We start from the raw sequence: 53442 nt of genomic DNA on the forward strand, positions 1-53442 counted from the left end.
TTCCTCCCACTCCCTATGCTGAGAATCCTTGAGCTGGAAGGAGGAAGGTCTAGTGGAAGAGCTCAGGCATCTGCAAAGGGATAAAGAGGATTGGGCCTTCCCTGAAGTCTCACCCCCACCAGTCCCCTCCCCCAACCAGGTCCAGGTTGGGTCCCACACAGCCCCATCAAGAACCTGTCAGGGTCTCTATAGCTGCATTTCAGACAATAAAAGGACTTTTCTTAGTAATCTCCTAGGCCCCCAGGAGGTTTTCAGATGAGTTTGCTGAGTAGGGAATTTTCCTGCATTTCAGTCCAGGGACTTCTCAGCAGACTTTGATGTTGACTAGTCAAAACAAAACAAAACAAAACAAAACAAAACAAACCTGTGTACCAGAAGGGGGAAATTGGGTCCTGCTGTGTGACTTTAGACAAGTCACACTGTCTCTTTGTGTCCTAGTTTCCTCCTCTGGGAACTGGGGAGCTTCATGTCTACTTTGTTTTTTTTCAACTTCTCAGGGAGGTTGTAAGATCATGGATATGAAAGTCTTTGTCTTATAGATGAAGATATTGAGGTCCAAGGTCATGCAGTGCAGAGGTGGCCCTGTTCTCGTGGCCAGGTCCAGAAACTCAGCAGGAAAAAAACCTTCTTGTGGGAGCCGGGAAAGGAAGGGGTTCTTAGCTGCCTAGCTCTTCTGCTGTAGCAGAGGTGGCCAGCACATCATCACAAATCTGTGTCCTATCCAGGGATTACACAGACCCTTGCATCTAAGTGGGACCATATGACAAGTTCTCACTAATGGAATATGGGTGGGAAATGATGTGTGTCACTTCTGAACCAGGCATGAAGAAATACATATACCTTCTTCACATTCTTTCTCCTTCCTTCAGCTGAAAGCAGAGATCCTGATGCCCTAGGGGATGTTGGAGCCAGAGGATGGAAAGAGCCTGAGTCCCTGAATCATCACATGGAGGTCAACCATGTTCTTGCCAACAAGAACACCTCAATTGTATTCATATGTGAGAAATAAACTTCTTTTGGGTTGTCATCAGAATTTGAGAGTTTATTTATTACAATGGTTAGTGTCATCCTAACACACACCCCCACTTTTCTTCCTAAATCCAGCACTGAGCTGCTTGCCGGTACCCAAGAGGAGACATCGGCAATCATTCCTCACAGCAGGTGCAGGATTATTAGAAACCACTGAGGGTGGGGGAGAGGGAGGCATCATCTCCCTCAGCTCTGAACTTGGGGCCACCAGTATTTGGGGATTGGGGTTGCAGCTGTTGCATTCCACAGTGGCTCTGGTGGCATTTTGACCATGTGTGACACAGCGTCATCCTAGGGAAGCAAAGATGAGGACAAACAGCTGATAGGAGGGGGAGCAGAGAAGGTGAGGCCACAGCCAGAGCCCTGGGTCTGCCCTGATTCTTTGCCTGTGTCATCTCAGCCAAAGCCAGTACCTCCTGGGGCCTCTGTTTCCCCATTTATAATATGGATCTAAAACACCTGTCCTAGATGGAGAGGCAGAATGGGAGGTGGGGATGGTGAGGAGTGAGATAATAGACACGAGATCCTGAAATTACTTTGTAAGACTCCACACTGCTATGTGGTCAGAGCATCCAAACTCGAGACCCTGAGAACTTTGATGTATGCTAGGGCTTTATGTTGGGAGGGGCTTAAAAATAATTTGTTAGGAAGGAAAAAATGAAAGAATGCATAATTTCTACTTTTGGGGATCATTCAGAAGGCTGTTCTGAGCTAAAGGACCTGTGGAGAGGGATGTCTTGGGGATTTTAAGGCCAGCTCAGAGGACTGTGTCTGTGGGCAGTTCCCCTTGCCACCAAATACCTGTTCTTAGGTGTCCAGTGTCTGAAATTCCACCATTAGTGCTTCATTCCTTTGGATCCATTTTAATTCCTCCACAAAAAATGAAAGCAATCATAATCCTAAACATGTGCAGACTTGTTTTAATAATCCAGAAAGATACAGACAGGCCCAAACACCAGGTGCAAGTGCTTCATCATTCACTTTTCTCCTGACAGGAAGACTGGGGGCAATTCTACTCCAAAGTGTATATTCAAGAGAAACCACTGCACATGTGCCCAAAAGACATGGATAAAAATAATCATAACAGCCCCATGCATAATAACACAGACTGGAAATAACTCAAGTGCCCATTGACAGGAGAAGGGAATCACTGGATGTTAAATAATGCTAATGATTGAGCCCTGTTTTAACTATGCATTGCTGCATAACAAACCATGTTAAAACATAGTGGCAAACACGATCATTTATGTACTCACAATTCTACAGTTTTGGCAGGGGCTCGTTAGGGATGGCTTGTCTCTGCTTCATGTGGCTTTAACTCAGGAGGCTGAAATTAGGATGAAAGATCAGCTTTTAAGATGGTCCCATTCATGTGGCTGGCATGTTGATGCTGACTGTCTGCCAGATCTGCTGGAGCTATTGTTGGGGGGGAGGGTAGCCTCCATTATCTTGCATGTGGCCTCTCCATATGACTTCTCAATCATGGTTGTCTCAGAGTAATCAAACTTCTTTTTCTTCTTCTTTTTTTTCTCCTTGACTTTTCAGTTTGGTTTATTTATCTTTTCTCAAGAGATTGTTACCCACACCCTTCCTCCCAATTATAATAGTTTTATTAAAATAAAGGCTTACCTTTGTAGCAAATCTTTACTTTATGGATTGGTGCAAATGAACTCAGATAGCAGGGGAGGGTACAGCTCAGTTGTAGAGTGTGTGCTTCGCATGCATGAGGTCCTGGGTTCAATACCCAGTACCTCCATTAAAAATAAATAAATGAGTGAATGAATGAATGAATAAGCTTGATTCCCTCCCCCCCAAAATAAAAAAAAGTAAACAAAAACATTTTTTCAATTAAAAAAAAAAAAGAACTTAAATAAGTTACCCAGTATAGCAACATCCTGGTTTATACTAATTAGTGGAAAATCGACCAAATTTGTTAGGATTCTGGAAGCAGAAGACACACATAGCAGGATCTGGAGGCTTTGCTGTTAGAAAAAATAATGCTCTGGATAGAAAAATAGAGCCCTCAGAACAAAGAGAAAGAAGAAAAACACTTTGTAGCAATAATGATGAAATGAATAAAGACCAAAATGTGCTCCCAAAGCAGAGGGACCAAAGGCATTCTCTGGGTGGCATCTGTGTACAGAATGAGGCTATGCTGGTGGATAAAAGAGCCATGGTGAAGTTGGAAATGGCTTTAGTTTAACTGTGCATAGTCCAGGCCACATGATTTTTGCACAAGGCCATTCTTTTATTAGCTCTCCTGCCCACCTGGGCAATGGACTTCACACATACTCTTATCACCTGGGCAAAGTTTAGACGGCCCAGGGTAGAAATGGCAAATAATTAAAATGAAAACACAATCTGTGGGTTCTCTGGAACGGCCCTCCCCCACCCCCTGGCTTTTCTATAGTCCCTCCCAAGTCCCTGCTGCCCCAGCACTGGGCTCTCCCTCCCACTGCCTCCTTCTAGACCCATTGCTTGCCCATCAAACTTCTTACATGGTTTCTCAAGATCCCCAAGAATGCAGAAGCAGAAGTTGTTAGACCTTCTTATGGCTTAAGGCTGGAACAGGCACAGGGTTACTTCTGTACCATTATATTGGCTAAAGGAGTCATAAGCCAGACAGATTCAAGGGGAGGCAACTATAAAAGAGTGTGAATACTCAGAGGTGGATTCATTGGGTGCTGCAGACTTCCACAAACCACAAGCACCCACAGCCATATGGGTAAATCTTAAGTAGGTTATACTGCAGGAATAAATAAGCTTCATATTTCAGTGACTTCACACAACAAAGGATTGTTTCTTTCTCACATACATATCTTATGCAAGTTGGTGGGGTGCTTGGCTCCACAGTCACTCAGGAACCCAGGCTGCTGGAGGCTCTGCCATATTGAGGTGGCACCGTTTGGGACATGAGACCTCACTATTGTCACACTCATGGAGGACAGAAAGGATGGGAAATTTCAATTGACCTCAACTCTAAAGAGAAAAGTGTTACTTATGTTCACATTTCAGTGGCTAGAACTAGTCACATGACCCTGTCTAAACTGCAGGGAGAGGCTGAGAAATGTAAAAAAGCACACAGAAAAATGAAAGACTATTATTGTCTTGATCACATGTAATAAAACTATTGAAAACAAAGGAAAGTCCACCATAAAATTCAAGATGGTATTTACTTTGGGGTAGGGGGACAAGGCACCAGCATAGGAGAGGAACTCACAGGAAGGTATCAGTGATTTGTTATGCCCCAGTTCTTGGTTGAACACTAAGTGTTAATTATATTATTTTTTAATGAATAAATGAGTAAACAGATGAATGAATAAGTAAAAGAGAAGGCTCAGAAGCAGCAGCACTGAAGTCTAATCTCAGAGTGCAGGCCAAAAATGGCCCTTCCATTAATATTTACTGAGCTTTGGCTGAGGCTGCTAGGCCTTGAAGGTACAAAGATGAATAAAATATGGGATTATCCCCTCTAGGTTTCCAGCTCAGGGGATGCAGTAGGAACATACACCAAACAAGCCAGCAAAGTAAAGTTGAGTAGATTGCTTACCAGGATCTCTGGGAGCCAGAGAGGGCCCTGAGAAAGCGTTATCCTCAGGGGTCATATAGGTTGGGTTATGGAGGATCAGTAGGAGTTCAACAGGTGGAGACAAGAGTAGAGATGGGGCAGATTGGTCAGGAACACTTAGGAAGAGGGAATAATATGTGCAAAGACACAGAGAGTCCTTCACTCCTCAAGCGGCCTGTGATTACAGCAATTTTTCACCACTTTCTTGTCTCTAAATGATCTGATCAACTCATTCACACTGTGCTGTGTCACCCAGAACCCTCCGCAGGACTCAGGCACTCATTTGCCCCACTGATTTCTATGTGCCAGGCAGTATGCTAAGCATTTTACCTGTATGATCTTATTTAATGAAGAACAGAACTTAATGACAAAGGAATGAATTTCTAATGGTGAAATTTTAGGCTTTGGCAAGGTGAAATTTCTAACTTAGGGAGGCTGGAAGTGTTTGTGTGGCACATATAGGTCACAAATTTCTCTAGTTCACTGTATGGTCAGTCCTGAACTTTAAACTGGCTGGGTAAAGCTCCCAGAAGTTTAGGGGGTGTGTGTGCAGGAAGATCCCAATCTCATTCTTCCATTAAAAAAAAAAGGCAGGTGGGATTTCTGGTCAATAATACAATGTCTCTGTTCTGCCTCTTCTCTGGGGTCTCACTTCTTGGGAGCCTGTGTGGAGGTGAATTCTGAAAGCTGACTGAGCCTGTTAGGGACTCCCCAGACCTTTTCTGAGAAATGGTGACATTGTTCCCAGCACTTCCTCTCCCTTCCCAGGCAGCTCCTGTAGCCACCACTGAGAATTCTTCACATCCTCCTTTTTCAAGCTAGTGCTTTCCACCTTTCCTTTCCATCATCACCCTCCTACGTGGGGTCTGGTCTGGATCCTCTGTCCCCTAGGCTGAGTCTCACTACCTCTCTAAGCCACCTGCTTCCTGGGGAGCATGCCTGGGCAGCCAGCTGTGGTCCTGACTAGTACTCAGACCCTCGGGAACATGTCCCAACATGTTGAGCCCTGGCATAGAAGAAGCTGGTGGCTGTTTTGTCTTTGGGGCTGCCTGTTTTCAGGGAAGAGGGGGTGGGAGGAGCAGAAGGTCCCCAGAAACCCCAAGGAGACCTTGGTCTGAGAATTTGCAGTTTGCAGCAGATCCCTTCAGATTGGCCTGGGATCTATTGTGTGCACATGTGTGTATGTGTGTGTCAGATCTTGCTAGTGACTTCTAACAATCTGTTTCTTTGCCTCTTCAGGGCAGAAGCCCTCCTTTAAGATCATATCTTCACATTCAAGTGTATGGTTGGAAACTTTTTTTGAAACTTTTTTTTAAGTATTGAACAGTACTAGACACTTAATAAGTGCTTAACTGTATTTGTTGAATTCTGTTGTGATAGTGCTGAGGTAAAAGGCATAACGATACTTACTTCCCAAAAACAACAACAAAAAGAATTATTTCATTGTGAAGTTCAGTGCCACGAAACTTTAAATAATTCAATAGAAGCCTTCATTAAAAATTTTTCCCCCAAAGTAAACACTCAGACAATGTCAAGTCTATTTGAAATGCCTGAAAGACAAGGGGTTTCGAATCAGTAGGAGGATATGCCCATTTTGTGCTGGACATTTGACAACTGAGTCTTTGGGTGGTGTGTGTGTGTGTGTGTGTGTGTGTGTGTGTGTGTGTGTGTGTGTGTGTGTGTGTTGGAGCTGGGGAGGAGGGGGCTGGTTCTGGGATCTTGGCCTTTTTGAGGCCCTTCTGAAGTCCAGCTACAATCCTGGCCTAACTCCAATATTAGGTAGGCAAGAGGGTCTGGTAATGGGCCCTCCCACCCCTACCCAGGCTCCCATCCCAGCAGGAGAGGAGAAGAAGGCCTGTCCTCCCTGAGGTCAGCTGCGTTAGAGGAAGAAGACTGGGCATGTCTGGGCAGAGATTTCCAGACATTGAACAGCCCTAGATGTCAGTAATTGTAGCTGCTCCAAGCCTGGATTCTACTTTTTAGTGGGATTTCTGTTCAGATTAACACTCTGTTCTCTGCAATTTTTTAAAAGTAGAAACTGCAGCTGTTTTAGGTGAAGGAAGGAAGCAAAGGTGGGGTGCAAGGGGAGCTAGGGGTGTGGAGGTGGGTGGGAGCAGAGGGGCACCTCACTCACTTTTTTGTTTCTATCAGAAGCGCTGGTGGACATTTCCAGAATTACCTTTTTGTCAATGTCACCTCAGTATACTGCCTGGAAATGAGGGGTGCTGGGTGCTTCCCTCATTCTAGAGCCACTGAAACAGAGAGGGTAACAAGCTGAGAGCTCTGGGTGAGAGGCAAAAGGCCTGTTTCACCATTGCCACTTATTTGCTGTGTTACCTGAGTCAGACCACTGAACTGAGCCTCAGTTTCCCCAGCAGTATATGTGGGCTGTGTGGGGACTACCCAGTACATGACTCATCCACCAAATCCTTCTCCCCTTCCTAGCCATCAAATCTGCTGCTATCACAGAGCTTTCTCCTGCTGAGGTGAGAGGCAGGTGGGTATAGGGACTGAGGAGGAGGGGGTGGGGAGGTTAGTTCAGTGTCTAATTTCCCCTGGAGACCAGACTGGCCCTTTCTTAGCAGTGTCCCAAATTCCCTCCTTCCCTGGGGCATTTGACGAATAACTTTTCATCCCTTTAGTTCTGTGGGCTTCGGTTTCTTCATCTGTGAAATAAAGGGAATTGAACCCTGTCTGGCCTCCGGGAATGCTTTGTTGGGTGTCAGGGCGCCTCAGGTGATGAGTAGAGGTGGTGTAGGGAGAGATCCGTGGGACCGTGGGAACAGTGGTGGTATCGTGAGGCTTTTCTGGGAATTGCATAGTGAGATGTATCTTTTTTTTATTTAAGGATTTTAATTTATTAATGTCACTTTTCGTGGTCTATTCAGTTGCTTTGGGTAAATCTTTGCCCAGAATCAGTCGGTAGTGGGCAAGAGAGGGGGCTCATCTTAAGATCCTGTCCTCTCTGGGGAAGTGCCAACTCACTCCCCAACTAAAAAAAACAAAAACAAAAACAAAAACAAAAACAACTAGATTTGGGGCTCAATTCATGGGGAAATGTATCAAGCGCACAATCCCTGGTACAAGGGGTGTGGGGAGGACGGAAGCGCCCTTCTGCAGCACTGGGAGGTTAGCATTTGAGCTCGGAAGATCTATAGAGCTGCCAGGAGCAGAGGGGACGATGTCCCGCGGGAGGCGGTCCCGGGCGGGCGCGTTGTGGGCGGAGCGGCTGGGCCCGCCTCCTGAAACCGAGTCCTTTTATACCGGCAGCGCCGGGCGGCGCCAGCTGAGGTGTGAGCAGCTGCCGAAGTACGTAGTTCAGACACTCCGAGCTGGGCGCGGATTCACGGAGACGCCGAGACCCTCAGAGGAGGTGAGGGAGCCATGGCAGGCAAGAGCGGATCCCAGGCTTTGGCTCTGAGCAGATCCCGGGCTTCGGCTCTGAGCTGAGCCGAACGTGTCCGTGTGTGTCCGTGCACCTCCTTGGGTGTGTGTCGCGGATGCGTGTCGCCAGTGCGTGTGTGTGCTTTGTTCACAGGTGAATGACTTGCGTGGGTCTCGGTTTTGCGCACACCGGAGTCTGTAAGTGCGCTTGGGACGGGGATCGGGATGTGTTGCAGACTCCCGGCGGGGAGAGGGAGCATGAGTACCAGGGATCCCCGCCACGCTCCCTCTCCTTGAAACTCAGCTGCGAGGGAAGGCGTGGACCCAGCCGCGAGTGCGCCCAGGGCCCCAGGATCTAACTGCTGCTGGTGTCGTGGGAATGAAACCCTGTACGCGGAGAGCTGCGGGAGGGGCGAGGAACGCGGAGCCGAGCAGGTTCATCTGGGATCCAATCCCGGGCTGCTCTCGGATCCAATCGATGCCACCCAGGCCCAGACCCCTAAGGTCTGCGTTACCGACGCCGCCGTGTTCGCCAATAGACTGGGCGCTGAGGTCAGCGCCTGCTGTGTCCCCGGCCCTTGGGAACTTGTCGGGACACGTCCCTTAAGGGCAAGCGAGGTGGTGACTCACGGTGACAAAAAGACCCCAGGGAACGGGCTGGGTGAGGTCAGAACTCCGCCTGGGCTGGGCGACAGTGGCTCCCCCATAAGTTCCCTTCCCTGCCTCTCCGCGGCGTCTGTCTCCCCATCAGCACAGTGACCTATTTGGCTGGGAACAAAGTGTTCCCAGGGAAGCCAGACACCAGAAGATCCAGGAACTGGTGTCCGGTCCCCGCCCCGCGGTGAGCCCTCTGGGGCCTGGAGCCGCGGCCCCCGCGCTGGGTGGGCTTGTGCTAGCCTGTCACTAACGGAAGCTCAGGAGCTGGACCTACCTCTCTCCCACCACCGCCTGGAGAACCCCGGCCTAATTTGTTCTCGGGTCGGTCGGATGGACTCCAGGGTAGCGGAGCCCTGCTCTGCCGAGCGTCGGGGCACGCAGCCCCCGCTGGGGCGGGAGGCAGGGAGAGATCTCGTCTTTGAGGGATGGGGCTTCCAGGCGCGATGCTGCTCAGGGCTTCTGTCATCTGCATTCGGGGGCTCCAGGCGCCCCCAACCTAGTCCAGAATTCCCTGCCCGAGGGCGTCAGGGCTGAAAGGAGCAGGAGGGAGAGTCTCCCTTCGGGCGCCACCGCCCAGCGCGGACTACAATGCGTCCTCCTTGTCCTCGGTGTCCCGGCGGCCCTCAGGGGAAACTTGCGAACCTTCTCGTGCTGAAAAGAATCTTGGAATTACATTTGGCACTTTGGGACGCCCAGGCAGTTCTCTGCTTCCTTCCCTTCCTCCACGTCGCGTTTTGGAGAGGACTTTGAGCGGTTTTGTTTTCGTTCCTCCCGTCTATTTTTATTTTCCAGGGATCTGACTCATCCCCTGCTTTAGGGCGTGGAGATAAGGTCGAGAGCCCGGATCCCTGCGCGCCTGTGCGTGCGGGGTGTGTGTATGTGTTTACACGTATGTGTGTCACAAGAGACGGCGCGAGAGAGGGCGGTTTCCCAACAGTGGCGGGGGTTTCGGAAGCCTGGCTCAGCGTGACGTGTTCGCGGTCCCCGGTCCCCCTCCCGCTTCCCCCTCCTCACCCGAGGGTGACGCGCAGCCGGAGTGGAAACGAAGTTTTGGCGGGCCGGGAGCATTTTGCAGGAAACTGACTCATCGCAACTCCCTGCTGCTGTCCCAGGCTCTGCCCACGCACCTCCCACCCGGCGCGTGATTTCCTGGAGACCAGCGCCCCCTTCCGGCCCCAGCGCTAATGGCAAACACGCCTTCCCGCGGAATGAGGCTTCACCAGCCATTGCTTCCCGCCGCTACTCCAGGGCTGACCTGAGGTCGCTCCCCTGCTCCTACAAAGGAGTACCCCATTGGTTCAGCAGTGTTTACTGAGTACTTACTGTTTATTTGGGAATGAAAATTATGGTTGTGGTTGAAGTCTAAGGCACGAAGGCCAACCGAAGGAGCTAGTCTCAGTTACTTGTTTGTAAAACAAGAGTTTGAGTTTTCTCTGAGGTGGGAGTTACAGTAATGGTCATGAGAGCAGATTTTGATGGCGCGTCTATGAAAGCCATAAGGGGAGGGGTGCTAGAAGTAGAGAGGGTCCCTGCCTGGATTCTGGTTCCGTCTTCAGCTCCTAGAAGCCAGGAAATGTCCAGCTCCCTGGTAAAGCCCTAGGTGGGCTCCTCCTCCTTGCGCCAATGAAGCACTGAGACCCACAGTATCTATTTCAGCCATTCTGTGTGCCCCCTCTTGGCTGGCACCCCAAGCGTGCCCATCTGGAGAACTGCCAAAGGCTTGCTTAAATCTCTTTCAGTTTGAATTAAATCGGTCTTTGGAAGGAGAGACTATTAATCCACATATTGAAAAAGCTCCCCAGGTGGTTCCAATGGGTCTCTCTGGTTAAGAAACCTCAAAATTATAGAGGAAGTAGGGTTCAACACTACAGCACAGAACCCAGGGCATTCAGGCCTGGAATCAAATTCTGGCTGTACCACTTGTGAGCTGTGTAACTTTGGAAAAGTTACTTAACTTCTCTGAACCTGGTTACCTCTTTGTAAAAAAGAGCTAATATACCCACTTTTTAGGAAAATTAATATTTGTAAACTTCTTGGAAAAGCCTCTGATACATAAAAATATCTACATAAATCTCAATCCTTGTGCTGAAGAGAGTGAGCAAAGGTTATTCATAGGCTTTGCTCACTGCACTGTGTACCCCCTCTCTATGGGGCAGTGGCCCTTGATCTTTTTAGCTGTGTGGTTTCGGGGCAAGTCTCATAACTCCTGCCCTTTAAACTTGGTCTGAGGTCACCTAGTGCCTCCCTTCCCCTATCAGCTGAGATGTGGAGTTGCAGGCTCCACTCCCTGTGAGAGGTGGCGTGGGGAGGCTTATGTGTGGCGTTGATCCAGGGCTTCTTGCCCCAGGATGTCACTCAGCAGAGCTTTCACCCTCAAAGCCTGCAAAGCAGGACTTGTCCCCAGGAAAACCCAGTCCCTGCCAAAGTTGTGCAGCCGCTCAGCCCTGGAGTCAGGCCAGAGCAGGGCAGGTGGGTGCCAGCATTCCTCACGGGCAAACTCACCCTAGGTTTTCCCTCTCCTGAAGTGGGAGGAGAGGAACCGGGTAGACCGGTACCTTTAATTTTCTTTGCCTGCAAAACGGGTTTCTTGGATGCAGGCAGAATGAGGCAGGGGCTTCGAGGTTGTCTAGACTTCAGATCACCTGATGTGCCTGGCAGGATGTGGCTCAGCCTGGGACAAATCATTGCCCTGCCCTGCCCTGCCCAGCTCCTCCTTACCCCCAGGCTGCCCATCTGATGACATCCTTGGGAAAGGCCCTCAGCCTACAGCACCTGTCAGCTGCTGTCTGAAGGGAGTTGGTGGCCCAGGTGGAGTGATGGGGAGGAGGTTCAGCCAGAACAGAGGCAGAGAGAAATAATAATAATAATGTTTTCCAAGCACTTCTATGTACCAAGTGCTGCTCTAAGCACGTTACCTACATTAACTCAATTTATCTTTACATCTGTTCTCTGAGATGTTCACTATTACTGTCTCCATTTTACAGATGAGGAAAATAGAGCCCAGAGAAGTTAAGCCACTTGTTCAGGGTCACCCAGCAGAGCCTGGATTCCAACCCAGGTGGCCTGGCTCCAGAGCCCTCACTTTTAACCACCAAGATTCAGCCTCTCACCTCTGTTTCATCTGCCTTGCCTGGAGGGACTCCTTGGTCAATTTCTTGAGCATGCTTCTATAGCCCTGCTCTTTAGACTTTTATGCAGTTCCTTTTTACAGATGAGGAAACTAAGGCCCAGAGACATTAAGTGACTTTTTTAAAGATTAGGTAGTAAGCAGCAGAGCTAGGACTAGAACCCAGATGTTTTAAGTTGCAGAGCAGGGTTACCCAACATGGGCATCTAGGTGGGGGGATTCAGAAGGCTGGAGGAACTGTCCATTCATTTGGGAATTGACCTTCTGGCCAGGACTGGGGCTGGGAAACTGCTGGACTCTGGCAATTCACACATACTTGGGGCATTCACACCCATGAGGGACACCTCAGAGGGGAAAACAAATTGATTTTAGCTGATAATACATGGTGGTAAACAGGACCCTGATCCCTGCTATTGCAATAAACTTGCTTTTGTTGACATAAGCTTACCCTTCAGCTGCCCACTTCGCCAGTGACCTTGGGGTGCCAGGCTGGCTGAGCCCTACCCCTCCCCAGTGTCTGCTGGTGACATTTTGGGAGAGCCCATGGGAGAGAAGTAGGGGAAAGTCAGCTGGAAGGAACCAGAGAGACCCTTTCACCTCACGTTCTAGTGAGAAGACCTCACCTGAGATTACACAGCAAAGCATGGCCTGCTAAGGGAGGATCTGATACCCCAAGTGACCAGAGTCTTACTTGTGTCCCAGCTGCAGCCACCATGTCGGAGCCATCCAGGGATGCCCATCAGATCCCACGCAGCAGCAAGGCGTGCCGTCGCCTCTTTGGCCCAGTGGACAGTGAGCAACTGAGCCGGGACTGTGACGCACTGATGGCCAGCTGTGTGCAGGAGGCCCGGGATCGATGGAACTTCGACTTTGTCACCGAGACACCGCTGGAGGGTGACTTTGCCTGGGAGCGTGTGCGGGGCCTTGGCCTGCCCAAGCTCTACCTGCCTGCAGGGCCCCGGGGGGCCTGGGATGACCTGGGAGGGGGCAAGCGGCCCAGCACCTCGCCTGCCCTGCTGCAGGGGACATCTCAGGAGGACCACGTGGACCTGTCACTGTCTTGCACCCTTGTGCCTCGCTCCCCTGAGCGGCCTGAGGAGTCCCCAGGTGGGCCTGGCACCTCTCAGGGCCGAAAACGGCGGCAGACCAGCATGACAGGTGAGGACAAGTGCAGAGAAGGATACTGCAAGGGATCCAGACTCCCAGAATTCATGGTGCAAGGGCTGACCAGTCTGGCCAAGCTTGCTCATTACTCAGAGGGGGAAATAAGCCCAGAGAGGGGAGGTGACTTGCTTGAGGTCACACAGCAAGCCTGCCACCAAGACCAACTATCTAATCTTTATTGGGAACATTGATTATATGCCAGGCCCTTTGCTAAGTTTCTAGATTTCGTTTAGTCCTTATAGCAATCTTACACCATAAGACATTCTTGCCATCCTTTCATAGGCAAAGAAACAAGCCTCAGAGAGGTCGAGTGATTTGCCTAAGGCTCCACAATGAATTTGCAGTGGAGAGAAAACTAAATTATTTCCCAGCTGCCCTACCCAAACTTAACTCCCCTTCCCCATCATACATACACACTTCCAGCACCCCCTTCCCTGCCTGTTTTTACTCTTTGGCACCTTTTTTTTTTTTTTTAACTATCAACAGCTACCTTCTTATCTTGATATTGTCCATCTTCCCAACTAGGATATTGTCTCATGAGAAAGGAATCTGTGTCTCTCTTGTTCGTCACAGAATCCCCAGCACCTAGGATAGCAGGTGCTAGAGAGAAAAATGAATGAGTGATTCTGACATTTGAGCACTAACTATGCCAGGTGCTTGACCAAGACCTTTATAGAGAGCATTTCATTTAATCCTTAGAGCACCCAACCAGTCTTATCTTCATTTTAAGGGTGAGGAAACAGGCTTTGAGAGATGCCACCAAGAATCCCACAGCAAGTCTGCAGCTGGGTCAGAACTAACAACATAATGATAATAATAATGATAATGATAATGACAGCTAACATTTATATGGCCCAGGCATTGTGCCCAACACTGTTCATGGATTATCTAATGGAATCCCCAGAGCAGTGCTATCTGATAGAACTCTGCAAAGATGTAACTGTCCAGTGCCACTGGCCACATATAGCGGCTGAGTACTTGACATGAGGATAGTATGACCGAGGAACTGAATTTTTCACTTCATTTAATGTTATTTAATGTAAATAACCACATAGGGCTAGTGTCTACTGTATTAGGCAGCTTGGTTTAAAGCAGGCCCATGGATGTTGGTCCTGTTATCAATCACATCTATGAAGGGTGACGGGACGCCCCCCTTGGGAGATGCAGTGGAAGTTGCCAGAGTTCTTCCCTGTACTTGGCAATGTGTCCCGCTGGCCCTTCTGCAGGTTACCTTGAATGGATGGTTCTGCTGCACCCTCTTCGCCCTGGCCTGGCTGACTCTGTTCTCTCTCCTCAGATTTCTATCACTCCAAACGCCGGCTGATCTTCTCCAAGAGGAAGCCCTAACCTGGCCACTGGAAGCTTTGTCATCCTGGAAGCGAGAGGCCCACCACAGGCCTCTTCTGCATCTTTTGCTTTAGTTCTTTAGTTTGTTTGTCTTAATTATTATTTGTGTTTTAATTTAAACTCCTCCTCATGTATATACCTACCTGCCACCACCCTCCCCATGCCCCCAGCCTCTGACTTTAGAATTATTTAAAATAATTAGATAGCAGAAAAATAGGCTTATTAGAGTGCTAAGTGTTTTTATTATGCAGACTATTATTTAAGCCCCCGTCATCCTATGCTCTCCATTTCCGTTCTCCCTGAGATAAGGTGAGGCTGGCATGTCCACCCCTGATGGGTGGTACTCTCTGGAGGAGCCTGGCTCCTTCCACTCACCATCTTATGGGTGTTAAAAAATTCTGCCTCTTTCCTGTATTCTCAGATCTGAATTCCTTATAATTTGAGAAGTAAACAGCACTTTGAAGAGGGCTCAGCAGAGTCAGGCCATCATCAAAACTTTGGGATCCCCTGGCCTCCTCTAAGGCTGGGCAGGGTGACCTTGAAGCGGGCACAGCCTGGAACTGGGCTGGGGATTTGATACCCTCCTGACCCTTGATACTCCCTCTGTCCCATGAAGGTGTGGGGAAGGTAGGGTCCTGTAGCAAGCCACCCCACTTCCTCTTACCCCTCTTCCGCCCACAGGGGAGCCAGCCTCAATATTTGGCTTCCCCTGCACTTTTCTAGGAGCCCCAGACCCCTCTTTTCCAGCTGGGCTCTCAGTCCCTCTCTGCTCCTCTCCCCTCCCCCATGTCCTTTCCCTTTAGTACCTTCTCAGCCCTGGGTGGCAGCTCTGGGGTGCTTGTCCCCAAACTCAGTGGACTGGGAAGGGAAGGGGCATGCTAGAAGTAAGGTTTCCCACTTCTACCTCAGGCAGCTCAAGCAATGACCACCCCTCTTCTTAGATCTCGGGGTAAGTGGTCAGACCAGCCTCCTTGAAAGGAGATCTCCCTGTGTTGGGGGTTTGTGGGTGAGGAGCAGATTTTTCCAGGAGGGAGAGTGTGGCACCAGTCCCTGGAACTCATCCAAGGACCTTCCCCATCTGCCCCCCGCTCCCCTGTTTGATTGCACTTTGAATAGCAGCTGAACAAGGAGTCAGGTGTTTTAAGATGGCAGGAGTAAGGCTGTGGATAGGGCATGCTAAGTGGGCTGATATGGACCTGGGAGTTGTGAGTTGTCTCTCCTGGCACTGACCGTTGAGCCCCTGCAGGCACCGAAGTACTTGGTGGCTCTGACCCCAAACACCTTCCAGCTCCTGTAACATCCTGGCCTGGACTGTTTTCTCCTGGCTCCCATATGTCCTGGTTCTTCTGTCTCCACCTAGACTGTAAAGCTCTCAAGGGCAGGGAATAAGTCCTGTACTGCTCTGTGTCCTTCACAGCTCCTCCCACAGTGCTGGGTATACAGCAGGTGCTCAATAAATATTTCTGGTGACTTTACTTGTAATATTACTGTTGTGGTCAATATACGTTGTTGCTTATAAGAACAAGCAGGCAGAGTTTTTTTTTGGTTGTCTTCATAATTTAAAAAGTTAAGCATTTAAATTTTTAAAATGCAGAAAGTTTAGTAAACTGAAAGACCACAAAGCAAAAAGCAGACACACGACAACAAAACAAAACAATAAATCATCATACCTCTGCAAAAATTGCAACTGTCAATATTCTGGTTTCTTGTGTGGTCTTTTTTAGTAAAGAATACATTGTTACTCATCAGGGAAATGCAAATCATTTCTCACTGGGGAATTGCAAATTAAAGCCACAATAAGATACTACTATACATCTACCAGAACGACTAAGATGAAAAAGACTGACAATGCCAAGTATTGGCAAGGATATGGAGCAACTGGAACTCTTATACCTTGCTGGTGGAAGTGTGAAATATTTCAACTACTTTGGAAAACTCTGGCAACATCTTTGAAATATGCCTCCCCTCATGCCTACCCCATGACCCAGGAATTCTATCCTTAGGTTTCTTCTCAAGAGAAATGAGTATACATTTCCACCAAAAGACATGTTCATAGCAGCATGATTCTTAATGTACCCAAACTGGAAGCAACCTAAATATCCATAACAGAAAAAAAGATATGTACTTTGTGGTATCTGTATAGTGAAATACTACTTGACATTAAAAAGAACAAAGTAGTCTTACAATCATGTTCTGATTATCTATTCATAATTAACCACCCCAAGACTTAGTAGCTTAAAATAACAATAATTTACTTGCTCTGGATTCTGCAATTTGGCCAGAACAACTTCTCAGATGCTGAATACTCTCTTTAGCCAGCATTGTGTTCCTCATCTCCCCCAGCCCCAGCCCCACACCCTTGAGCTCTCCCATGTGTTTCCCTGTTCCTACCAATACATATCAGCCAGACATGTAGCTTTTTGGTTAGTTATTTCCTCCATGAGCAGGGACCATACTGTCCTTGGTGGGCAATGCTGAGGTCTGACCCAATTACTGGTCTAAGAGAAGCGGCCGGCAAACCCCAGCTCTGTGGACCAGCTGCCTGTTTCTGTATAAATTTTATTTCAACATAGATACACCGATTTGCTTATTGTCTATGGCTGGTTTTGTACTATATTTTAAGTAGTACAAAAGCAGAAATGAGTAGTTGCAACAGAGACCACGTGGCCCGTAAACCTAAAATATTTACTCTCTTGTCCTTAAAACGTTTGCTGACTCTTGTCTAGAGGCAGAGAGGGGAGCAGGGTGAATCTCAAGGAAGATCAAGCATCACCTTGCAAGGCATGCCCCTAGGCGAGTCTTTCATGTGGGCTTCCTGTAATGGGAGAGTGCTCTCCTCTAGCGAGGGAGGGGGTGCTTCTGCAGGCTTGGAGGGCTTAGGGAAAGCTAGGGGTACAAGATTCTCTAGTTCATCCATCCAAACTCTCCATTCCAGGCCTCAGCATCCCACCCTCTCCCTGCCTGCTGGGGCTGTGCAGTCAGTCTCTCTTGCAGCTCTGCCACTTTCATAGCAAATCCTGGGGCTGACTATCAGCACAGCCTGCCCTTGGCCTCAAGAGATGAGGGCCATTGAGAATGCTCTTGTGGGGGTCTCCCAGCTCCCACAACCTGCCCCGAGTTGAGCCTGTCGTTCTCTTTCTTCAAGACTTCTGGGGTGGTTAACAAAAGCCAGCCAAACCCCACAGTCCTCATAATTATCATTGCCCCATATCTTTCGAGTGTCAGACCTATTGCATGTCAGTGTTGTCCTGGGAGTCTGCCTGTACCTCACCCCAGTCCACCTCCCACAGGACCCATGCTGGGTCCGGTCAGCATGAGGCTGCAGCCTACGGCGGGGGGTCATAGTTATCACCACTCCACTCACTGGACATCGGGTCCACACTGCCATCTCACTGGTGAGGGATCTACTTTCAGAAGTCCACCTGCCATTTCTGGTACCAATTCTCTTAGATTTTCTTTTTATCTCAAAGGCCACCTGAGATGTGTGTGCAGGTGGTTTACTTGGGAGGTGGTCCCTGGAAGCACAAGTAGGAGAGCGGAGAATGTGGGAAAGGAAAGGAAAAAGCCAGCGGAGGTGCTGGTGAGTGAGTTCTGCTGTGTGCACCTGGGAGGTCTGAGGAGACCATGTGGAACGTGCTCTAGAAATGTCTTGGGTTACTTGCCTGGGTGTCTCTGGGGTTCTTAACTACTGATGCCAGTCACTGCTGATTGAGGGCTGCCTCCAGCAAATTCAGGTTGCTCCTCAGGTGGATCTAGTTCCCTTGATGCGAGAGCGAATCAGAGTTGTAAGCATTTGAGGTGAGAAGCTATAGCCCTGCCAGGAACTATCTACCAAAGCTTCCAGTGAACACAGACAGGGGCCGGGGGGTTCTGCTGGGGCCTCGGCAGTGGCTTCTGTAACTACCCTTCAGCCAGCCTGGTGCCCAGGGGAGTAGGTTGGCAAAAATTACTGCAGCTTTACCCGCTCCCACCCAGCCCAAAGAAACATGAGCTCCACGAGGGTAGGTCTTTGCCTCTTTTGTTCCCTGCCATATCCCAGCACCTAGAAAGTTCCCAGCAGGTCATAGGTGTGCAATACATGTTTGTGTGAATCGAATGATTCATTGTGGCTTGAATTTCCTTCCTGACCCAAACATTCGTCTCCCAAACTGCACCCCAGCCCCAGTCTTCAGCCCTACTGCATCCCATCCTCGCTCCCACATCACCACCGCTCATCACTGAACAATCAGTCTGGCAGAGGAATCAGGCTACCTGCATATTGATAGGATGGAGAAGCTGGAGATTCTCTAACTCAGTCTCCTTTTAACAATCACAAAAATAACAACAGCTAACATTGATTCTCATCTGCCCAACATGGTTCCTATATTTTATATAGTTTGTAGCATTGAATCCTTACAGCACACCTCCAAGGTGGGCACTATGATTGCTGCACAGATAAGAAACTGAGGCAACACATCCTTACTTCATTTGCCTGAGGTCACACCTGTCGGAAGGGTGGGGGGCTGGGATATTCACGAGGATGACCCAGGTCATATTGCCTGCTCAGTAACCCAGAAAGGGGAAGTGCCTTGCCAAGGGCCACTGCCACTGTGACAGCTCTTAAGCGGGGGCTTTCGGGCACCTGTCTCCTTCTGTGCCCCTCCTCCATCTTTGTAACTTAGCTTTTCTCAATATTACATAAAGCATGCTACATAAATGCAACTTCAAAACAAGTTTCCTGACCCTGCTTTTCCTCGAGATCAGCAGCCTGCCTGAGCTCCTAGAGACAGTTTGGAGCCCGCAGCTGGAGGCAGGGGGACCCGGGGCTCCCAGTTTGAGCCCCAGCTCTCACCGCTGCACCCCAGAACAGACAGTATCTGGCTTCAGGGTTTACACTAAACTGTGTCGTGAATTCAAGCATCTTTAGGGAATTGAAAAGTAGTGAGCTTGAAACTTTCCCATTCACAAAATGATCTCACTGCCTTGGATCCTTGTTCACTCATTCAGTTTTTGTAAAATTTAGTTTCTGAGCTCAGTATTTTTAAGCCTAGCGACAATATATTTTAAAATTAGCTCCACTGTTTCCAAAAAGGCCTGGATCTAAATTTTTTCCTAGCAGCTGGTTTTATCCTCCTGCCAACTGGCTCCAGGGTGGGTTTCTCCTCTGGAGCTGGTGCAGAGGGTGAGGCCAGGCTGAACTCTCACCATCTACAGACTCCACTCCATGACACTCAGGCTCCATCAGAGAGGGCTGTGACCTCCGCCTGCCTTCTCTGTGCCCATTTATTTCCATGATTGGGAGGTGGGCTGGTGGGGTTTGGGGGAAATGAACTGAGAATGTCTTGAGATTCTAGGGGCTGGGTCTTAAGAATCCAAACTCTGTTTTCAAAGAAGTGGAGAGAGTCTTGATGGAGAGAAAAAATCCTGGGTTTGTTACATTTGCCTAAATTCAGCAGCAAACACTGCTGGCCCTTCTTTCAGAATGTATCCAGAGTCCAGTCACCTCTGGTCACCACCTCCACGACTGCCCTCTTGGTCCAAGCCATCATTTGTCTGGATTATAGTAACTTCACTGGTTTCCTCTTCACTGGTCTCCCTGCTTCTGCCTTTGCCTAACACGGTCTATTCTCCACAGTGAAAGCTGCCACAAGGATCCTTTCAAAATCTGCATTGGATCATGTCATCCTCCAAGTGGCTTCCATCTCACTTATAATAAAAACCATGTCCTTCCATGGCCTACAGTTCATACTGTTACCTTTTGCATCATCTCCCTTTACCCTTGGCTACCTGCTCCAACCACAATGGTCTCTTCATATGTTCCTCATGTATGTAAAGCATGCTCCTGCCTCAGGGCCTTTGCACTCACTGTTTCCTCTCCCTGAACACTCTTCTTTCAAAACTTCTTCCTCACATAGGCTATTCCAACATCACCTACTTAGACAAGCTTCTCCAGACCACCATCTCCAACTAAAATATGCCTCCCACTGTTCTATCCCTTCACTCTGCTTTACTTTTCTTCATGGCATTTATTGCTACCAAACATTATATTACATACAGTTTTTCCCTTTTTTTTTAATTTTTGTATTCTCAGTGCCTAGCATAGTGTCAGGCACATATTAGATGCTAATAAATATTTGCTGAATAAGAAATGAGTATCTTATTTAGTGCAATAAAGCCATAGAAACTCTCTGAGTATCAATTTCTCAGCAGTAAGAAGTGGGTAAAAAGGGTTGATTGTGAGAATATATATTTATTTAGAAATTAAATTTGTTAATTTTGAAAACTTTTTGTTTTGAAATAATTTCAGACATACAACAAACTTGCAAAAATAGTAAAATACTTCCTATCTACCCTTCACCAACAGCCCCTAAATGTTGACAGCTCCTTCATCATTCTCCCTTTGAATATTTTCAAATTATCCTTAAATTTATTTTTGAATGGGTAATGTCTCAAGATGGTACAAAATAAACAGTAAAACATAAATCTCCTTCCTTGTCCATCCCACTACTTCTCCTTTCCAGCCCAACTGCTACCAGGCTCTTGTCTATTCTGTCAGAAATATTCTATGCATTTACAAACACATACAGCTGCATATGCATTTATAGAGCATAAATTTCAACCACACACATACGCTTTGTTTCTTCATGCCAAGCATACTATACTCACTGTTCTGCATCTTAGTTTTTTCATTCATATCTTTTGAAGGTCATTCCATATCAGTCTACCTGGATCTTTCTCATTTTCTTCACAGATGCATGATAAGCCATCACATGAATGTACCCGGCCTTATTTAACTAGTTTCCTGTTGGTGGAACTTTAGGTTGTTTCCAATCCTTTGCTACTACAGACAATGCTGTAATGGATATCCTTTTAAATCGTCATTTTGTGCATCACCTGTAGGACAAATGACTAGAATTGAAATTACTGACTAGAAAGCTTTTTGCATTTTATATGTTGATAGATATCATCACATTTCTTTTCATGAAGAATGTACAGAGTATCTTCTTACCAACAAGTGAAAATATTTTCCTACATCCTTTACTACATGGTATGTTGTCCATTTTTGTTTGTTTGTTTTACCAACTGGATAACTTTAAATGAGATATCTCATTGTAATCTTATTTTTTATTTCTTTTATTATGAGTGAAGATAAACATTTTTTCACATGTCTAAAAGCCATTGATATTTTTTTCCCATGAATCATATGGCTTCTAATGCTTTGTGATATGCCTGGAAAGGCCTTGAGTGCTCCAAGTTTATTTTTTTAAATTATCCCATAATTTCTTTTGGCATTTGTTCAAACATACACAGAAGTGGAGAGAATAGAAGGAGCCAGCAGTACCCTTATCAGCCTCAATGGTAATCAAAACAGGGCAGGGCCAGTCTTTATTTCATCTATGCCCCACCCATTCCCCCCATCATTATTTTGAAACAAATTGCAAACAACATATAATTGTTTGATTTTTTTTTTAATGCTTAAACTTTTGATCTGGAATTATTTTAGAGATAGAGCTCCAAGTTTGTTTTTTGCTGATACCTTGCCCATTCCTCCTACAGTTTATTGACTAAACCATCTTTTCTCCACTGATTTGAAATGCCACCGTTATCATACACTAAATTCCCATATATGGTGAGTCTGTTCCTTTCTACTCTTTATTTTGTTCCATCGACTCATCAGTTCATATTCAGGCTCCAGTACCATGCAGTTCTGATAGTCAGAGCTCTACAATATATGGTGGTGTTTGTTAGGTGAGACTAGTCTCTAAAAGATGCTCTGGTATTCCAGGGTGTGGTCTGAGAGTGGAGGATCTATGTTCCAGTCACCCAGCTTTAGCCATAACTGTGCCCTTCAACACTCTGGCTAGGATGAGGTGAGGCATCACTCTGGCAAACATAGACTTGGGTCCAAGTTCTGGCTTCATCACTGAGAGCTGGGTGACCTCACCCTTTGGAGCCTCTGCTTAGAGGGGTCTCCACCCAGCACCAGCTTTCTCTAGCTCCAAAACTGTAGGGCAAGCGTGTCTTGGGAGTACCAGGCAAGATTGTGAAAGGATAACCAGTGGTCACTTCAACAGGAAGTCCCAGAGGTTAACACAAGAGATTGGCTCGCCATGAAACGGAAAGAGTGGTTAAGAAAGAGGCAAGACTGTTAACAGTTCCAGAGCTCGTGGGCTCCTAGGGGCAGTAGTTGCCTCATTGCAGGGTCCAGGAGACACGGGACTGCGTGCACGAGAGGAGACGGGAGCCTCTGAGAGGTGGGAGACTCCCTGGAGTTGCAATGCTTCTTTTCTTTGGAGGGGTGAGGATGGGGGAGGGAGCGGCAGTCCCCACCCAGCTCCTCTGGGACAAGGTGCACAGGGCTGAGCCCTCTTTTCTCATGAATTTGGAGCTCTTTGCATAGTCTAGTGAAAGGCACTTGGGCAAGAGACTGGGATAGATCACCTACTCTTAAGTGGCCTTGTGACCCAGGAGAAGTCACCTGGCTTCGCAGAACCTCGATTTCTCTAGCAAGTTAGTGGGGGGAAGGAGGATAAATAGACTAGAGCATTTCTCAGACTCACCAACTTGGACAGTGGGGGTTCTGTGACTATCACTATTATTTGTAGTTATTGAAGTAGGTGAAGAGCAGACTCAGTTCCTTGGCCCTTTGGAGAGAGGATGTTGGAACTGGGGGAAGCCCTAAGGCACCTGAAGACACTCTATTGTGGTTCTGTCCTGTCCCCAACCCCACCCTTCTTACAAGGCTCTCCGCTTCCCCAGGAAAGCCTGTGGTGCCAGCTTCCTGAACTGCCTCCTGCAGCCGGGAGCCCATTCTGGGGATGCCTGGCTCTCAAGCTTTATATGATTTGTTGGGCGAGGAAGTGGGGAGGGGTAGTAGTGCTGGGGGTTTGCGTACATGTATTCCTGGACAAGAGGAGGGTTTTCACTGTTAAGGGGGTGAAGTGGCAATGATTGCAAGGGGAACGTTGTGGGGGAGGGGGCTCTGACCAAGGGCTGCTCCTGCTGGCTGACTCTGAGCGCCACAGGTACTTCTGTGCCCACCAGTGGCTATGAGGGGTGTCGTGTTGATGGTGAGAGCTGACTGTGAGGGAGAGGTGGGTGAGGGTGATGGCTGACTGAGTTGGACTGGCTGAGGAGGGAGTGTATGCACGTGTGTGTGCGCACGTGTGTGTGTCCACATATGTGTGGACCAACTGAAGGATGTTTCCACTGTTTCTGAGTGGCCATACCTGTCCATGAAGGAGGCACAAACTGCTTTTAGGATGTGTTGTAAGGCCGTGAAGGGGGTGTCCACTGTCCCTGCCTGTTGGTGACGGGAACTTTGAGGCAGAGCTGGCAGTAGGGCACCTGCTGCCTTTCTGCCCCAGGCCTCCTGACAGGCAAGGAGGGGGCGCTGGGTGCCTTCCAGGGAGGGAAGGATTGATGGACTCAGAGAGCTGGTGCTGAGCCTGAGGCATAGTGGGGACTGGCACGGTGTCCAGGAGGTGCTGCTTTCTTACAAAGTGCCAGGGGACATATGGAAATGGGGTGCAGCTTGACCGGGAACTCCCTGACAGGGATGCCAAGAGTGTCCCATGTGGCCGCAGGGAATCTATTTTAGGATTCTAACTCCCTTCACTTGTGGGAGCCTGACAGACTCAGTGATGTGGCACCCACATCACAACTTCCCCCAGCACTTCAGTTCTAGAAGCTTCCGCACTGGGAATCTTATCTTATTATCTCCACCAGCTGAAGTATGCAAGAAACTTGAGTTTCTAAGTCTCACAGCCAGAGCAAAGCCTGCTCACTCCGCCCTGCGCTGAAGCCCTGTCCCATCATGGCTGCTCTGCTGGGCGTCTGCAACCCGCAGAGAGGCCTTCTGGCCACTGAGAAGGTGCGTCTCCAAGAAGAGGTCTTGGAGCTAGTCTGTCCCATGACAAATGAGGAAAGTGAACCTGGTGCCATATTTGCTTCTAACATCATGGCTTGGGCAGGTCTCTGCCTCTTGGAGCCTCCCTCCCTCAGTTTCCTCATCTGTCAAGTGGGGATAGATCATATCTGTTCGGTACCCAGGGTTTATGGGGCTTAAATAGAATTTCACCCTCATCCATGTTGTTACCACCACCGTCATTGCTACCTTTACCCAGTGGTTGCTATGTGTGGGTGTTTTACATGGATTCAACATATAAAATATTCAACAAATGTTTGCTGAGCTCTGACTGTGAGACATAGTCCTAGGCATTTGGGATAGAGCAGTGAACAAAAGAGTAAACTCCCTACTCACTTTAGACTTCTATTTCAGTAAGAGGAGATACAAATTTTAAAAAATAAATCAATTAAAAGACTATTCTGGAAAGGTGACAAGTGCTAAGAGAAAGTAAAGCTGGAAAGGAAGGTGGGCTTCGCTGGGAAAGGGAGGTGGTGTTTCAACTTTAATTATCTCTTCTAATCCTGTGTGGTTGGTATTAGCCCTGTGTTGCAGTGAGGAGACTGAGGCACAGGGATGCTATGTGACTTGCCCAAGGTTGCACAGCTAGTGAGCGGCCGGGCTGGAGAGGCAGAGTCTGTCTGACTCCAAAGCACTGGGACTGAAAGTCACTTCCTCTCTTGACCTCCTTTTCCACATTTATGGGTCAAAAGGGTGGGATCGACCCTCTTCTGGTACTGAGTGAGTGTTTCTTTGATTATAACACACAAGACCCAAGGCCACTGGAGGGCCGGGGGTGAGGAAGGGCGACCAGGGAGGGAGGGGGCTCCCCTTTTAGGGGGATGGCGGGTGTGGATGGATGTGGCCCAAAGAGAGGTGTGTATCTCGTCATTGTTTCCAGGGGCAAATATGGGTGATGCAGGAATAGGAGATCCTGGGGGAAGGACAATTATACTAGTGTAGTAAATTCTCTATTCTAACACCTGGAATCTCGCTCTTGGCTTCCCGACTTCCCCCAACCTGCTTTTTATTAAGAAAACGTTCAAATCTACAAGAGTTGAGCAAACAGTGCAATGAATGCTATTGGCTAACAATCTGCCCCATTTACCTCCCCCCACAACATTTCCTGTTAATTTGCTTGTGTATTTACTCAGAACCATTTGAAAGTGAAATGCAGGTATTACACACCTTAGCACGGATCCCTTAAAGGCAAGGAGACTCTCCCTCACAATCACAACACTCGTATCACACCTAAGAAACTTCATATTACTCAGTGACTCTCATCTAATATAAAGTCCATATTCAAATTTCCCCAGTTGTCCCCCAAATGTCTCTTATTCTTACTATTTTTTTCTGAAAGAGAATCCAGCTAATGATCACATACTATATTTAGGTGTCATTTATCTTTATTTTCTTGGATATAGAACAGTCCCCCTGCCTTATTTTTAATTTTACAACTTCAGCAGTTTTTGAGTTTACTAAGTTGTCTAGCAGAACATCCCACATTCTAAAGGACACTGTGAGTCAGCAGAGGAAGCAGTGAGTAGTTGAGGGTCCAACATGCCCAGAGCAAGGCTGGGTACCATGAGAGGATCCTGGGTTAAGTGTGATCTCCCCTGCCCTGGAATTCCTTGCAAAATTATGTCACCTCTCATAGGAAGTCCTCCCTGATAGACACTGGCAAGTGAGTTGCTCCTCTTGCATTGCTCTCACAGCACTTGGAACATAGGTTTGCTGCCCCTTCCACACTGCACTGTAATTAATTTTGTGTCTTTTCCTGAATAAGGCTGTGTGAGTGCCTTCAGAGGAAACCAGCAGTAAGTTCATACCTGTACCTACAGGGCCAGGGCTCCACTTGGGTATGTAGCTTGTGTCCTGCACAAGGATGCCTGGCCAGGGGGGTGAGTGGGGACTAGAATCCAGCCCACAGTCCACTTGCCAAACCATGGGCCCTGGCACTGGGCTGTGTCTGCTGGGAGGAAGGGGCACCTTTCCTAATCCGTCTAATGGAACCACATCATGGCAGGCCCGCTTTCCACTGTGCTGCCATTCAGTTCGTGCTCAGTCAACAGTTGTCCTTACCTGCATGCTAGATCTTGGGAAGAGTTTGGGCAGCAGAGATGTGCTGGTAATTGTTCTTTGTGGGGAAAATCCCCCCTAATTTGTAGTATTTGCTAATTCCCATGACGTAGATACTCCCACAGTGGCTGATCCCAAGCCACTGAGTTGGGAAGAGAGGCACACAGTTGGCTCTTGCAAGCCACTGGATGTGGCTCCAGCACAGCACTGTGGTTTTACATTTATAATCTTAAAACTGCATCTGAAGCAGACTTTGAAGGCCCTGGAGAGAGAGATAAAGAGAGACAGCGATGGAGAGAAACAGATGGAGAGGAAAAACAGACAGGAAGGAAGAGAGGCAATGACTAGAGGGGAGACAGAGACTCTACTTCACTCTAAGGCTTGGGGCCTCCCCAAAGGTGAGGAATTGCTTCATCCAAGTCCTATGCAACCTATGTGAAGGAACTTGCCCAAGGAGAGGCTGGGCCAGTGGCTTCAGACCCCTGGAATGAGCCCGTTATCCCTGAAGCAGAGCCCCTGACTCCTCTACTCAGCCTGTCTGTGGACTGTGACCCCAACAGAGAAGCCCAGAGTGAGTGAGGTGTTCCTGTTGCCTCAATTCCTTTGCACATACTGTCCACTGCTTCTAAATCCTACTTGCCTCCTTTAGAGCTTATGTGCACATCAAGCTCCTCCCACCCTATTCAGTTTTATGCGCCCCAGACTTATCTGCCTCTCCAGGGCAAGACCAGACTGCTCCTTCCAGATTCCAGCCTCCCACTCTCCTGCCCTGGGCCCTCACCTGGACAAATTCTTATCCATCAAAATCTTTATCAATTGACTGACTGACCCAAGACCTTCAGTGACAGATGAAAGTACCCCAATTAATGAATTGGATAACCCTTACTTGAGTACCTACTATGTGCTAGGAAGCTAGGAGCAATGTGGACTGAGGTACAGAGTGACATTCATGTGGGGGAGCCCAGAACATCATGGGGCCATAGATAAAGGGGCACAAACTCTGCTTTCAGTATGGGGGTGGCTGCAGGGAGGCTCTCGGAGGAGGTAGCCCCTAAGGTGAGGGAGGAAGAGGTATCAGCTAGGCAAGGCAGGGAGAGAATCGGGGAGGTTTGGGGCAAAGGGAGCAAGGGTAGGAGAGAATCTGGGATTCCAGGAAAGGAGTGTGGTTCAGAAAGGTTGCCATGGACCATGATGGGGTGCCGCGGTGATGGGGTCAGGGAGGGGCATGTCTTGAAAGGCCATAAGAGCCACAGGGTGGGGGCAGCTACTGATTTGCTGGTGTGTATGTTGAAGGAGTAGAGAAATGTTGAGGAGGGAAAAAAACGCTGGAGGCCCGTTGAGGCTGAGAAAGGGAGAAGGGAAGGGTGGAGAAAGCCCCTTCAGGAAGGTGAGATGTGAGATGAGCTGGAGGAGCAGCAGGAGAGACGGCTCAGTAAGCTGCTTCCGGTCCTTCAGACAGTGAGATCCTGGACCACCCTGGGTAACCACCCCCAAGTCAAAAAATAGGACGTATAATGGCCAGAGAAGACTTACAGCAGAGAACTGAAGGAGATGAGGGTGTGTGGATAGCTCAGGGAAGAGCATTCCAGGCAGAGGGAACTGAAAGGGCAAAAGCCCTGAACGGGATGTGCTGGAGGCCATCAGGTGGGGGTGGGTGGTGAGGTCTGAGAGGTCAGATCAGGCAGGGCTTCATCAGCCATGGTGGATTTTCTCCACGAGTGACGGGGATTCATGGGACAGTTTTGAGCAGGGCTTGACTGTGTTCAGCAGCCCCGTGCTCCCTCATCTCTCCTCTGTCCCCAGGCCAGAACACTATGGAGAGTGATCAGAGGGTGCCCCGAAAGGGCCGGAAGCTAGGCTCCAGCCGCCGGCGGCAGTTGCGAGAAACAGCTGATGGCGAGGATGTCCCTGTGGCCCCAGAGCCAGGCTCCTGGTCCTCCCAGGCAGCAGCAGAGCTACAGGGCTTCTTCCAGGACTGTGGTGCCAAGGAGAGGGGCTTTGTCACTCGAGAGGACCTGGCGGTGAGTCCAAGGGCCCATCCCACCCCCTGAATCCCTTTTCTACAGCCTCCTGAGATTCCCCATCCCAACAGAACTTGCCTGCTCTTTCCCCTTTCTCTCATCTTCAAATTTGCTCTCAGAAAAGGCTAGGAATTTGTTTATACTGACTAACACTTATAAGGCTAATTTAGGTGTTACCCTCTTCCAGAAACATTTGCAGTTTAACAAAGGAAAGGTTTTAAGCCATAGAAGTAACTTGCATGTGTTATAATTTTAGGCCCACTGAGCAAGGAAGTTTATCTCGGGGAACATCAGGGCCCTGGAAATCAAACCATGTCAATGACATAAACTTCGATGAAACAGATCAGCCATGGTTGTGCAAGCCAGTAAGGAGTCTTAGGGCGTGGCCTTGACCAAGATTGGCCAATTTTTTTGTCTGTTTGTTTCTCCTGTTTTCTGCCAAGGGTCCTATGTGGGTTGCTGGATTCTCCCTGGACATGCTTTCTCCTGATACTGCTCTATGCTCTGGATTTTGTTCCTCCCCCATCAAAACTGACCCTTCCGATATTCCACCCTCAGGGCCACAAGGGGTACAAACGGCTGATGTTAAAATATATTTTTCAAAATGGTTGGAAAAAAAAAGACTTGAGTAGACATAAAATCAATACTTAGCAAATATCTAATTTATTATTATTATTATTTATTAATGAGGGAACAATTAAGATGTTATGGCAGGTTCCAGGAGCATTTGAGAAGCTGGGATATTTGTAGGCAACTTGGCAGAAGAGTGTTAGGATAAGTTTCCTGAGTTCAATTTTTAAAATGGCTAATATCCAACAGGTCAGACAGCTTTGAGGTTATCTGTGCTACTAGACAAAAATTATTTTTACCTCTCCTGGGCAAAATCTACAAGTTAAAAAGTAACTTCAGTAGGTCTAGGACTTTTAATGAAAGGTAAACAATGAGATGAATTAAGTGCATTCCTCTCGTCTAGACAATGCCTAGGTAGTCATTACCCCCATGTAATATTGAGACGACGTGCTGTCTACCTTTTTGTCTTATTTCCAAGTTTCAGATAATTTCCCGTGATTATACATAACCTCCAAAGTAAATTCTTGATATAAAAAGGCTGATCTCATTAGGTTTGGCTCGATTATCTCCATAGGTACAACAAGGGTGTAAATAAAACATGTGGGCTCCCTTGACTGGGCTCCGCAAATGGAGGCTTTTGAAGGATTGAGCCATTTTAGTTTCTGTCCAGAAAGTTTTCATATGGAATCTTAAACTGGACTTTAGAAAACCCTTGTTATTTGCACTTCTGACTAGAGTGACCATCTGTCCCAGTTTGCCTGGACTGGAGGGGCCCCTGGGATGTGGGACTTTCAGTGTTAAAACTTGAAATCTTTTGAGCAAACTAGGGCTAGTCAGCCTCCCTACTTCTACCCTAAAGCTAGGAAACCAAGCACAAGCCATTCTCTACCAGCTTTCACCTGCAGCACTTATAAATGTGAGGAACTTCCTCTCTTCCTGAGGTTCCCAATTTTTCTAAGGTCCCTGTCCTGTCCAGAATTCACCTTCCTCATCATGTGTTTCCAGACCAGGCTCCTGGGAGAGCTTTGTAGGCATCGGTTCCACAAATGTTCCTTACTTGTCACACTTGATTAAATGAGAATCATCCTTTTAATATTACATCTAGCTGCACAATTATTTACCCAACTATATCTCAGTAAAAAGGAGGACAGATTCTTATTGAACCTGTGTAAATAACTATATTGCCATGGAAAGGAAGGAGATTCAGGAAAAGTATTGGTTTCGGAATCAGGAGTGTAAAATTTCAGTTTATAAAAGCATACGCTCCTACTGAAGGTTAGAGACAGCTTAAGAAGACAGAGAAAGGACTTCCTCATACATCCATAAATATGGAACAATAAAAAATAATGTCAACTGCATTCCCAACAAATAACCACAACTCAGTTCCTTCAACCATTCATTTAGTTCCGGGTAATTAATTCTTGTTCTGCTGGATTTTGGGTGAGCTGGCTGCTTCTGGTGTGAAAAGAGTCCTAGAAACTGTGACCCACTGGCTCACTCTGAAGGTCGGCTAAGTCAGCTTGGAATCCTGGACCCAAGTGAAGCATCAAGAGTTCATAGAACCTGGTACAGTCCTTTTCCACAAGGCTTTGAGTCTGTGCTTTGTGGAAGACACAAATTGGCCTGCAACATGTAATCAAGTTTTCAGGCAAGGGTAGGAAAGTAGAAATGTGTTTAGTAACGAGACTGAAAAGCTGTGGTTATTTATTACAGTAACTAAGAATATCAAAATGAAAGAGAGTAAAATGTTCTACTGGGATACAGTGTGTAAATATTTCATAAGCGTTTGCTCAGTGTTTCCCCTGAAGGTAAGAACATATTATGCATAGCAAAAGCATTGAGAAATCTCCAGGGCTTTCCTATAAAGCATGCAATTTCTGAAATACGTATATTAATAGCGTTTTACCTTTGTAAACTTAGCTAGGAAAGGCTGAACGTCTCTTCTGATCTGCCAGTTCTTCCTATGATGCTTTTATAATAGTGTCGAGGTATTTAATAAATAAAGAGAAAAATATCCTGACATTTAAATTTAATTTACCTAAACTTAGGATCTGATGTTGGGAAGGCAAAACCAAAAGAACTATCAGAGAAGACAGGGCATTAGGTTAAGATAGAATCATGGGATTCTGAGAAATAGTACTTGGTTACCTATTTAATCAAAGTGACAGTAAAACAAAATATTTTGAAATAAATACAGAAGGCAACACTGTTGTAAGGACATTTAGCTCTTTGATGGGGAAGTGGCTTTGCTTTTTGTTTTAAAGAAAATCAGAACACAATAAAGCCAAAACAAAGCAGAGAAAGTTATTCTGCTGAGATTCGGAATCAGTTACCTGCACAACTTACACAGATTATTAATAGTAACCTCTTTTTATCCCTTTCCTTAGAGCTTTAGGGCCAATTTATCATTTTAATAGAGATGGAGCCGAATTCTAGTTTTGCATTAATATAACATGTGGCGGTAAAAGTTCCACAAGATTTATTTTTTGGTATTTACTTTTAAACCCATCAAAGCTGAGCCGAATTTGGCAAAATGTTAATGTATATTTCATAGTCTATTTTATAGACTCAGGTGTTAAAAATCAAGACAACTAAGATTGCATTTCAGCAAACCCTCTACAACTCTTTATATCTATTCAGATTTTGCTTTTAATCCTTTTTCATGTCCTGGAACAACTAGACACTTTAAGACAAAACCACTTTCCTTAAACCTTGAAAAGCAAAAACACATCCCATTTTCCTTGCAGATACAGTTGTTTTTCTTTGTCACTCTTGTTCCTCGTATTGTCTCAAACACCCTCAGTGATTATAACTTTCAACAAAGTAATTAACCTCTGTTTCCCAGAAAGAACTAGGGGGTAAATAACTGAGAACTGACTAGCAAAGCTCACAAACACACATCACATGACTTTCTACAGTCACACATACCCTTGTACAACTTTAAAAAAATTATGATAAAATTTACATAATATAAAATATGCCATTATAACCGTTTTTATGTGTAGAGTTCAGTGACATTAAGTTTATCCACATTGTTGTGCAACCATCACCACCATCCAACTCCAGATCTTCTTCATCTTCTCTAAAGGAAACTGTACCTATTAAACACTAACCCCCATTCTCCTAGCTCCTCCTCTCCTAGAAACCAGGATTTTACTTTCTGTCTCCAAGAATGTGACCACTCTAGGTTCCTCATATAAATAGAATCATACAGTACAGGTCATCCATGTTGTAGCACATGTCAGAATTCCCTTCCTTTTTAAGGGTGAATAATATTCCATCGTTTGTGTATACCACATTTCATCTATCCATTCAACCCTTGATAGACATTTGAGTTGCTTCCATCTTTTAGTTATTGTGAATATTGCTGCTATGAATATGATTGTACACATATCTACCTCAATCCCTGCTTTCCCTGGCACAACTATTTAAAGTGGCAAAAATGAATTCATACACTAACATGACCCAAAGATAGTTGCTTTTTAGCATATAAAAATAAGTAAAAGCATATAAATTTAAAATTCTGCTTAACAATCAATGTTCCAGTGTTTTTTCCTAGAAAATTTCCAGGTGACCAAAAGTATTTATCCATTAATTTAATTACTATCAATTCAGGTATTTCAAGTTACCTAAGTCTCTTGGAAATACAAGTACCGTTGATATAAAATTTGTTAGAATAATAAATCAACTGCGTAGAACACAAGTTTATATTTTTATAATCTTAAATATTATGTAAAGATAATGTTGGCTTATTTGAAAGTAAAACAAGATGAGAAGTATAGGAAATTCAGATTAACTAGTTTCTTTACAAAAAGCAAATCCAGATCTTAGAAAAATAGAATGTATACTTGTATTATATTTACTATAGGGCAGAGAAAACACAAATATTATTTATCTTTCGTAAACCAATCTAATTTGTCCAAAGATTCTCCTTAATTATATGAACCTGGCTCCTTAAAAGTTTTCTGAGTTAGCAATTTCTTATAAAAATGAATTTTTTTGTAAGCCCAGCACATTTAAAGCATTAGAAGTTCAGTTTCTTTATTTTCTGTGACTTTGGGGGCCATTAGATTTATATACGCCCTTATTTGTCTCTACAAATCAATCCACACAGAACCCCTGTGAGGGACTCTAAGTTATCCATATCCAGATACAGAAAAATATTCACACTCGCAATAAGAGGTAAGGGCCTTTCTGAATTACAGACACATAGAGATACAGACAGATAGAGTGTCTGGCTTCGTTTCTACAACTCCAGCCACAGGTCAAAAGTAAACACAGAAACACAAACACTCCCTAGTCCAGATTCCAAAGAGCTGTTCTTCCCAGTGGACACAAAATTCTTAACTGATCTGAGGTCACACATAGAAAAACAAACACCACCACCAACAACAAAAGATTAGCAAACCATATTTTCCGTTGTCTCTCAACTGACAGACACTACGTCTCCAACACACATCCCGGGGAGATCACGCAACGGTCAGTCCATACAGTGGAATTCCCCATCCCGGCTGCCACCACAACCAGAAACAGAAAATCAGCAAAAACAGAAACAAAAACTAGAGAAACAGAATCAGCAGACTTGAAGTTCTATCACACGTGGGATTCCCTTCAAGAGCCAAGAAAATAAGTGCCTGACCTCCTAGAACCCGTTTGGGGCTCTTTTCCTGCAACACAGTTTACTGGGTTCTGACAGCTGAGTCCAGTGGGGCCTCTCTGGGGAATGCCCAAAACTATTAAAATAGAATTTCCAAAAAGGTAAAATCATGACCTTTAGGCAAAAATAAAATGAATCTATATCAAAGATTTTATTTAACTAATTAATGAGTTACGTTATGAATGGTTGAAAGAGTATTTAAAAAGCTCGAAGTAATTTAACCAAAAAAAGTTAGACGGCTGGGTTAGATTTTAAAAAGCTGGTTAATGTATAGCAGGTCATAAATCTTTGGGATTATCTGTTCCATCAGACAAAAATTATTTACATCTCTCCTGGACAAAAACCTGCAAGTTAACATGTGACTTCATTTAGTCTGGAACCTCTAATCAGTCCCGTGAGATGAATTAAGTACCTTTATACAGAATCTAGAAGATGCTTGCATGGCTTTTGCCCCTGTAAAATACTGAAAGGATGTGCTGTCCACGTTTTGGACTTCTTTTCAAGTTCCAGATAATTTTTGAATACTGATAAACACATTCTGGGGAGAATTTGCTACTATCCTCTATTAGAGTCCTAAAGGGATGAGACACGGAACAGATAAGGTTTGATGTTGGATGGAGTAAGGGAAAAGAAGTGGAGGAAGTTCAAGGCTCTGCTGAGAGGGTGGCCTTGGATAGGGTCTGGGAGCCTCAAGGGTCAGCCTTGAAGTCAAGTTGTGGATGGGACTCCAAAACTGGGGAGAGGGGAGGAGGGGTGACTGAAGACAAACACCTCTCCTTTTTTTTTCACCTTTCCTTTTTTGAGGGTGGCCCAGAGCCTTCCCCAGTGGAAACAGCATCCAACTTACTTCTTCACTGCAGGTGGCCAAGTTCAGCTTCCTGGGCAGTGAGGAGGAACTGGAGATGATCTTTGACTGGGTGGATATGGAACGGAAGGGACGTCTCTCCCTTGAAGAATTCAGCTCTGGGCTCAGTATGTCTGCTTTGAAGGGGCCTCTGGGGAGTGTTCCCAGTACGGGGTGAGGCTGGGCGGACAAGAGAGGCCATAGTGATACCCTACAAACCACAGGACCATCACAACACCCTTGAGAGCAGTTCATTGGCTGGGGGCCCCCTGAGCATTCCTTTCCTCCAGAAAGGCCTCCAGGCTTGCCTTCTGATGCTTCCCTTGTCTTCTTCCCAATAAAAGGCTTCCCTTGAGCAAGAGGTTAAGCACCCCCTGTTCTTGAGATGAGGGGACTTGTTTTTGCCTGAGGAAGTTCACATTCTGGTTTTGGTTAAAGGAATTCGAGGCCCCAAGGGAGTAGCAGAGGGTGATATGTAGTGGGTGGAAGCTTCCTAGGCTCTTAGCCCCCAGTGGACAGGTTGGTCCAACACCCGCTTCTCAAGACAGGCCCAAAAGGATCTAAAGACACCAAGGCCGGAGACACATTATTCCTGCTGAGCTCAATGGGGGAAGAAGCACTTCCAGCCCAGGGAATGGCAGAAGTGGTGTCCTTGCAGAGACCCTGAAAAGCACAGCTCAGCCTTAAATGTCTGCAAAGCCATCTGAAGTTCTCAGGTCTGCTGAGTCTCCAAGAGTTTGGGGGACAATAGAGAGAGAGGCCAGGAGTCTGCATTTACAGGCTGGGGCCACCCCAGGAGGTGGTTGCTTTGGTTCTGGTGATTGAGAGGCTGGGAGTAGGGAGGGGGAATGAGGACGCAGAATTGTGGAGTAGGGGAAGCACAGGAAGCAGTGTTGTCAACGCAGCCCCAAGAAGCCACCTTCCCATCTGTATCCAGTCGTGCCCAGAGACTTCCCAATGTCTATGGAACAAAATTCAAACCCCTTCCCAGGGCCTACAGGCCAGCACCATCCCGATTCTGACAACCTCCTGGGCTTACGCAGCACCTCTCGCCTCCTCCAGCATGCCAATCTGGCTCCTACCTCAGGGCCTTTCCATGTGTTATCCTTTCTGCCTGGAATATGCTTCCCTAGAAATTCACACGGCTTATTCCTTCTTCTTATTCACATTTCAGTTTCAATGTCACTTCCTCAGGACACTCCTGACCACCTCCTCCAAAGTAGACCCTGTCCAGCCTCTCAATGGAAATTACCCTGTTTATTCTTTTAGCTCACCTGACAAATTTTTTATTTTTAATGTGCCCTTTTCAGTGTTCATAAAGTGTCAGATCCACCAGGGAAGGAGTTTGGGCCAATTTTGTCCCCAGCTTATAGTAGATGCTAAATAAATAATCCCTTGACTGAGTTAAAAGAATGTGTTGGCCACCATGGAACTGCTATATGACTTCCAGCAAGTCTTTTGGCCTCTCTGGGCCTCAGATCTTCATCTATAAAATGGGTACAGTGTCTACCTTAAGTAAACTCCCAAGGTTGATGTGAGGAATGTATGACCATGGCTCTGTAAGTGCGACTGACACAGTTATAATGATTTCCCAAGGGCTGGAGCAGGGCAAGGGGGTAGGTCAGGGGACTGAGCCCAACCCCACTCTGCTCCCTTCTGTCCCACTCTGTTCCACAGAGAACATCTTTGGCTCCAGCTTGAGCACCCACAGGCTACATAGACAGAGGCCACTGCCTTCCAAGCGAGAATCTGTAGCCACCAGCTTCCCAGTGCTGGAGGAGGCCGATGCTGCAGAGAAGGAGGCATTCTCTGCTTTCATGGAGCAGCTGGGGGCCAGCCACTTACTTCCTGAGTAAGGCCAGCACAGTGTGTGTTGGGGTGGGGGAAAGGGACAGGGGGAGGCACTGCCATTCAGAGGGGGTGAGGACTCTCCTGGACACAATGTCAAGATGGAAGCCACCAGGCAGAGATGCGTGCAAATCCTGATTCGGCCACTTGTTAGCTGTGTGACTGTGGGCAAGTAGCCCAACCTCTGACCTCTGTTTCCCTGGCTGCTGCGTGAGCATAAGAGCTGTTGTGGGATTAAATGAAGCCATGTGTGGAGAAAACCTTCTCACCAGGGGTCCATCTACCCCAACCCCCCCCTCCCTGCCCTGCCCTACATGATCACTCCTCAGAAGGATCAGCTTCCCAAGGGGACTCACATTCTTAAGAATATGAAACTCCCTGAGGGTGCTTCTCTTACCCCAAAAAGAGGGTCTCCCAGTGGAGTGATTTCAGGCATGTTGATGCTCTATATTGGGCAGGCTTAGAGACGGGGGGCATTTCCACCAAATTGTCTCAGGCTCTGGGCTCTTGCGGTTCACTCAGACTCAGAGAAAGGGGGCCCTGCCTAAAAATGCCACTCTCATATCCCCCAGGTCCCACAGGGAATCACCCTTGTCCATCTGCCCAGGTTCTCCCAGGTTCGCCCGCCCCTCAGGGCTCTGAGAACAAGCTCTCAGAGGGTGGGGCAGGTGTTGTGGGGCAGGCAGGGTGGGACTTGGGGTGCAGGCTGGCGGGGAAGGTGTGGTGGGGAGTGATTTACCCACTTGGCAGCTTAGCCTGGGCTCAGCCCTCAGGCATCTGTCTTCATGACTTAATTAGATTCTTGTGAAAGCAGCATTTATCGAGTGCTGACCATGTGCCAGGCCCCAAGCCGGTGTTTTCACTAGGTGTGTCTCCTTCTCAAGCAGCCATTTTACAAATAGGCTCAGAGAGGGCATGGGACTTGCTAAATATCACACAGCTACAGAGTAGGAGAACAGAGAAAGCGAATGGAAGCCCTGGGCTATCAGACTCCCAAGTCCCCCCACCTGACAATGAATAACCAAACTGTAGAGAGACAAATTGCTGTGGGAATTTCACAAAGGGAAAGGACACAGCTGGGAAAGTTTCCTGGAGGAGGTGGCATTTGATTTACACCTTGTAGGGTATAAATAGATATTTGTGGCCCAGGTGCCCGAGTCTCTTGGGGTGTTGCCATTAAAACTGAGGAGTGGGGCTCCTCCGCCTCCTGGTCCCACCACATGGCTAGTCTCTGGCTGTCTCTCCCTCCCAGGCAGGCGGAAATCTGGCAGCTGTGGAGGAAGCTGCGGCAGGAGGAGCCCCAGCTGGCGGGCAACCTGGAGGGCTTTCTAGCCAAGATGACTGGCCGCCTGCAGGAGGCACGGGCTGACAAGGAGGTTCTGGAACTGACCCTGAGGAAGTGAGTTGGGGCCAGAGGGCCTCCCCCAGCCGCTGTCGGCACACAGTGGGTGCTCTTTACATTTTAGTTGAATCTCTATTGAATTCCCTCAGCTCCAGAAGAACCGAGGCCAGGGGTCCACAGCGGATCCTGGGAACTGGACGCGCAGCGTTGAGCTGGAAGAAGGGTTGACTAAGGGGACCTACTGAGGAGGACAGAGTTAGGCCTTCAACAAAAGTGGGAATGGCCAGCGTGTCTTGCTGCAGGGCCACTGTGGCACCCAACTCCAGGGCACCACTCACGTAGCTTTCAATGCACGTGGTAACCCTGGGGTTGGCACAGGCACAGCCCAGCCAGGGAGTCTGAGTTACGGGGGTAGGAGGATGGTGACGGCAGGAAGTGGGAACAGAGTGATGTGGCTATGGGGACCATGAGACGGGGCCACAGGAACCACTATCCTGCTGATGGTTATAGGAGTCAGCGTGCTGGGACCAGGCAATCAATGTCAAGGATATATGTGTCAGGGAGCTGTTACTGGGATGACTGTTCTTAGGGTGACAGGGCTCTGTGACCACTGGCAGAGTGAGGTGAGCAGTAGGATAGACTCCAAGCCCTGGCCCAGACCACCCCTGTCAACAGCAGGGTCCTAGGGTGCTGATGTGGTGCCTGGCCCCACCTCCCACCCCTTCCAGGCGGGACTCTGACCACCATCGCGAGGTTCAGCAACTCTACGAGGAAATGGAGCAGCAGATCCAGTGGGAGAAGCAGCAGCTGCAGGCTGAGGTGGGCTTCCACCCCTAGGCAGCTCACCCTCCCCTAGCCCTGGACTCCTCTGCTGGCTAAGCAGTGGGCCAGCAACTGGCCAGTGTGGGGCAGCGGGAGGCTGCTGGGAATGGATCTTCTCACACCTCTGAGCTCCATTCCTCAGAGAGATGGGGTGGCAAGTGCTGAGCCCAGGTGCCCTGCCTGGTCTCATGTGTCCCCCAGAGCCACTCCTTCTGTTCTCTGGGCCTCAGGCTCCTTGTTGCTAGAGTCTAGCCCTGAGTCAAGAAAGTTGTCCTGCAACCCCTCCTGGCTGGGACATCCTGGACCCTGCTCCCCAGGCCTGGGAGGAGGTGAAGTGTGGGAAGGGCCAGCCCAGTCCAGCTGGGTCTTAGATTCTGCAGTTCAGGGCCTGAGACCTCTCTGCTCCCCAGAGTGACTCCCGGGGCCTGGCCCTCAGCTCCCAGATGCAGGAGGTACTGGAGGCCAAAGAACGTGAGGTGCAGCGGCTGACTGAGGGCCAGAAGGAGGTGAGTGACAGGGCTTCCCTGGGAGCCCAGTTTCTGAGGATTCACTGGGCTGGTTGGGCTCCTGTATCAGAGTAGCCCCCTAGGAAAGAGATGTCTTGGTCCTTTTCTGAGATGAGGCCAGATAGTGCAGTGGAAGCACTGGGACATGAGTCAGAAGGTCCAAGTTCAAATCCCTGCAATTAAAAGCCATGCAAATCTGAGGAAATACCTTTGCTTGTCTTGGCTGTAGTTTCTCTGTCTGTAGAATGGGAATAGCCACATCTACTGCATCTTCCCAGCTTGTTGTGTCAAATGTGGTAATAAATGAGAAAGCACTTTGAAACAGGAAAGCACTGAGGAAACACTCTGAATTCTCAATGCTGGAGAAGCTTGGTGATAGGGTGGTGTTCCACTCTCATTTCCATCATCAGCTGGGTGACCTTGGGCAGGTTTTTAACCTCTCTGAAACTTGATTTCCTTATCAGGGAAATGGAGATCAGAACTTTTGCCTTAGAAGGCTGCTGGGATGATTAAAGATACTATATTTGAGGGCCTAAGATGATGCCTAGCACATAGTAGGTACTTTGTACATCAGGGTTGTTACTGTCTCTGACTATGACCTAGAATCATAGATCATAGTCTGTGGTCTGGTCAGCATACCTGCTGTCCCCACACCCCAGGTCTTGTAGGCTATGCTCTCTTCCACTTGGCATTGTGGCTAAGCCTTTGGGTCTGAGACCCTGCCCCAGTGTCTCTTCCTTCCTCAACTTCCAGACCACTGACCTTAGTAAAATCACCATCTGTTGTAACTGGGAAAACCAACTGCTCTTCAGCACTGGACCAGTTTCCCAGGGCCTTCCCCACCATTGCCTTGGCTGGACCCGCCACCTGGTCTCACTCTCCTGTCACGGGTTGATTTCCCAGGTGCCTCTGCAGAAGCTTCTCCTTGGAAATTGAGGCAGGCCCCTTCTGCCAACGGAGGAGGTTAGATTTTCCATATGGGGCCATTTTGTCCCGTCCCCTGTGGACATGAAGCCTCTGCCCCCTGGCCACTCAATCCTTTACCCAGCAACTATCTATGGTGCACCCACAATGTGCCAGGCAACTTTCTAGGTTCTGAGGAACATAACAGACACAAATAATTCCTGCTCATGGAGTTATTATGTAGTTACAGAAACAGGTGATAAACCAAATATGCAAGTAAAGTCTATAACATATTAGGTAGTGAAAGTACTTAGGAGAATAAAGGAAAGCAGGGCAGGGGGATAGAAAGGTTCTGATAGGGGAGTCAAGGAAGACCCCACTGAGATGACGACCTTGGAGTAAAGACCTGAAAGAGGTGATGGGTGGGCCATGTGGTATCTGGGGAAAGAGCAGTCCAGGCAGAGGGAATAGTGAGTGCAAAGGCCCCGAGGTGGGCATGATGTCCTGTGAATGTTCAAGGACCAGCAAGGACACCTGTGGGCGAGAGCAGACTGCAGGAGCCGGGGCAGTGGGAGAAGATCAGAGATGTAACAGGGGTGGGGTAGGGGAGACTGCAGGGTCCTGGAGCCTATTTCGAGGCCATTGCCTTCCATCCGGTATGGTCAAGCAGCTCTCCGTCTCCCAGCCATGTGACCTGCTGGTGGATCAGGAGCTCCTTGCCAATCAGACGGGGCTCAGAGATGAGCAGCCACTGCAGAGCTTTGAGTAGAGGAGGGTGTGATCCCATTTACATTTCAGGCCCTTGTGGTTCTGGCAGTTTGTGTTTCTTGCACAGTTCCCTCTCTCTTCCCTATTCCAGCATTTCCAGTATCTCTTCTGGGTGGGAGGTAATGGAGCTAATTAGGCCAGTAAGGAGTAATACTCCCCAAACCTACGTTTTAAGCTGAGTCTCCAGGAGCCTGAGTCAGTGCCCCACAATGGCCTTGGGAGGCTGTTTGTTCCCCTGGAGGGCAACTGGGCCTCTCTTCTCCTCATCCTCCACCTCCTGCAGCTGGAGGCCCAGCTCCACCGCCTCAGCAGCACACACCAGGAGGCCAGCTCGGAGAACCAGCAGCTTCGGGAGGCCGAGCGTGACCTGGCTGGGCGGCTGGAGGAGGTGCGGGGAAAGCTGCAGGTGACCAGGGGGCACCTGAATGCTGCCAGGGGCCGTGTGTCCTGGCAGATGGAGGAGGAACCGAGGCAAGTAGCTGCCATCCCTGGGCTGGGGTGGAGACCAGGTGCTTCCTGGAAGAGGGGAGGGAGGCTCTGAGTTCACCCAGAACATACAGACTCCCTCCTTAAACCTCACAACAACCTTGCTAGGCTGGGATTATCATGCCCATTTCTCAGACAAGGAAACAGAGAGAGGAAAGTCATCTGCCCAGGATCAAGTAACTGGGGTTCAAACATACACACACACACAGACACGTACACACATGGGCTAGCACAGTGCTAGATCCCTGGCAGGCATTCAATCTACTTGTCACAGGTCAGAGGAGTGGGATGGGCCAGAATGGTCAAGGAAGGCTTCCTGGAGGAGGTGAGGCTGAATATAGGCCTTGATGGATGAGCAGGATTGGATGAGGGGGAGGAGTGGGTAGTGCACGCCAGGGGAGAAGAACTGCCAAAGAGAAGTCCAGAAGGGAGGGCTAGCCATGAGGTGTATACCCAATGGTGAGGGATGGAGGCAGGATTGGTGTGGCATCTACCTGCCTCTCCCCTGACCTTAGCTTCCCACACTTGTTCTAGTATCCCCAGAGCAGGTGAGGAGAAGGCTCCAGACCCTCAGGCAGTCTCCTCTGAGGAGGCTCCCCTGCCGGGACTGTTTGGGGACAACGATGACTGGGACCAGCTCCTGAGCAGCATCAGCAGCACCCCCCACAGAGCCCTGCAGATCTCCTGGAGCCCACCCCCAACCCCGAGAGCCCCCTCAGGCCCCCAGACACCCCGAGTGGTCAGGCAGATCTCTATATCGGAGCCACGTGCTTTTCTGTTTGGTCAGGAGCCACCTTCAGATCCAGATGGGGCTCCAAGGAGCCCCCCTGGAGTGACTTCCCAGACCAAGGAAGAGAAAGCAGTGGATCCAGATGGGCAGGACATCAGCCCAGGGCAGTCCAATGAACTCCCCAGCCTGGAACCCAAGGAGGAGTCAGGGCCTGGGCCTCGGGTCCACTTCCATTGGGGTCTCCCAGGAGCCCCAACTGGGGAGTCAGGGAGTCTGGTGGCAACTGAGCTTAAAGTGCTTATTCCTTTGGAGGATAGGCCCCCTCATCCTGTGACCTCTCCCCCTCCCCAGGCCCCAGCTGGGCCCAGAGAACAGTTCCAGGCCTTATACCCAGGCGATGAGGGTCCTGAGCTTGGGCCTGTCCCAGCCAAGCTGCCCAGGCAAAGAGAGGCCCTACATCAGGACCCACATGCCACTGGCTCTGAGCCAGGACATGGGTCCCCAGAAGCTGGAGCCCTCATAGCAGGGCTGGCTGAGCCCTCCCAGGGTCTGGAGCCTGTAGGTCAGACTCCCACAGAGAGATTGGAGCAGAGCAAGCCAGGCCCAGATGTGCAGGAGAGCCATCCTGGGGGGCTACAAGGAGCTCATGGCCAGATCCTTGGGCCAGAAGGGCTGCCTGCCCTCGCCCACCAGGGTCTGGAAGAGGAGTCCAGGGTGGAGGAAAGTAAAGGAGTGGACCGAGGAGGGCAGGATCTCAGTTCAGAGCTATCCATTGAGGCTCTTGGCTTGAAAACTGGGCATTCAGAACTCCCCCAGCAAGATTTCCTGCCTGCTTCCCTCCCACATGACCCAGCACAGGCTCAGGCCGAAGCAGAAACCCCTGCTCCTGGAAAACCATCACCTCCAAGGGACTCTCCCCACACTGGGGCTCAGCCTGGGGATGGAGCAGGGCCCTGGGAGCCTACACAAACCCTCCCAACCAGGGCTGAACTGGAAGCCCAACCCAGGCCCCCACCCACAACTGCTCACGCAGAAGAACAAGGTCCCCCTCAATCCAGAGACCCGAGGGCAGAGAACTGGCCTAAAGACCCAGGAATGGACTCCAGGGGTGCTGGGTCAACCCCATTTCCAGGGGAGCACATGGCCAGTGAGCCTCCTTCAGCCAACCCTGATTACGCCTTCCATGTCATCTTCCTGGGAGACTCGAACGTGGGCAAAACATCTTTCCTGCACCTGCTGCATCAGAACTCATTTGCTACTCAGCTGACAGCCACCGTAGGTAAGGACCCACCTGGGGAGGGAGGTGGGGGAGGGAGGGGGGACCCAGGGGACCAGGCTGACAGGCTGGAGCAGGCCCAGAGTCAGCCACAAGCCAACCCTGTGGAAACTGTAGTTTCTGCCCTGGCCACAGGCCCTGCATTACACATTATTTTGCACATAATCTGGCTATTTTACTAATCATCTCTAATTACAGGTAATTTGCTTTTTCTGCATTGATCTGATTAGCTTATAATGTGCCACATCAACAAAGCACCCTGCAATTTAGGTGCCGGCACTGGCTGAAGGTGAAAACAAGTAGGTCTCCACCCACCTGGCCCCTGGGCGGGCCACTGCAGGGTCCGTGCCGCTTGACTTTGCTCAGGACCAGCCCCAGGCCAGTCAGCCAGCTTCTGGCAGGAGGTCATGTTGGGCAAGTTGAACATTTTACACAGAATGTATTTGTAGAGTGGGGTAAGTCAGGAACACAGGTGCCTGAGTTCAAACCCCAGCTTGGCCACTTACTAGTGGTATTATTTAAGCCCTCTGAGCATGATGGGGGCACCAATAGTGCTGACTTCCTGGAGTGCTTGTAAGGATTAGCTCTGTTAGTACATATCAAGGTCTTAGAATAGTATCTGGCATGTATTAAGTGCTCAATTAATATTAGCTATTTTCATGGTTGTTATTAATATAAGTAAATATTTGATAATGTCTAATTCAGTGGCTCTTGCAAATAATATGTCCCAAAGTACAAAGCTCCCTCTCCCTAAAAATATTGGGATATGTGGCCACTTGAACACTTCAGAGTCACAGAAAAGAGCTCGTGGGTATATCCCACTTAGGGGCAAAGATGGAGTGATCCGCATCTTTGTGTCTGTCAGGGTGGATGTTGACTGGGGAACAGTGCCAGACCAGTGGATAAAGTTCTTAAACTTTACATAAGATAGGCGCCTCCAGGACAAGTTCTCAAAATTTTCTCTGCCTGAGAATCGTCACCTGGGGAGCCAGGTAAAAATGCAGTGTCCTGGGGGATGGGGGACCCATAGGAGTTCTGGCCTGAGGTTGAGCAGGATCACAGGGTCTGCAAGGCCACCATCATTAATCACCTAAGCTACCGGTTACAGACCACCTACAAGGCACCAGGCATACATGTCTTATTCTTTACAACAGCCCTCCCTGTAATTGAGCCTCTCCCACTATTACGTGGTAAGAAGACTCCCCAAAAGTCAACTGAGAAAAAGACAGCTTGCATAATTGTAAAAAAGACAGGGCAAGGCTGCTGCACTACTAGCTGGCTGGAGGACCTGAGATCCAGGTGTGTGATCCAAATCTGTCCCAGGCTCACCTGCAGTTTACTGCCCCTGGTGGCTGTCATCCATCTTGCTCAACCATAGGGATGATTCTGGCTTCCACAGTCATGAACATTTCCCTGCTCATCATCACCCTCCTCCATTCCCACTCCCTTCTCTTACCTGCCTGCATTTGAGAACAAGGCCAGGTGGAGGACCAGATCCAGAGCCAAAGGAGTTATATCTGAATGTGCATTTTTGCGAGGATTTTTCTATCTATCCCCATTTTACAGATTAGGAAACAGAGAATTGAAGACCTGGTTAAGTTTCTTACCCTACTTGGGTCCCAAAGTTCATACCCACCTGCCTTCAAAGCACATGACCCCACACCAGAAGTTTTATTCTTTCCTGGGTTCAGTGTTGCCCTCTCCCTGGGTTTGTGCATGTATAAAATAGCAGATTCTTTGGGAAGCAGAAAACATTACGTTCCTAATAGTTTATGTGGTTAAGCTGTAACATGTCTGGGGGAGGATGTGAGGGGCACATGGATGGGTTTCGGAGGGCGATAGGCAGGGAGGTGGAAAGTGGGATTAATAGGGGAGTTATTAAAAGCAAAGAATAATCCTTAGATCATATGGTGGGTATTTAAGCAGAGGCTGGATATCATCACAAGCAGTGGGACTAGATAACGTCAGAAGTTCCTGCAGACCCTGGGCTTCCTAAGACCTTCAGGGAAGAGGGCAGTAAAGAGAAATGGATGCTACAGACTTCTGCTTCACCATTTACCGAGGCCAGACCTCCTGGAGCTGCTTCTCCCAGCTTCCAGTGGACAGCATGGGCAGGGGGTGTCTATGGCTTCTGTCACCACCAGGGGCGGCAGCAGATGCTTAGAGGGGTCACCATGAGAGACCTTGAGAAAGGTCTCTAGTAGCTCAGGGCTATTATGAAGAGCCACCTCTTTCCTGAGCTGGTCCGGGCTGTACACTGCGCTCTGCAGCCTCAAGGCTCCATTAGCACAGGGGATGGGCGTGGGGACAAAGCAGCCCCCCTCCAGCACCTCACCCCCCACCTGGGTTCCTTGGGAAATGAGGGTTGGCACGAAGGTATACTCCAAAGATTCCAAATCTTCCTGGGATTTCATATTACCTCCATATTTCCAGGGACAGAAAGGATCTGAAATAATGACACAGGGAGGGATGGGGACTGTGAAATGTAAAGAACTTGTGTCCAGGGAGATGAGAATTCATAGTGATAATAAAAATTACCACCTCTCACTCCCCAGACACTCGGCTGACTCCTGACATAAGTCATTTAACCCTCCCAACCACCCAGTGATGTGAGTCATTTTAAATTGCCACCTTGAAGATAAGGAAGGAAGGCTCAGAGAGGTGAAGTGACTTGCCTGAGGTCACACAGAGAGTACAGCAGCAGAGGCTGGATAACTCACAGCCCAGCTGGTCATCCCTGAAGCCAGTGCTTCTTCCACTCTCTCAGGCTACCTGTCTGCCCTGCTGTCTGGGTAAAGGGGGAAGATGCATGCAACAATTAGGAATGAAACAAGGAGTATTACAAAAATAAGTAAAACTGATTTTCTTGAGTAGCCTGAGGAACAAACACTGCCGTGCAATTGAGAAGACAGATATTTTCATAGAAGTAAAGACAATGCAAGGTGCCTCGCATTGGCTGTCAGGGCAGGAGTGCAGTGGGGGCTGGGTGGTCAGGGAAGGCTTCTTGGAGGATGTGGGCCCATGAGTATGGATGGGATGTGGAGAGCAGAGGGGAAGGCCAGCAGCTGAAGGTTCCCATCCCACCCTGGCTGGTACTGGGGACACGTATATATTTGGGCCGGCCTCAGCTAAAAGACCTGGGCAGTAACTTGAAAGTACGCCTGACCCCCTTCTATGTGTCCTAGGAGTGGATTTTCGGGTCAAAAACCTGATGGTGGACAACAAGTGCTTTGCGCTGCAGCTCTGGGACACGGCTGGCCAGGAGAGGTAATGGGTACAGTTGCCATTAGTGGCGTCAGAGACCCAGGCTTGAGCCTGGATTGCAGAGGGTGCAGCGGGCAGCCCCAACCTTGAGGAGTCTAACACGGGCTAAGAGGGAACCAAGTGCAAATGCAAGTGCAGCTTCTATCCCTGAGGATTCAGGAGGTCAGAGACAGAAAGATGAGTCCAGTCCCAGTGGGGGGAGAAGGACACCAGACCTAGAGGTCCCCTCAGTCTGGCAGGGCACCTGTGAGGGCTGTCCCAACATGGCCCTCAGGGGACAGCTACCCAATCGCTGTCCTGAAAATACTGGCCTTCCACTTTCTAGTTAAGCAGTAGTGATCCAAACTGAAAAGACACATCTTCTATGGTCCAGCAGTTCTACTTCTAGAAACTCATTCTACCCATAAACTCGTACATGGCTATATTGTCAAAGGGACCAAGACTGTTCATAGCAACATCATTTATATTATGAAACACTGAAACAATCTAAACATTATCAATGTTATGAAGCCACAAAAAAGACCGAGGACTCTCTTTATGTACAAATAAGGAAATAGCTCCAAGACATTGTATTAACTGGATAAAATAAAGTAAAGGCTACAGAGTATTAATGAGTACAGTGTTTTACACTGTATTTGTTCAAACAGTGTATGGGTATATATAAACGTGTGTGTGTGTAAGCATATATACGTATATGTATGTACATAAAACACCTCTGGGAAAATATTTCAGAAACGGGTAACTCTGCCTCTGGGAGGCAGACTGGATGGCTGCAGGGTGAGGGTAGGGTCGACAGGGAGAGACTTCTCACTGGGTGCCCTTTGGAACCTTTTGAAATTTGAGCAATCAGAACTGTTACCTATTCAACAATAAACACACTCTGAGAAGGAAAGTATGTGCACACTCTCTTTGGGAAGCAATTAGAAGCAGGTGGAGTGGCTGAGGCCTAGAGAGGCCAGGCCTGGGGCCAGGCCGCCTGCCGTGGCCTTACGCAGACTCTCCGGGCAGGTACCACAGCATGACGCGGCAGCTGCTCCGCAAAGCTGATGGAGTGGTGCTCATGTACGATGTCACCTCCCAGGAGAGCTTTGCCCATGTGCGCTACTGGCTGGACTGTCTCCAGGTGAGTTAATGGCTGCTAGGGTTACAGTTTTTGAGGTCAAGAGGGAACTTGTATCCTGTTCCCTCCCTTTTTTCTCCCAGGATTACAAATGACACTACAGACATGTGGGTGACATAATCTAGTGAGGGCAGTTGGCTGGATGGGCTGGAAGCATAGTGGTACAAAGAAACTACAACCACATAGTATACCCTCCAAAACAAACTCTTTCCTTTATCCTATAACCATTTCTTTCCTATATACAGAAGCTCTGTGATGTCTTCTTAACTCCTGGGGATAATGCAATTCTAGTGCCACTCTAGGTGATAATTTCTCTGTCCACACATCTCTAGTTCTTTCCCCTATGTATTTAATTGATATGTATATGCTGAAGTTCTTCAGTATGTCCCAGCACAGCAGAGGGGTATAAAATAACATGTTGTTTTCCCTCTAGAAGTTTCTAGTCTATTTGAAGAGATGCAAAAGCAGCAGGATAAGGTAATATACGAAAGCAGCTGGGCTCTGGGTTCTAACAAGACCTAGGTTTGAATCCTAGTTACCCCATCCCAATTCTGTGACTTAGGACAAGTGACTTAACCCCTCTGAACTTCAATTTCCTGACTTCCTTCACAGAGGAATTGTGAGGATTAACTGATATAATTGCTTTCACCACAGCACCTGGTGTATAGTAAACACTCAGTAAACAGAAGCTATTATTATTCATGAAACACAAAATAAGCCAAGGCAGCATGTGTGATCAAGTGCTGGGCTGTTCAGCACAAGCAGGATGAGAAAGGCATGGACAGGAGCAATCCAGGAAGGTGTCCTGGGAGAGGTGCTTTGCAGGTTGGCCTTGGAAACTGGGTGACATATTTGCAGGCAAAGAGGAGGGGCAGGTTCACTGCAGATGGAAGAGAAAGTGTCAAAGGTGGGAAGAGTGTGGAGTGGGTGTGATAACAAAGGTGGGCATGTGTGGAGGGAGGCTGCACACTGTCAGCTTCCTAGAGGGCGGAGCCAAATCCACCCAGGGCCTGGCACACAGCAGGTGCTCAACATGTGTGGCTGAGGGAATGTGTTCTGTGTGCAGGATACAGTGTCCGATGGGGTGGTCATCCTTCTCCTGGGAAACAAGATGGACTGTAAGGAGGAGCGGCAAGTGTCCACTGAGGCCGGGCAGCAACTGGCCCAGGTGAGGACCTGGGCATTGGCTCCTTTCCAAGCCTGAACCGGGCAGACCCCTCCCTGGAGAGTAGTGAGTAGGTTACCCTGGCCCGGGCCACCAAGAAGGACCCATCGCCCATTTCTGACCCTGCCCAATCAAAGGCCAGATTGGAGTAGACAACAGCCTCCCACCCACCTGGGCTTTAGACCCAAACATCAGGCTGTAATGGTGGGCATGACATTGAATCTCACTGTTGAATTAGCAAATCCCCACAGTGTCCCAACCTACATTAAAAAAAAATCTAAAGAGTAAAAAAGGTTTTCAAAGCTTCACTTAAAATTCCCTGTCAAATCTTAATTTATCTCTGGTCTCTAATTAACATAACATTCCTTCTAATTTATTCTATCTTAAGACACAAATTCTTCCCTGGAAAGATTGCATCAAAAACCCTACCACCAGATAGTGGATGCTACTTATTCATGAATAGAATTCAGCCACATTCCAGAAAATCTGGAGAATAATAAAGATGGAAAAAAGAATCACTCCCTGACCCACCTCTGACACCACCCCTCTTGGCATTTCCATATCATATTTCCTTCCCGTTCTTCCTCTCATTTCTCCTACTCATGAAGTCATCATTGTGGTTCCTGGTTGGCAGGAATTTTTTTCCTCTTAAAAGTAGTAGCTCATCTCTTTGACATAGTAATTCCTCCTCTAGCAACTTATCCTAAAGAAAGAATCAGAAATAATCCCTAAGAGAATAACATAATGGGCACCTGTGTATAATGTATAATCAAATGTATTTATATGAGGATGTTCTTTACTTTGTCATTTATAAGAACAAACATTTGGCAACAGTTGATGGTTAATTTGTGGAGCTTCATGTGAGAGGCTAGCATTTGCCATTAAGAATACTGTCCTGGAAGAATGCTTAAGGGTGTGGAGGAAATGTGTACAATGTAATGTGAAGTCAGAAAAGCAGCTGCAATTCTGGATATAGATTAGGCCGAACCATATGAGATTGCAGATATTTGACTGTTTGGTACCTATCAAAACAGCAATTTCGTATTGTTTCACCTAATAGTATAATGCCATTTAGTCCAGCCCCCATTAAAAGGGCTATATAAAACAGAATGGAAATACATACTCAAACGTTAGTGAGAGTAGTTTATATTTTGTACTTATACCTTTTTATGTTTCTTTTTCCAATATTTCCCCCAACTAAATATTTTTGAAATCAAAAAAACATAACTAATGGTCTAACAATGTCCTCAAGGACATTTCTCCAAGTTAGGACACAGGCTTCCCACCGTCACGCTGAAGCTGTAGAGTGTTTCCGGGTAGCATCTTTGACATCTTGGCTAGCTAGGGTGGAGGGCCAGTGGGCAGAGGGGTGAGGCTGGGGATCATGGGCCACAAGGAGAGGGGCTTCTCACCTGTTGAGGTTGGCCTGGGGACATACTGGGATTCTGTCTGATGGCCCAGTCTTTGGTGATAGAGGCTGCTGCCTGGACTCTCAGTGGTCTCCCCCACAGTACCCATACCCCTGTCTGTCTGGCTGCAGGAGCTGGGGGTCTCCTTTGGAGAGTGCAGTGCTGCCCTGGGTCACAACATCCTGGAGCCCGTGGTGAATCTGGCCCGGTGAGTGCCACCCTACCACTCCCCACCCAGAATCCAGAAGGGAAAGCCCCATTCTGAGGAAGCACCTATGAAATCACAGGGCTCAGAAGTCAGTGGAATGAGAGACAGTAATGCATGGAAAGCCTCCTGACTTCAGTTCTACCAGTCCCATCAGCTGCATCACCTCCAGGAAGTCTCATGTCCCCTCTCTCAGCCTCAGGGCAGTGGGAGAGCGAGAGTTACTCTCCTGCTCCCAACCTTCTGGTGACTTCCACTGTATTTAGAATAAAGTCCAAAAGCCTGGCAGAGGCATATATTAGCTCCAGTGCCATCTCCCCTGCCCCTCCCATAAACTTCAGCCAATCGGAGGGGCCTTCCCTGACCACACCCCCTTCCATCACTGTTCTGGATCACATCCTCTTTTTGTGTGCTTCAAAGCCCTTCTCCACAAATTGTAATTACACATGCATTTGTCTGTTTTCTAGTTGCTGCCTACCTCCCCTACCAGGCTGTAGCTCCAGGGGGACAGGGCCATGTCCCTTTTGTTCAGCCCTCTGCCTGGGGCCTGGCATATACTAGGTGCTCAATAAATGAATGAGACGAGTGAGGGGGAAAGGGTATTAGACCAGATAATCTCTAAACCCCTTCTCTGACAAAGCAGCTAGCGTGAGCTTGCTAAACTGCAAAGCTGATCACACCTGACACCTCTGACAGGCAACTGCTCAATGGCTTCCCTTTGCTTTAGGATAAAAGCCCAAGTTCCTGAATGTGGCTTCCTGGCCCATGAGCCCCAAATCCCTGCTGCCTCGAAGTCTTCTTTCTGGCCATTCAGTCCTTAGGCTCCGTGATTTAGGACAGTGTCAAGTACAGAGTAGATATATTGTGAACGAATGAATGAATGAATTAATGGGCTTCTTTTTCTTCCCTAACCCCCAAGCTCTTTCTCGACACTGAGCCTTTGCTGGCTTCCCAGAACGCACTCTCCTTTTCTGCTAGCGAACCCTTGTCCACTGCTCGGTCTCAGCTCCGACACTATCTCCTTCCTCCCCAAATCCCTCTGGGACCTGGTGTGAAGTCCCTCTGTTTGCCTCCCCATTCCTGGTCCTGATTGCCCCCTTCCCCTCTCTGTCTCCCTCACCACTCAAGGCGAGGACATGCTGGCTTCATTGCCATAATCAAAGTCCCTTGCCTGGCACACAGTAGGCTGGAGAGAATGCCAGATAAGAGACAGAAGGCTGAAGTCTCCATGGCCCCATTTTTTTTTGTGCCATGTGGAATGCAGGGCAGGGGCAGAGCAGCAGGGAGAGAGGAAACTCAGGGGATGCAGCCTCCTAGCTGCACCCTTGGACCTCTCCTTGCTGCCCCTGGGAGGTGAGAGAGAGGACTGATGCCTGGGCATCTTCATGCAGGTCACTCAAGATGCAAGAAGACCGACTAAAGGGCTCACTGGTGGAGGTGGCCCCTGAGAAGCCACCAAAGAGAGCTGGTTGCTGCTCATGACCCCCTGGCCTGTCTGAGGTAGAATGGCCACTTCCCTGGGTTTCCTGTTCCCACCTGCCTGGACACAGCAGTGACAGAGATGGCCAGCTTGGAAGTTCAGGAAAATCCTCCTCAGGTCAGGACTTGGCTCCCAGGCAGGGGCTGTACTAACACTGACCTTTGTACTTCAAAGAAGGACTTTTCTGAGTAATAAGGCTGGGGAGTGGAGGTGGGGGCAGTTAAAACTCTTTAAAGAAAGGGAAAGTCTAGAAAAATGACTTAAGGAAAACACACCACAACACTGGCAAAACATCTCTGGGTGGTAACATTATAGGGTAAATGTATGGGGGTGGTATTTTCCTTTTTTTACGTATTTGTATTTTCAAATCTTCTACACTGACTGAGTGTTCCCCATACAGTCAGAAATAAGAATAAATGTTGAGGGGAGGGAAAGAAACTTAAAAGAGCTTGCTTTGGTGCTGATTACCAGTTGATATAGCCTGTTTATTAAAGCCGTCCTATTGTTCCATGCCTGGCAAAGCTGGTGAATCTTGTCTCATTCACTGTATCTGTTTGCAAGCATGGGGTTTCTTTTGAGCAGAATCTGATTCCTGGGGAAGAGCAATGTTCTGATGGCCCCTGCTATGCCCCATTTCCCCCATCTCCCTGAGCCCCGACCACACTCTCCCCAAAAATCTGCCTGTAAGGGGTCATATCTGGGGATCTCATCCCCTGCCTCCACGCCACGGTGCCCCTATGGGAACCTCTGTCTTGAGGTGTCAATCTCTGGATGCAGTCGAGGTGCAGCTGGGGTGTGGCTGGTGGGGCCTGGGGAGCAGCAGGGGAAACTGATTCAGGTTATTCATGGGTTCCTCTTTGGAGCTCGTGTGAGAGTTCCCAGAATTGCATATTTGCCTCCTGACAGGTAGCTGCACATTATAACCTGGGGCCGGGATTTTCAGTGCCCTTGGGGAGCTTGTTTTGAGAATCTAAGACGGCCTCTCAGTGTTAGCCTATCTCCTGTCATCTGTGTTTGCTGTCTCATCTTACCGTTAACCACATAAGGCTCACCAGGCACTGCGGTCCAGCGTGGGCAGAGTGCTGAGTGTGGTACTTAGCAATCATTCGGGTGCTGGTGACTTCCTCAGTTGAATCAAAGGAAACCTCAGTTTCATAGAGAGACAAGCAAATACAGTTCAAGAGACAGAGGTTCAGAGAAAGAGAATGAAGGAAAAACAGGAGAGCATGAGACAGAGGAAAGAGACCTCTTATCAGTTTAATCAGTCTCCACTCTTGGCCCCTATCCCTCTGCTCAGTTCTATAAGGGATCAATAGCACTGAGTTTTCTGTCACTAGAGGCTTATAAGTAGAAGCCAGGTAACACTTGGCAAGAGGGGCAGTGGAGAAGATTCAGGTATCAGAAGCCACCAGAGTTTAGATCAGATGCCCTTAATAGACCTCATTTAATCTCTAAGCTAGTAAATGCGAATGACTCCCATGATCCAGCCAATCCTCTTACTTGTCCTCCTCCCTGATTCTTTCTTAGCCCCAGTGTCTTCTCCCTTCCTGGATCTTGTCAACCCACAAGCCTCCCCCTGTTCTGAGCGGGTTCTAGGCTGCACTATGCTCAGAGAAAGACAGAGAGACAGGGAGAGGTGAGCTGGCGTAAGTGATGCCTGGCCTTGGCTGAGAGTGTGTGGCAGGTCCTTCTGTTGCTAATGGCTCTCTCTGGGGTCGAGGACCTGGCCAGCACTGGTATCTCTGTCCTACGAGCCAGTGAGTTAATGAGGCAGGTAGGTAGGGT

The 53442-nt window shown here is 48.3% G+C and overlaps 2 protein-coding genes across 4 annotated transcripts; both read left to right on the forward strand.

Moving 5' to 3' along the window:
* Positions 1-7873: 7873 nt before the first annotated feature.
* On the forward strand, positions 7874-15758 carry CDKN1A (cyclin dependent kinase inhibitor 1A). 2 transcript variants are annotated; one of them, XM_031434823.2, is made up of 3 exons: positions 7874-7988; positions 12468-12923; positions 14227-15758. In XM_031434823.2, the coding sequence occupies exons 1-3, from the start codon at positions 7982-7984 to the stop codon at positions 14274-14276; spliced, it is 513 nt and encodes a 170-aa protein (XP_031290683.1). In that variant the 5' UTR covers positions 7874-7981; the 3' UTR covers positions 14277-15758. The 2 variants fall into 2 exon arrangements, with proteins under 2 accessions (XP_031290683.1, XP_010992776.1); XM_010994474.3 differs by having other exon boundaries at positions 7874-7970.
* A 6579-nt stretch (positions 15759-22337) lies between these two features.
* Positions 22338-52451, forward strand: RAB44 (RAB44, member RAS oncogene family). 2 transcript variants are annotated; one of them, XM_031434822.2, is made up of 14 exons: positions 22338-22510; positions 28045-28262; positions 34350-34461; positions 36011-36185; positions 37434-37580; positions 38252-38342; positions 38756-38851; positions 40806-40993; positions 41543-43017; positions 46200-46281; positions 47287-47401; positions 48465-48566; positions 50104-50180; positions 51569-52451. In XM_031434822.2, the coding sequence occupies exons 2-14, from the start codon at positions 28056-28058 to the stop codon at positions 51657-51659; spliced, it is 2958 nt and encodes a 985-aa protein (XP_031290682.2). In that variant the 5' UTR covers positions 22338-22510; positions 28045-28055; the 3' UTR covers positions 51660-52451. The 2 variants fall into 2 exon arrangements, with proteins under 2 accessions (XP_031290682.2, XP_064332519.1); XM_064476449.1 differs by lacking the exon at positions 48465-48566.
* The last annotated feature ends 991 nt before the right edge of the window (positions 52452-53442 follow it).

Source organism: Camelus dromedarius, chromosome 19 (assembly GCF_036321535.1).
Source record: "Camelus dromedarius isolate mCamDro1 chromosome 19, mCamDro1.pat, whole genome shotgun sequence".
Classification (NCBI taxonomy): Eukaryota; Metazoa; Chordata; class Mammalia; order Artiodactyla; family Camelidae; genus Camelus; species Camelus dromedarius.

Excerpts from the sequence above, each read along its gene's own strand:
- CDKN1A (XM_031434823.2), top strand. Across the intron at positions 12,924-14,226 it reads GCGGCAGACCAGCATGACAG|ATTTCTATCACTCCAAACGC; the intron begins GTGAGGACAAGT and ends CTCTCTCCTCAG.
- RAB44 (XM_031434822.2), top strand. The coding sequence starts at position 28,056 with ATGGAGAGTGATCAGAGGGTGCCCCGAAAGGGCCGGAAGCTAGGCTCC. Across the intron at positions 34,462-36,010 it reads AGAATTCAGCTCTGGGCTCA|AGAACATCTTTGGCTCCAGC; the intron begins GTATGTCTGCTT and ends TCTGTTCCACAG. Across the intron at positions 36,186-37,433 it reads GCCAGCCACTTACTTCCTGA|GCAGGCGGAAATCTGGCAGC; the intron begins GTAAGGCCAGCA and ends TCTCCCTCCCAG.